This window comes from Plectropomus leopardus, chromosome 3 (assembly GCF_008729295.1).
Source record: "Plectropomus leopardus isolate mb chromosome 3, YSFRI_Pleo_2.0, whole genome shotgun sequence".
NCBI lineage: Eukaryota > Metazoa > Chordata > Actinopteri > Perciformes > Serranidae > Plectropomus > Plectropomus leopardus.
This window is the reverse complement of record NC_056465.1, coordinates 5585980-5658068: the sequence shown is the minus strand read 5'-3', so window position 1 is coordinate 5658068 and position 72089 is coordinate 5585980. Positions and strand designations below refer to the sequence as shown.

At 37.9% G+C, this 72089-nt stretch overlaps 2 protein-coding genes across 4 annotated transcripts; one reads left to right on the top strand and one right to left on the bottom strand.

Annotated features, from left to right (window-relative positions):
- The first annotated feature begins 20904 nt into the window (after nt 1-20904).
- atpaf1 (ATP synthase mitochondrial F1 complex assembly factor 1) lies at nt 20905-31083 on the top strand. The gene is made up of 9 exons (XM_042484228.1): nt 20905-21119; nt 23812-23920; nt 24191-24253; nt 24648-24710; nt 26090-26140; nt 26749-26796; nt 27934-28029; nt 28737-28844; nt 30477-31083. The coding sequence occupies exons 1-9, from the start codon at nt 20905-20907 to the stop codon at nt 30657-30659; spliced, it is 936 nt and encodes a 311-aa protein (XP_042340162.1). The 3' UTR covers nt 30660-31083.
- Nucleotides 31084-34862: 3779 nt separating this feature from the next.
- On the bottom strand, nt 34863-61349 carry rhpn1 (rhophilin, Rho GTPase binding protein 1). 3 transcript variants are annotated; one of them, XM_042484154.1, is made up of 16 exons: nt 61155-61349; nt 60867-60960; nt 57759-57874; nt 48302-48430; nt 47450-47525; nt 46582-46659; nt 46223-46347; nt 44991-45157; nt 44598-44785; nt 44357-44513; nt 40692-40817; nt 40138-40332; nt 39981-40057; nt 38841-38987; nt 37073-37225; nt 34863-36995 (listed from the first exon to the last, which is right to left on the bottom strand). In XM_042484154.1, the coding sequence occupies exons 1-16, from the start codon at nt 61172-61174 to the stop codon at nt 36783-36785; spliced, it is 2061 nt and encodes a 686-aa protein (XP_042340088.1). In that variant the 5' UTR covers nt 61175-61349; the 3' UTR covers nt 34863-36782. The 3 variants fall into 3 exon arrangements, with proteins under 3 accessions (XP_042340088.1, XP_042340089.1, XP_042340090.1); XM_042484155.1 differs by having other exon boundaries at nt 34863-36992; XM_042484156.1 differs by lacking the exon at nt 38841-38987.
- Between the last annotated feature and the right edge of the window lie 10740 nt (nt 61350-72089).

Here is a 72089-nt window from a genome sequence, read left to right as displayed (position 1 = left end):
TCCGGCACGTGGTTGTTACCTTTTTATAAAGCTCCATCCAACTGGCTGCTGGATATTTGATCTATTTATCCCTCTCACTGCTTAGAATTCAATGCAGCGGAAATATTGGGATGGTAATAAGGCTTATGAAGCTACTCACGTTTCTTCATGGACTTATCAAATCATGTAAATGAGCCATATTTCTCAATGTCATCCTTCTCCACACAGTTTTCTTATTTAAACAAGAGCTTCTCATTGAAACAATAAGTTAAGTTGTTACATTATAACAAAAAACAAAAAAACACATTTTAACCAGCTTGTTCTTATTCCTTATTCATAAAATATTGCCACTTTGACAGTGCCTCTGGCACAAGATCGCAACACCAAAAGTCACCTTTCGCATCTACATGAAATGTTCGCTGGCTGTCATCAGATGAGAATATGGCCATACAGAACCTGTTGCGGTGTTAGTATACCTGTTGCATCCACATGTTATGCGCCCTTTTGGTAACAAACAGCCAGACTGAACCTTTCGGGTCCACATGAAATGCAGCAAGACGGGGTCAGGTTGTAAAGCTGCCAGTCAGGACAAAATATAAGGAGTGCAAGGGCACCTATAGGGCGAGCAGAAGGGGCAGTGGTTGGGTGCAACAAATCCCAGACATTCATGTGGGAGGCTGGTGTTTGCTTCCTGTCTTCACCTTACGGTGTCCCTCCTTTCCATAATTCTAATCTGTAACAGCATGTGCATTTGTTGATGTCTTAGCGCTGGTCCCACCCTGTGCTTGTACTGACATCATGGTAGTGGCATCCCAGAATGCAAATAGCAAACGCCGAAGGATACCTAGAGCGTAATATGTAGACGCGGAAGTCCACTGCAAAGCAGCAATATGTGATGACCTGGGATAAGAACGCGTTGGTTTTAACATGAAATGTTTCGCTTTATAACAAAGATAAATTGTATCTTGTTATAACAAGAAGTTCCTTGTTAGTGATGATTGAAAGGAATTACTTCATGTTTAAGTTTATGCAGTATTTTAAGGAAAATCCTGCACATTATATCTATAAGTTAAAGACCTGAACAATTCCTACATTGCTAATTTTGATGACTCACAGACTCGTTGCATGAACAAAACTTCTCATGTGAGATCTAATTCGTCCCCAGACCAGTCCCTCCTGCAAAGGCAACTGTGTCGTGCGTGCAGAGTTGTTAGTAAAGTCCTATGTGAGAATGTGTCTAAAATGCATGTGAATATGTGCAGTGAGCTGAGTGAATATGCATCGCCGAACCCACTTTAATGCATGAAGCCTATCTGCTGCTCATTCATATTTATCTGCAGCACATACATGCAGCCGGACACAGCTGTTGTAGTGCGTGTAAATCACACAGTCACAGGTTTCTAATGTGCAGCGGTGTGTTCTGTTGTTTCGAGTGTTTGCAAACAGTTTAAGTGAATGTACTCATTGTTGTTGTTCTGTATAGAGCAGCGGCTCCGGTGTTTAGGTGTGTGTGCGCTCCAAGTGAAATCACAAGAGACAGAAGCAGTAAGAAACTGTCAAAGCTTTCAGTGTCAAGCTAATGTGCAGAGGATGCAGACACACACACACACACACACACACACACACACACACACACACTCAGCTCCTGTCATTGAGGATATTGACATGGTGATCAAATGTAATCAAGGATTATCTTAACCTTTGCCCTGCTGCTCCTCACACTCCACAAACATATAGGAGGCTCAATTACAGTAGGCTGGTTTCATTTAACCCTCAAATTTTGCGAATTAAAATTTCAAATATGAAATTTGCTGAATAGAGATACTTCAATTTTAAAAAAGAAATCACATTCATCACGCAAAAGTATTACACTTGAATGAGGTGGTACAACAGGCGATTCGAAGAAGCCATATTTTGCAAAACTGCAATGGAAACACTTTTTTTGCTTTTATAGGTCACATGATGCTATGGCTATGAGCTTGTCAGTCACTTTCATCAGCTATCATACAAACTGTTCTATGGGGGATTCATTGAGAGAGTGCAAATTGTAAAATGTTTGCAGTACATGTTTTCAAAGCATAAGTAAGTATGATTCAATGTTAAGAAAAAAACATTATGTTGTTACGATAAAAGTAAATTAACTTTTCATCGTAATTTATTGACTAAGCCTCCAGTCAAGCTGTCAAAAGAGAGGTCTCCATCAACGCTCAAACTGCGCAAATTGAAATTGCGAATATAATAATAATAATAATAATAATAATAATACACTAATGGACACATGTCTGTTTTGAAAAAAGTCTCATATATTGCAAAAAAAGTTTTTACACTTCAATGAGGTGGTATTTCAGGCGATTCAAGACAGCCATATATTGCAAAACTGCAGTGTGAACACTTTTTTTATTTTTGTTGGTCACATGATGCTATGGCTTCATGCTTGTCAGTAGCAACTGGCTCCCTCATGATGCAGCAGGAGCTACAAGAAGTGTTATTGCATCACATAACTCTTCAAAAGTTGATCGAATCATATAAGGTGCTTGCCTTTCCATAGTTGCTCACATAACACGCCTACATTGTCTGGCATTGGAAATAATGACGGCTAGTGCCGTGGTTGCAATACAGATCAGCTTGCTAATATTTTGAACATCCATCACCATACTTCCTGGAATGTTGTGGCGAGAGGAGAAGTTGCATAACATCACTCAGTGGAAACGCAGTCAACTCGCAATGCTGTTCTATCAACATTTTGAAAATATCTCGAGTTTTGAAATGAAATTACAAATGTTGTTTTGGGGACCTCATGGCCACCATACTCTTTCACTCACCGTATACTTACTGTAAAGTTATACAGTATACACCTAGACAACATGGTAAGAGTTGGTCCACTTGATTTTTTTCTTTGTCTTTTTCTGTGTCGGTTTATTACTCCACCCTCGCTCCGGATACCCTTACATTATGTCAACCCTTCCCACCCTCTCCTCTCCCACCATATCTCCCCCTCCCTATCTCACTCTCTCTGTCTCACTCCGCCTCTGACACCCTGATCAATTCCCCATCAAATCCTAATGCTGCGGTTTAACTCAAGTGTGGCATCTTAATTAGAACGATAACTGCACACTGTCAGGGTCATCGACTGCGCCGGCCGCCAACCAATGCTTCTCATCGACAGCCTGCCAGCGCTCCACGAGGCTCTGAAAGCAGGGGACAAATAGACAGAGGGGGGACAGGGAGGGATGGATGGACAGGGACAGAGGGAGAGGAAACGGAGTGAGGGGTGAGTTAAAATAAGGCAGTTTAAATGTTTGAATGAGAGTGAGGTTTACTTTGGGGTGGGAGGACAGACTGAAGGTGACTAAAACAGAAGAGAGAGTCTGGAGGGAATAAAACAACCTGAAGACGTCTCATTGTTCTGTCAAGCTCGTGTCCTTAGCAGCACACTACTGTCCCTGTCAACCTCTACTGTTGTGGGACTGAGTGACGCCCTGCAGAGCCTCATATAACATTGAAATAAATGTTTTTAGGTGCAGGATAGTAGGGCAGGATACCTTCGAGAGACGACGAGAAAAAATGAGAAAATTTGACAAAGTTTGTAAAAGACAAGAAGAGATTAATGTTTGAGAACATTTGGTTTAAGAAGATTTGTAAAGACAAAGAACGAAAGAAAGGGGAAGGGAACCCCCTAGAATAATTTAGTAAATAGACAGAAGGAAAGGAAAGAAAAAACACAAATTACAAAGCAAGGAAGCAAACACGAAAGAGCATTAAAAGACAGGAGATGGAAGAGAAATGAAAAGAATGGAGGAAGAAAAGGAGAAGCAATAGAAGAGGTTAAGGTTGGAAGAAGGAAAAAGAAAGTAAAAGGGGAAACAATCAAGCAAGGGAGGCAATGAAAAGGCATGAGAGAAAAGAAAGGAATGATGGAAAGAAATACATATTTAACAAAAGGGAGTAAAATAAACCGACAGTGATGAAGGTAAAGGGTAGGGAAGACCAACTTGTTCTTATCCCAAGTCGTCACAAATCGCCGCTTTGTCAGTGAACTTACAAGTCAACATATCACGCTCTAGACATCCTCTTGCATCTGCCATTGACTTTGACTTTGCTGCAAAAATACATGGAAACCAGTTCCACCTGATACCTTTCAGCGGCGTATAATATGGCCATGACAGATTCCGTCCAGGCACGTTATCAACTGACGGCACCTGTCTGCATATCAAACGGCCAAGCAAGGTGCTGTCCAGCAATCAGCGGCATATCATAACATTACAAACTCTTCGCACCACCCAGCAGCATATCATACCACCACAGAAAGTGGCTTTTGGTGTCAGTATCTTACACCAAAATCAGACAGAATAGATAAAGAAAAGGAAATAAGAGATAAAGGAAAGGAAAGATAGGGAAAATGGAAAGAACAAGAGGAAAGAAACTTGGGATACAGCTGAATGAAAGGAGAGAAAGGGAAAAACATATAAAATGAAAAATATTTTAAAACAATGTAGGAGGGAAAGGAAAAGAAATTAAGGAAATGGAGTTTGAAGGAAAAAGAGGAAAGAAATGAAAGGAAAGGAAAAATGAAGGAAAGAAGACAAGGTAGAAGGCAGAGGAGATTAAGGGAAAGGAAAGGACACAAGGAAAAGAGGAAAGAAAAGAGTAACACAAATGAAAAGATGAAAAAGTAAAGAACAGAAAATAAAGAAAAGGGGAAAGTTAGAAAAATATTTTAACCCTGCTATATAGTTATTTTGAACACACTTTCTATCTTTGGCTTACTGTTAATACTACAAAAGAAAGACATGAAATGAAAAAGACAGTTAAGCAGATGCAGTCACAGGTCTTTCTTTCTAACACACACACGCACGCACACACACACACAGAGGGAATTCCCTCTTGTTCGACCTGTCAAGTGGCGATTTGTCCTTCCTTTTTTTTGTTAGAGATGGTGGCAGGAAGAAGACAAGTGAGAAAAAAGGAGAGAGGCATGAGGAGCGAGTTTCCCTTTTTATGTGACAAATAAAGAAATCAATAAATCATTGTGGGCCTTTGACAGGTTGTGGTGAGGAGGGGCCGTTCGTTCCTCATGGACTATTTATGAAGCTGTCGCCGCCGTCTCTCTCTCTCTCTCTCTCAGTGTGTGTGTGTGTGTGTGTTGGCTGGTTGGTGAGCAAGAGTACTGTCTGAAATATTTAAATGTTTGCGTGCGTTTCACACTGGACCTGTGGCCCCACAGAGGGGCCAGCGGCAGCATGAGGGGGAGGAGGAGGAGAGTCACAGATTGAGTGTTTGGTGTTGTGAGACTGAGATTTATCATCAGGATCAACAACACTCATACTGATACACACAGATAGATAATGTTGTTTGTTGAACTTTTTAAATCATTGTTTTCCTCTTCAGTTTCTCCTCCTGTAGTTTCAGAGTTGCCAAATATTTTTCCCCGTCATTTTGCAACATGTACATCTACTGTATGAACTTGTTTCACACAAGTAGCGACCTCCGCTGTTTAAAAACCAAGCTAACATGAAAGTGATAAAGATCCATAATGCACCAGTCTGTTTAGCAGTTGTGAGTATCTAATGATAGGCTACATTATAATGTTAGGATGTGCGCTGTTTTAACTTTAATGGACATTTAACTTAAGGCAGTTAAAGTAAATGATAGCTACTAGGAACAAAATAATGAAATATTTCATTTTGAATTGTTGACACTGTTTCCATGCTTTTCGCCATTTCTGCTACCCTGAAACATCATGCAAAACTCAGCAACTCGAGTATCATTAAAATTTCCCAATTTCCCACTGGTAATCACAACTTTGGAGGGTCATTCATGTGCTCATAATTCATAAATATGGCAAATACAATATTTCTGAGGAGCATGTGAAGGCAGCATATGTGATGTTTTTGCTATATCCTAGCAGGTTTATTTCTATGTCAGCCACCACACTAGCCGTCATTATTTCCACTCAAAGGCAATATAGGCTTGTTATGTGGGCGATAATGGAAAGACAAGCCCCTTAAACATGGGAGCAGCCACGTATGAGGGATTTCTGGGAGGTGATAGTCCACGATCTCACATAGGAATTGTGGATTCAAAAGTTCTTCGATGACCAGCTCAGCTTTTGAAGAATTTTGCGATGCAGTAACAGCTCTTGTAGCTCCTGCTGCATCATGCCCGTGGGAACCAGTTCCTACAAAAGTGTTTCTATTGCGGTTTTGCAAAGTATGTTTTTTTTTAATTGCCTGAACTATACCACCTCATGTGTGCATTAAAATGTTTTTGTGATAAATGGAAGTGTTTTCCATTAGGTGTATCTTATATTTGCAATTTTAGTTTGCGCAATTTGGGGGTTAATGGAAACACGCCTGCTGTTGCAATGGGTGCCATGTTTCTTCATTACCATGAGCACACACGCTGTGGTTTAAATTCACTTAATCTCACACACACTGTCCTGCTGCTACAAACATTCACTAGAGCACCAAATGTGAATTAATCCGCTGATGAAAGTAGTCCCCAACAAATGCACGTGTGTTTAATTTAAACTAAAATGTTTGAGGAAATTATTGAGCCTTCTAAAAGTGAATCTTTAAAACTTTTATAAAGACTTATTATGTCCTCAGGGACCGATGGGCATGGAGCTGAAAGTCAGAGACAGGAAGTCAGAAAGTATTGGTCCACGGACCACTGTATTGTTAATTTTGGTCTTTTCATGGGATTTGTTGACAATAAGGAATATGCAGATTAGAAACGGCTTTACCCATTAAAATGAAGTTCTGTTTGTCTGAGTGATGACGGATCTGGCAGTGAGTTGAAGCTCCCTCTGTCAGAGCTCTGCTGAGTCCCTGTGTGTCTCTAAGCAGGCCTTGAATGGGCTTTAGTTGATTAATGAATTAGAGTTTAGATCCTGAGGAGGGCTCTGCCAAAGAGTACAGTGTCCCTAACCTGCCATAATCCAGCTATTACAGGCAGATTATCCTGATTATTACATGAGTGCAGGCTCGCCAGGCCCTGAGCACAAATTACCAAGAGGGGCTAGTTGAAAAAATTTGTCAGTTTTAACTTTGGGATAATCCCTAAACGAGTCATTACCCTGTAAAACCTGCTTTGGATGTGTTCACTGTCTGCTCACTTACATGTGGTCTGTAGTATTACACTTATATTCTAAGTAATTTGACTGTAGTCCTTAGATGAGTAGTTAATTAATTTCACAATATCATTTTAGACTCTGGGAGATTGACATTTTTTCAGTTCATAGTTCTTATTCTGAGTACTGGGTCTTTGCCAACATTGATGCTAATCTTGAAGACACCCAGCAACCTTCACAGCCTTTCCATAATGATTTACTTATGACTGTTGTTGAATGTTTGTGGTCACTTTAGTTAGTTAGCTTTGCGCATTATTGTATGTTTTGCTGTTAAGTCAAGTTTGGAAACTGAAATCATGCTTGTGGTAGGTTTTCTGCAATTGCTGCGGCCAGAGGCATGATGTTTTAAGGTTATCCGACTATATATAGTCGGTTTGTCCCAATCTTCTGAACACTGTATCTTAAGAACGACTTGAGGGACTTTGTGATTAGTTTTTGGTGCTCAAAGGTCAAGGTCACTGTGATCTTGCATCCGTCTCATTCCTGTGAACACAATATCTTAAAAACATCTAAAGGGACTTTCTTCAAATTTGACACAACATCCACTTGGACCTCACAAAGAACAGATTAACTTTTGATGGTCAAAGGTCAAGGTCACAGTGATCTTGCATCTGTCTTATTCTTGTGAATACAATATCTCAAGAGCTCCTTTAGGCAGTTTCCTCAAATTGAACACAAATGTCCACTTTAACTTTACAAAGAACTTATAACATTTTGGTGGTCATATGTCAAAGGTCAAGGTCACTGTGGCCGCATCTGTCTCATTCTTATAAGCTAGATACGTATCTCAAGAAAATCTTGATGAAATTTTTAAAAATTTTGCACAAATGTGTACTTGGAATCAGTGATAAACTGATACATTTTTGGTGGTCAAATGTCAAGGTAACTGTGACCTTGCATCCATCTCATTGTTGTGAATGCAATATCTCACGAAGGTGTTGAGGGAGTCCTCAAATTTAGCACAAATGTCCACTTGGGCTCAAGAATGGACTCATCAGAATGTGGTTATCAAAGGTCAAGGTCACTGAGACCACCAAAAAAACATGTTTTTGACCTTAATTCAAACATTAATTTGCTATTATTGACAATTTTACACAAACGTCTAATAGGATATATTGATGAAAAGATGGAATTTTATATCCCAGATGTGGTTTGTAATGCTTATTTTTGTAGGGCTAATTTAAAGCTTTCATGCTTATAATATTACATACCGCATGCCAAAGTATTAACACTATTATCTCAACTTATCCTAAGCAGGCTTGCAAAGCAGGTCCCTTTGGGATGTTATACATTTTCCGTCACACTGGATACATTGCTGTTTCTGTGGTGTTCTTTCGGCTACAGTTGCACTCTGTGGCCAAACGTATGCAGACATTCCAGTCTACATACCTCAGTATACTTTGTGAAGGGGAATCTTAAAGCTCCAGCACACAATTATTTTGTAGATAACAGCATGCTTCCAACTTTGTGTCAACAGTTCATGTTTGCCCCTTTTTTGTTTCCACATGACAGTGGCAGAAGAACTTGAAGAATCTTTGAGGAGCCCTGACCTCAGCCAACCGCTTCTGATGTTGAATGGGAGCAAATTCCTGCAGCTGGAGTCTAAAAGATGGTGAATAGAGTCTGAGAGCAGAAGAGTGGAGGCTGTAACAGCAGCACATTAAAGCCCATGGTGGTAGGTTGAGTTCAGGTAACACGTGTGGGTGTATTTGTTGCCTAAATCCTTCCCTTTCTCAGGAAGAAGAACTTTAAAGCTTTAAAACACTTCTATAAAATACCATGTTTTCCTTCCTCACTTTTGTGTTGTCTATTGTACCCCTTACTTATAGTGTATGTGTACCTGTGAAGCACAATATGTGCAGTGTACAGTATGAGTGTGTGTGTGTGTATATGTGTGTGTGAGAGAGAGTGCAAACAGTAGATGAAGCAGTGTGAGAGCTCGCGGCGATGCTGAGATTTAAACTCATTCTGTCTACGGCTCCATCAGATAACGAGCTGAATCAGCATGCACTGTGGATGTGCACCGAGTGGGATGCTCACACACACACACACACACACACACACACACACACACACACACACAGAGTTTAAGTGAGCATGCATCTGACATTCACAGAGATACAGGAGGAAAGACAAAGACTGACACCAGGCGTTATAATGAGCAGGAGTCCTTTTAGAGACACAACTGTCACTTCACTCTCATCCCTCCATTGTTTCATCCTACGCTTTACTCCCCTCTGTTGAGTCTCTCTCTCTCTCTCTCTCTCTCGCTCATCTTTGTAATGCTTGGGTTCCCAACATATGGGTGGAGACCCCACACGAGGTCACGAGATAAATGTGAGGGGTCACAACATGATTGAATGTGCTGTGTGGAGTCTTCTTGAAAAGTTATGTTCGCATTTCTCACTAAAACGCATTGTGTGGATCCTTGAGGCTTATAAACATCTGTATTCCCTCCTCAGAAAGCTTGATAACTAATATTTTTTTCACACACTCCCATTGTCAGCTGGTGCTGTTTAGGTGTTACCACTACCTCAGGTTGCAGGTTGCATGGGCGAATTAAGTAAATAAGTCCATAATTAATCCATGGGCAGGTTGTGTGTCCTGTGCAGTCAGCCCATCCTTGCTGATAGTTTATTGGCTATTGTGACATTAAACTAAACATAAGCTTCACATCAATATAAATCCATGATTGTTTGTTAATTTTCTCCTAAAACAAACTTGTTAGAGTTCCTCATGTTTTTTGTTTGTGTCTTTGTCTTAGCAGAATAATCACTTTTGATTGTCTCAAATTATCTGTACCCCCTTTTTAGCTGCACTTTAAAGACTTCTTGTCAACATCATGAAATAAAAGTTGAAGCTAAAATTTCACTCTTGACTGTTGAAATTGTGCTGGTGGTAAAATTTGGCTTTACTTTTAACAAAGAGGGATTAGTGCCATATATTTGAAAAAAAAAAAAAACATAGAATAAAGTCAGAATATTACAAGAAAAAGTTCTAATTTTGAGTGGAAAAAAAGTCTTAGTATCGTGAGAATAAAGTCGGAATTTTGAGAAAAATGTCAAAATATTAATAGAATTAAGCCACAATTTAATAAGAATAGTTATACTATTTTGGGAAAAAAGCTGCAGTATTCTGAGAAGAAAGTCATGATTTTACAATAAAAAGTTGTGATATTACATGATAAAATTTGTAAATTTCCAAGATTACTTACATTACAGTGTGGCACTAATACCGTCATATTTTTACCTTGAAAAACTTGGACAGTTTTACCTGTTTTGGATTCAAATATTATTAAAATGAGTGCTTGTAAGTCATAAAGGTTTGTAGCCCATGCTCTAATGAATACCATCCTCCATATAAACTATTTCATCATTGCTTCTCATCCTGGTTCTTTTCATCCTTCTTGCCCCGTCTTGTGTTCTGCCTCTGTGTTAGCGCTGCTGCTGCTGCTGGATCACTTTCAGAGCCCTGCTGTCAGTGCTAACCACACTGTGACCCCGCTGACCCCTCTTATATCCGCTGCCTTATCTCCACCAACCCACCACAGCACCCTGCACCTCAGCCCTCACCACATACTCTGCTGCTGCCTCTCCCCAAGGAGGAGAAGGAGGAGAAGGAGGAGGAGGAGGAGGAGGCGGTGGTCAGTGACACGCTGAGCTTCAGGCCTGTCCCTGCTCATTTCAGGTTAGCCCGTCTGCATTAGCACCAGCCAAAGTGACAGCTGTCAGCACCACTGAGCGCGCTCCACATGCTCTCCCTCCATCCGTCCTTGGAGCGTGGCCAGGACGAAGGAGAGGAGGGGAGGAGAGGAAGAGAGGAAAAACAAAGATGTTAGGAGACATGATAATGAGAAGATAGGAAAGCAGGAGAGGATATGAGAAGGGGAAAGACAAAAGAAGAGAAAGCAGGATGCAGTGAAAGGAGAGGAAATTTGGGCTCTTCTAGCCCAAATTTCCTGAGGAAATGATTAAACTTAACAATTTTCCCTTTTCTGCAAAAAAGCTTCTTAAAATATTTTGTAAAGATAAGTTTCCAAAAAAGGTTAGCTATTGGATTGTTTTGATTCTTGGAGTTGTTGAATTTTGATTTTTTTTTTTTTTCAAAAACTTCTCTTAATATTTCTAAAAATATATTTTTCTCTCATTTTTTTATTTAGAAAACTTTTCTAAAATGAAATTGAAACATTTTTTCACTCGATATATATGTCAGCAGTAAGCGGGACAGTGTGCGGGAAAGAGGGACAGGAGATAAGTGACAGAGGAGAAAACATCAATAAAAAGAGGGGAAGAAGAGGATGGAGAGTTGAGTTCGAAGAGAAGCAAAACAAAACAGGAGAGAAAATTAGTTGAAAGGAACGGAAATAAAAAAAGAAGAAAGGATACAGATAAGGAAAGTTAGGAAAGGAGACAAACGAGGAGATGTAAGGAAAAGAAATAGGGAGAGGATGAAAGGAGGAGAGAGGAGAACATGGAAGTGTATGAATATGCAAGAAAAGGAGAAGAGAAAATGAATGGAAGAAGGTGAGAAAAGCAAAGTAAAAGGCAAGAGAGGATGAGGAAGGAGGTAAGGAAAGGACAAGGACAGATACTGTAAGTGGAGGCAACAAGAAGAGGGAAAAAGGAAAAAAGAAAGCAAAGATGAGGAAAGGAAGGAGTAGATGACATGAAGGAGAGGATGACAGTGAAAAACAAGGAGAAAATGCAATTATATACAGTATCATTAGCAAAAATATTTTTTATCAGGAAACTTTATCATGCCTATTTTGTCCATTCTAATGGTCAAAGAATCCACACAGTGATCATCTAAAAGTGAAATTGACCATAGATGGTCATAACACTTTGTTTTACAAAAAATTGTGATATTGTTTATTTTTCATGATTATTTTCCTCATATCAATGAATAAAGTGATACTTTAAAACACATCACATATATATAGATATACATTTTTGTCACTGTTACTCAATGAGACTCAATAATTTCTCCTGAAAAAAGTATATGGAAAACCTACAGAGATGAATATTTTGTGAACATAAGATACAATAAAAAGTTATTGCATCATTAGAAAATCTAATCTGAACAGTATTTCCCTATATAAACTGTATTTCTCCCATTAATTTTACAGTGTCTTTCGAATCCACTATCTGTTCAAATAGATGAAGATTTTTGAAAAAACTCCTTAATAAAAGTGGTACATCTTTAAAGATATTTTGACATGTATAAGTAATATAACATCTCATGTTTACTTTAAAAATGTTTAAACACAAATAATGTATTTTAACTCTGATTTATGGACTCAAACGTATCTTGTGCTCTCTCCTGCCTCACGGTCGGCCATGCTTGTTAAGAAAGGGGGCGTGGCTTCAATACAGTCCACTTTAGATGAGGTGGAACACTGTGATTGGCTCATAAACGTCCCATCAAAAAGTCTGTGCATTTAAGTTGTGTCAAATGCTATAATCATAGATCTAGATATCCTAGAAAAGTTATGGACAGGGGAAGTGCTGAAACAAGACTGGAAATGAAAAGTTATAACAAAGTGACAGTGAGCCTTTTTAATCCATGTTTTAGGAAATTATTAAGGTGTAGAGACCAACTAACTTAGCAATATGCCTAAATATAGCCTACTTTGATATCAAACGTCACCTGAAGATGTGCTTGGTTTGTTTGTCAGGACGACTCTGACCTCTCTTTTGGTCTGCTGTGGCCCCTGTGTGGCCCGCAGAGCTCCGGCGGGTTTGTGTGCGAGCAGCGCCGCCTGCTGTCCGGAGGAGGAGCTGCGGCAGCGGGCGGCAGCGGGCGGCAGCAGCCTCGGTGTGCCGCAGTGCTTTCACTCTCCGCCCGGTGCTCCGCTCAGCGTCACACCGCTCCGCGAGCTCCGAGCAGAGGAACAGGAGGAGCAAACAAACGATTTCAGGTGAGGCAAACAAACTGGGACTGTTTCTTCTCAGTTCTTTATTTTTCTCTTTGGTTTGAATCTTTTTATTTCTCCATTTTATATCTCGATGAGTTTATGAGATGTGACGAGAGTTTGAAAAAATGATTCGAAGCGAACATAAATTAAACTTGTTTGGTGTTTGTAATTTTTTATTCTTGTTAATATGAACACAAGAAAATGAGTGCCGTTTATGAAGTTGATGTAATATTAAGTTCTCGTGCACGAAATGTGATATTTGCAAGAAAAATAGCAGAAAAAAATATTTTTCTGTCTGATCCTGACATGATTTGTAGGCAACAGTATTTAATCTGTGTGTGTGTGTGTGTGTGTGTGTGTGTGTTTAGAGCCCAAAAAAAAACCCTGTGAATCCAGCACATTTGTTTAAATGACATGTTTGTCATCTTTGAATAATATTAACTCCAATAATTTGATTTTTAATAATGATTTCATTTAAAAATATTTCCTTTTTTTTTTTAAAAAAAAAAAAAAAAAAAGTAAAACATAGGGTGTACTAGTATATTTCTTTCTTAATCGTGACATTCAAGGTTTTTTTTTTTAGTGTACTATGTATATGGAGATCTAATAAAATTTTTAAAACTTAAAAATCAGAAATGTTTTCGATTACAGTGGTGAAATCATACAGAAGCAAAACTTAATTTACATCATCAGTTTCAGCATTTTTCATGGGGGGATGATATTAGACATGAGGTTTCAGCTCACTTTTAATTTAAGTAGGTTGATAGTGTTCACGTCTAACTTTAGTTCAAAACAATTGCAAGACAAAAGAAGCACACGACAGAGGAAGTGTTTTGACCTTCAAGGTGAGAATGTTATCATCTTAAAACAGTAAATGGGATATTGCCGTATTCATTGTGCCGACTTCATCTCTCCAGCCTTAATTTTGCTTTTCCTCACTGCATCCCACAACGCTCTTCACTCATTTGAACATGCTGTTGGTTTAGTGTTTGAATCTTCTTCTAATGCAAATGCAAAATGTTGAATTTCAGGTGTGAGACAGAAAAAGCTCCTGTATTCCAACCAGGCAAAGAAGATATCAGTGCCCCAAAAAAATCAAGTGCGTAAACCCCTCAAGTCCATCATCATAGGTCCTGGGTGTTCCGTTTGTTTTTGGAGGGATTTGACCTAAAGATTTTGAGATTGTGTGTTTGCAGGATGCTTACTGTGTGTAATTCAGGGGTCAGAGGTCACGTTAATGACCAACACGAAGACCTGAAAACACAAACCTGGAGACAAAGTGGCAAAGATTTCATTCAACCTTCCACTTGGTGTGTCCAGCATAAAGTGAGTGATGCTCACCACAGGATGCCCTAATAACTCTGTGCATGAATAAATAACACACACACACACGTGGAGCTATCGGCTGAGCAGCAGAGCCGGTGTCTTGATTCCTAGACAGACACACTCATGCACTTTTAATGGGATCCCTCTCTAAAACGATGGGATTCCTCTGCCAAGCCCGACCCTCTCTCACCGAGTGAGTATGTGACTCAGTGCTTAGCAGTGTGTGTGAGTGTAAGTGTGTGTGCAGGAGGTGTGGATAAGGGTCATCCGCCGGCCCAGGGGTGCGATTTCAGCTTGCCGGAGGGAGGGTAAGTGAGTGGTCCCAAGACCCCGAAAAACCCCAAGGCTTGAAATCAAATCTCATGGCACGTGTTCCACGCTCACACCGGCGCAAACATGGCAGACTGACACCGCACATGGAAATAGCCACTAGAACATGATGCAGAATACTGTTTTAACCCACTTACACCTGGCTTAATTTCTTTCGAAAACATGGGCAGAACGCAAAGAGAAACTTAAGAAGAAATTACCCAGAAATTAACAAGAAATTAGGAGAAAAAATCTGAAAATTTGCACAATAAAAGAAAATAAAAAAAGAAAAAAAAGGCCTAATTTTCTGATGTTTCACTATGGTAATTATACATATTGTCATGATAATAATACTTTTCCATAGCTTTTTTCCTTAATTCTCTAGACATTTTTTCCCTAGCTGTTTTATTTATTTTTATTTTTTAAAAATATTTCTCTCAATCTACCATTTTTATTGCAACTTGTGGAACATTTAGTTCGTTGCTTTTTTTCTCCCGTGTTTTCTAAAGAAACTGAACCAATTTGGTCAGGGTCCAAAGATGTATATACTGTCTGAAAGCAGCACGAGAAAAATTATGTCGATCCAGGTTTCAAAGGCTTAATCTCTGGAGAAAGAAATTGTGCATTTTTCACATTTATTAATCCTCCTCAAGACTTGTTCCCCCCTCAAATATCACCTTATTATGGTTTCTTTTTTTGTATTTTTTTGTAACTTTCAACTTTCTGTGTTTTATGAATACAGGCCAACTTGCTCAGGTTTCAAATGGTTAAGAAACGTATAATAACACTCATTCAGCACTGTTGTAGCTCTGTCTGTCATAACTCATGATCTTCATTGTCAGATGGAGTTGTTGCAATTGGTTTGGCTTTGTAGATAGATCGTAGATAATAAATGTTTCACTCAACAGGATGTAAATACACAAATTTATACAGAAAATACTGATAGTTTCAGAGTAAAGGGGTTTTCCCAGCCTTGAAGATTAGAAGAAATAACTTTTAGAGAATAAAATTCAAATATTCCAAAAATATAAAATATGTCTGATATTTTTGTAAACAGATTCAATTTGATGCACAACACATTTAGGGATCATCATTTTAGGAGGTTGATTATATATAAAATATGTCAAAAAGCAGGTTTTTCATACTGATGTGAATATCAGGACTCTGAGCTGTAGAATACAGGTATTTAACCCCGGCTATTCACATTGATTTACTCATTTTCACCTCCTAAACTCTTGATTTTCCTATTAATCATCCTTTAGGTTGCTTTTAAATTCAGAAAAATCTTCTCGTTTCCACACCGATAACATCAAACGTTAATCTGTATCTGCTTATTCCAACACTTATTCTGAGAAAAGCCTAAAGTTCTTGTCATTTACTCCCATTTTGCAATTCCATCTGACTTCAGAGTCTGAGGTTACGTTTATGATAGTCAGTTTACATTGATATAAAACAGAGAAAAAGCAGAACAACCCCACATTTAAGAAACTGGAAAAAGAAAATGTTTGTTATTTTTGGTTAATAAATGAATTTTCTAACGCTTAATCATCCTAAAAATTGCTAATTTTTCTGAGTCTGCAATGACCGATTTTAAAAGGCTGAATACAATTTCTGCTTTGTATTTGGCTTATTTTCTTTTTCTTTTTTTTTTTTTTGCAGCAAATATTTCAGCTTGATTTTTAACACATCTATTGTTCTGAAGCTTAAAAAGGTTGCCCTGTGTGTGCGTGTGATTTTGTGAAATACTTTGGGAGAAGCAGATTGAATAAAAAATGAAATGATAAAGCAGCTGTTCCATATTTATTACATGGCAGGCACTTAAAGGCAGAACAGAGAGGAAATCTGTGCGTGTGTCAGTTGCTGCGTTACATGTCTGAGCGCGCAGGAGCAGTGTACCAAATGTTTGTGGTTTTTGCTTTTGCTTTATTTATTTATTCATTTATTTATTTGTTCTCTGGTGAGCGGGATTACCTCTGAATTATGGAACAGTCCCCTTTCTCTCCTTAAGTAAAAAATAACATCTGTCCGGCAAATGGAGAGCTTAGTGTTTCTCTATAATTAATGGTAAAAGCCTCCAGAGCCGCACATAAAATATACATCCTCCATGCAGGACCCCCATAACAAAGAGAGCGAGAGAACGCAGAGAGAGAAAGAGAGAGAGAGAGAGAGAAGAGGAGGAGGAGGAGGAGGAGGAGGGCAGCAGGTCAGTGAGAGGAGAGGAAGAAAACACAGAAGCTGAGAGTAGATTAAAGAAAGCCTCAGTGTCTGGAGATACAGGCAAACCTGCAGAACACATGACATAAAATAACATGAATTCAGTCTCAACTTTTCACACCGTAGTCATTTATTTCATATAAATTTGTCTTGATTTTATTTGTGCTTGCATAGCTGTAGTTTATTTTAACTATTATTTCTGGATGAATTTATGGATTTTCCTTTGTTTTCAAAATTTGTCAAAGTGAAATTTGATCGGATCTTACAAAACAATTCTATAATTTTAATTTTAAAGTTAAAAAAAAGTTAACATATTTCCTCTTATTTTCAGGCTGATATGATTTGTGTGCAAATCCAGATACTGGCAAACAGGTATAGATCAGATAGACAGGTGAGTAAATTCATCAGTAACAACAGAGTAAGTCCTCTTATTTCAGTTATTTCAGTTATGTGACATATAACTCAAACTGCAGACTTTGCATTTGTTACTCCGTTTGTGTTTGTTGGTCTCTAAATATGTTGAAAAATAGCAGTGTGCACAAGTCCAAAAATCTTACGTAGAAAGATTTTCCAGATGTCCAGAAATGGACACGTTTCAGCAACAAAGCCACCATCAGCGTCAGTGTCACACTGGTGATGGATTTATAGTTGAAACACATCAATTTTTCTTCATTTTGCCCACATTAACCCATTTTTTACGCACATTTCATCCTTCTTTTTTTTTATCATTTTGGCTGCGTTCATGCATATGGCATAAATTTATGTATTGGTATATGGTGTATTTTTGTTTAATCTTGGAATTTCCAGCTGAGCTCCTACAATAAGTCTAAAGTACACTATGGAAAGAGTGCAAAAAATGTACCAACTGCAATGTTTGATCCCACCGCTAACAAAGCATGAAAACATTCATTGTATTATTTCTGCCTGGGCTTTTGCCTTGGAATTTGTCATTTTTACTATTTTCACACAATGACGTGGGTTTTTTTTAATATTTATTTATTTATTTACATATTTGACATATGGAGAAAATACATGCTATTTCCACTAAGTGTATTGTCACAATCAATGTTTCTGCAAAATCATATACATGTATCCCACGCTGTTATAAAAAAAAATATACTAAAAAAAACCCAAAAAACGACTTTGCATGGAGTATATTTTATACTTATACAATACCTTTTTACTAAACCAGAAAAAAGGCATTAAAAAGGAATAAAATATTTTTATTCCTTTTTAATGCCTTTTTTCTGGTTTTGTTTTTTTTTTTTTTTGTTGCTGTTTTCCTTATTTTCAGGTAATTTATTAAATAACTTTTTACTAATGTCTCACTCATTTTTGGGTCATCTCTTGTTGAGATGCTCTTCGCCCTCTTTCCATGTTTCTGAAAAAATCAACCCAATTTGTTCAGGTTTCAAAGGGTTAATACCTACATATAATTAAAATGTGTTTTTGTATAAATTAGAAGTTCAAAAATACCCTGAGGTCACATCGGGTCATGGGAACAGACACAACTCCAAAAAGTCTAATAAGTCTAAAATAAAATGAAATTAATATAATTAACACTCATTACACAATATACTAATGTTTCCCTGTTGCTATATAAAGCATCCCAGTTAAAGTCTGCATTCAGATGTTTTTATCCAGATCCAACGATCACATGAGTTCACAACTCTGCTGTTCTACAATAATAAAAAAATACATCATTGTATTAACTGGAATTGAGCCTACATTAAAAAAAACACACATGATGAAAAGGACATCAAAGCAAGAAAACTAAACAAAATGTGAAAATATATTTCTGTGAAACACATTCAGTGATATTGTGATGAGATGCAGAGCAGCTGCTGCGTACGCACACATCAACAAATACACAGCAGCCGACATCATCATCTGCAGGGACCCAGATGTGCACTAAACAGCCTCCAACTGCTGTTTATTGATTAGTTATTGAAAAAGGATCAGCCATGGAAAGTAAAAACAGAAGCACTCAGACGGTCATCGGGGAAACACACATCATTAAATTTACAGCCAGCGCACACACACACACACACACACACACACACACACACACAGAAAAAGATGAGTGTATCGGTTAGTGACTCTGGAGAGTTGGAGCAGATTGTTTACTCTACTTATCTGCTCATTTATTTATTTGTTTTTTATACGTGTTTGTGGAGGCAGATCTCTGCAGTGACTCACAGAGTTCTGATAAGCGCTGAGGAGCAGCTGTTATGGATGGAAGGAGATTCAGGCTCCTCTCAGTGCAGTCATATAGTGACCTCATGTGGTCTCAACACGTCAAGACAACATTTAATCAGCTGTGACCGACTTGGAGTTGTTTGTTTTTCACTTTAATTTCATGAAGACATTCTAAAATATTATAAAAAAAAAAAAAGTATTTTCAGACATGTGTGGGCCTCCTTTTTTGCCCTAATAGACAGAATGTAGGGAATGTCTGTCTAATTTGCACTTGTAATGAATTGGTAGATTCTGAGGTGATTGGTATTTTGAAGGTACTTCTGTTTTTGTTTGTTTGTTTTGTCTTTACTGGAGTGTTTTTGTGTTGTCTAGGCTGTGTCTCACGTAAGGTTGTATTGAATGGCTGTCTTCATGACTTTGATCGGCTACATTCCCCCAAGTTTTGTTTTGTTTAATCCTTTGAAACTTGGATCGACATTAATTTCCTTGTGTTGCATTTAGATTCCTTTCACAAGTACTTTGACTCTTTGAAACCTGAGCAAATTGGTTTGATTTTATATACGTGTGGGCGTGCGTGTGTGTGTGTGAATTCAGCACTTTTTCAACAAAGCAATTAAAGGTGTCAAGGAAATGATCTTAAAATTAGCTGGGTGGGATAATTAGACATAATGAAAAAAAGGCAAACATTTCCAGAAAACTATATTTAAAATTCTCTGAACTGTATATTTAGATTTATGCTTATTATTTTATTATTATTTATGCTTTTTGTAAAAAGAAAAAAAAAGCCTGGAAGGGGCGACATGTTTCTTGTTCTTATTTGTTAAAACTTCTGTTTTGTTATGATGTCCTTGTTAAAAACCTAAAAGAATATATATAAAAATGAACCAATGATGTCATTAGAGGTGACAGGCAACGACTAAAAGTATGTGGTATATATCTGCTCAAAAGCCTGAAACCAGCAGAGTGGAGGCTGCAAAAACAGGACTTTAATGACTACCGTTTTGCAGTGAGATGTGATGTAGAAAGTCACATGCGATCATAACAAAACAAGCCTGCTTCCTTGTGGTAGAGAGAATGATAACATGATAAAATTATGTTTTGTGATCTCAGGGTGAAAGAAAATACCAGGGTATCAATATTTTATCATCATTTCTGAAAGAGTTTACAGGAAAACTAAAGTGTCATCTACATCACATAACACCCACACTGAAATCCTCACAACCCTTTAATATCTATACTGTTACCGTGACAGACTAACAGAATGAGTAACAAAGTGTGAGGTATAATTATCACTTTATGTATTTTTTTTTCAAATGTCTTATTGTTAGCCTATTGTAGTTATTGGCATATCATTATTGAGTGACTTAATTATTCAGAAAACAAAACAAAAGTAGAAACATCTATTTTATTAGAGTAAACTTTATGAGCCTATTATTTTGTTTGAATTATCTGATATTATGTACCTTTTTATTATGTTGTTTTAGTTGCACTCTGCATGCAGTTATTTTACGTGTTGTTGTTGTCATGAGATAGAAAAATGTAGCAGAATTTTCAAAAATAGACTGTAGAAACATTTATTTTATTAGAGTAAAGTTAATAAGCCTATTATTTTGTCTAATATATAGTATGTACCTTTTAATTATCATTTTCTATCTGCACTCTCTATGTTGTTATTTTAAGTATTGTTTTCATTAGAGAAAAAAACTAAACAAAACAATAATAAGATGTCTTTGGCTGTACTGAATAGTTAAATTTACACAGTAAAATTACAGTAGTGTTTTCTTTTGGCGGAACCAATGTTCGAGAGCTGTTTCCCGTCGGAGTATTATAGATGTTGGAAGGGAGCGATGGAAAGATGGCAGCCGCCGTGGTACAGATGTCATGTTTGTACCGGGGCATGTTAGCGGTCAGGGCCACCGGCATCAGGACGCTGATTCCCGGGCTGGTCCCGGCGCAGTTCCGAGCCTTCTCGATGCGGAAGGAACCAGAGCTGGAGGAGAACCCGTTCTACAACAAGTACCAGGACAAGATCCAGAAACTGCGCAGGTCAGTGGGCTAAAGTTAGCTAGCAGCCGCGCGACGGCACACCCGCAAAATACGAAACTCCTTAGAAAAACAGTAATTTTCAAAGTAATTTGTCGGTGCTTTTTAGACTGAACCACAGGAGTGTGTTGAAATTGTCATGAGACGGTGATTTATTCGGTTCACGTGTAAACCCGCGAGCAGCGTATCCATGTTTGACATCTGAGCTGACAGCCCGCAGCTGATCACAGACATGCTGCAAAACTAGCGTCATTTAAAAAGGCAACTTTCTGGCTTTAAGAAACGCTAAAAGAAATCAAGAACAAAAATTGTGGTAGTTAATAACAATTACTTTTTTAGATCAAGCAGAGGAAAAAAAAAATATGGAATGGAAATGGAATCATGAAAAAAAAACTAAAAAAAAAAACACACCACCAGTACTTTGTTGCACCTCCTCTGGCTTTTATAACAGCTTGCAGTCTCTGACTCATGAACTTAACGAGTGACAAACAGTACTCTTCATCAATGAGGCTCAAACTTTGTCTGATTCCTGTTGCCAGATCAGCTTTGCAGGCTGGAGCCTTGTCATGGACCATTTTCTACAATTTTCACCACAGATTTTCAGTTGGATTGAGATCTGGACTATTTGCAGGCCATGACATTGACCTTATGTGTCTTTCTTCAAGGAGAGTTTTCGCAGTTTTTGCTCTATGGCAAGATGCATTATCATCTTGAAAAATGATGTCATCATCCCCAAACATCCTTTCAACTGATGGAATAAGAAAAGTGTCCAAAATGTCAATGTAAACTTGTGCATTTAGTGAAGATGTAATGACAGCCATCTCCCCAGTGCCTTTAGCTGACATGCAGCCCCATATCATCAATGACTGTGGAAATTTGCATGTTTTCTTCAGAAAGTATCTTCATAAATCTCATTGGAACAGCACCAAACAAAAGTTCCAGCATCATCACCTTTACCAATGCAGATTCACGTTCATCACTGAATATAACTTTCATCCAGCCATCCACAGTTATCCGTTTAGGTGTTAATGATGGCTTTCATTTAGCTTTTCTGTATGTAAATCCCATTTCCTTTAGGGGGTTTCTTACAGTTCGGTCACAGACGTTGACTCCAGTTTCCGCCCATTTGTTCCTCATTTGTTTTGCTGTCCATTTTTTGTTTTCAAGACATATTGCTTTAAGTTTTCTGTCTTGATGCTTTGATGTCTTCCTTGGTCTGCCAGTATGCTTGCCTTTTTGTACTTGGTCCAGATTTTAGTCACAGCTGACTGTGAACAACCAACATCTTTTGCAACATTCCCTGATGATTTACCTTCTTTAAGAAGTTTGATAATCCTCTCCTTTGTTTCAACTTACATCTCGTGTTGGAGCCATGATTCATGTCAATCCACTTGGTGCAACAGCTCTCCAAGGTGTGAGCACTCCTGTTTAACTGCAGACTAATGAGCAGATTTAATCTGATGCAGGTGTTGGAAATTGAAATTTACAGGGTAATTTCATACTTTTTTCCTCAGAATTGAGTGATTCCATAATTTTTTCCCTCTGCTTGATCTAAAAAAGCAATTGTTATTGACTACCACATTTTTTTTCTTGCTTTCTTTTAGTGTTTCTTAAAGCCAGAAAGTTGCCATTTTAAATGACTTTAGTTTTGTGGCATGTCTGTGATCTGCTTTTTTTCTACAAAATTAAACAACTGAAAGAACATCCTCCAAGTCTGGTCATTCCATAATTTTTGCCAGGGGTTGTAGGTGTTTTGGGCGTGCTCCTTGTTGCTGCACCAGCCTTCCTCGTTAATAGAGATAGGGACTGTTCTTTATTTATGAGGAGGTAAGGGATGCTACAAAACGGGACAGGCATTACAAAAATGTAAGCACTGAGGAGGGACTTGTGTTTGTAGTTTTGGCTTAGGTGAGAGACATACCACTTGAAAAGGTTGTGTTTAATGTTTATTTTGAATGAAAAAAGTCACCCCCCTCCTCTGATAAAACACTGGCACAGAAGCTAAGCCATGTAGTGCTGCTTGGGGTCGACAGATTATCAGTCTGGCCATTATCTGGGCCGATATTTGGCTTTTTGCTGATTATCTGTATCTGCTTTCTATTTTAATGATCGCCGATAAAATTAATTAAAAGGCCAAAGACAGTGTCAGCATGGAAGGAACTTTTACTTTGTAAAACCTCTGGGAGCTTTATTTTTTTTAATTTAAATTATCACTAAACTTTATTTTAAAAAGTTACTGGGAACTTGTTGTATATGATGTTGAAAGTCTGGGTTTTAATTAAACGCTTTCCAGATGTATTTAAACAAAGTTTTGTGTTATAATAATAATAAGTTTGTTATAATCCAAGTTCTAAATAATGACAAAAAGATTTTTAGTTTTATTGTGAATGCATATTGGTTATCTGTCTCATTAACTACTAATAATCGGTTTTGGTTTTGACCCTGAAAAACCAATATTGGTCAACCGCTAGTATAAATACAGTAATATAAGTTTATTACAACGTGCTGAAAGAGGACATATCTCCACCTGCTGTGGTGGAGTGGGACTTCACCAAGAAATGGATTCTCCCTCTGTGCTTGTATACTGGGACAAGGACAGCAGTCCAATTAAATGGCCTAATTGAGCTATGACCGTCGCTCAATGAAACTGTGCATGTAAACATACTGACTGATCTGATGTCCGACTTGTTTTCAGCGTCAAACCACAGGAGTACAAAGCCCGAGTGGAGAAGCGTCATGAGGCCAAGAAGGAAGTGCTGGGACACTCAAAGCAGGCGGAGTTCGTGCGCTTCATGGAGCAGGAGGTGCAAAACACTTAGACACATTTATATCCTGAAATACCAAACATTTAATTTCAATTTCAAACAATTCTGTTGTGTTTTGGGTAACATTTCATAAACTGTGAGACCACTGAACCAAACCAGGTGTACTTTAAACTGCTAACAGTGCATTTTCATGATGGAGACGGATTGGAGAGTATGTTTGTCTGGTTTGATGTCTTCATCTGTCTGTGACATCCTTCAAACCACAGTGGTATGAACGTGACGTCACTTTTGTTGTTGGAATCTTTGCAGTTGGAGAAACGGGACAAGATGACTGCCGGCGATGGAGCATCAGGAGGTTTCACGAAGAACAAGGTAAGCTGGTTAGATGCATAATGCTGCATTTATTCACTTCATTATGTTTTTATGGTTATATTTAGGGCTGTTCCTGATCGCTTCTTACTGCCTTTTTTATTTCATATTTGTTAATAAATCTGGAAGTAATTATAAATGCCTCGACACAACTCATGAAGTGAAAAATCATGTCTTTAGGTTGCAATTTTTTCTGACTAATGGTAAAAAAAGTTATCAATTCAATTCAATCACAAACTTTCCAACTTTTCATTTTGTTCAGTGTTTTAACTGTTTTCTAAGTGGCTTTTACTGCGTGAAATAAAGTCAGATGTCATGTTTTCATGTGATGATGATGATGATGATGATGATGATGAAGAAGTGTTCTGGTAACAAACCGTGTCGGGGCTTTCCTCAGACGCTGGGCTCCATCCTCAACCTGGAGATGATCAGAGACAAGACGGGCGAGGAGATAGCGGAGGTGAGTGCGTGGGGGTGTGGTCAGACTCACTCCAGTTTAACCACTCGCTTACATGATGTTAGAAAAAGTCAAATTATTCTGTTAGACTAAATCTGGACTTTTAAAATACACGTAAAACACGTTAGTGTGACTGAAATTGGGCTAAATTAACTTTCTTAAAATCGGACAAATACGCCCAGATAATTTAATTGGAAATGGAGCTGCTCCTTCTTGTAGACACCTCAGTCAGACGTTAACTGGAGTAGATGTTCTGCGTGTGCTCGTGGTCACCGCGCCGGCCTCCCGTAGTGTTTACGGATAGGGACAGTTCCTTATTTATGAGGGGAAAGGGGTGTTGCAAAAAGGGTTAAGCATTTAAAAAAAAAAAAGCACAGAGGAGGGACTTGTGTTATTAATTTTGGCTCAGGTGAAGGACATTCAATATAAAAAGGTAGAATTCTGTATTTATTTCAAATAAAAACCCTCCTCCTCTAATGAATAAAGTACAGTCCCACAACACCGGCACAGAAGCTTACTGATGTACTGCTGTGGACGGGGACGCAATATAGCACTTTAGCCACCTAAAACAAAAAAAAATCAGTTTAAGCGTACATTATATTTGAATTCTCGCTCATCTGACTATAGCCGATGGAGGCAGCGGTAGAGCACCAACTCTGCCGTTCAGCGGAGTTAAAAGGATTATATCAAAAAAATGTTTTTGATAGTCAGTGAGGGATGTCTTACAGCGAGGTAAAGTGGTGAAAATACTCTAAATCTAGCATTCCATTGAACCAATATTGATTTTTTCAAAAATGTATTTATTTTTTTAAGTAGCTTAAAACTAATCAATGAAGGCAGAGTTTGCTTGGCGCTGTTTGATGATATGTGTGTGACACGGCTGTTTTCTATCCTGAAGTTATTGTAAATAGTTGTGATTGTGATTAGGTCTATATGATAGAGGGTATAAATAATATAGGTTTTTTTTAGCAAGTAACTGAAAGGGGACATATCTCCACCTGTGGTTGCAGAGTTGGACATTTCTCTCAATAAATTTATTCTTTCCTGGGGCCCCTGGTGGCTCAGTGGATAGAGTGGGCGCCCCATTTTTGAAGCTGTGTCCTCACCGCAGTGGCTGCGGGTTCAATTCTAGCCCCCTTTTCACACTCACACTCACTCATCAGTTAAAGGCAAAGACGCCCTTAAAATACATCGAATAATTAATAAAAATAAGAAATGTATTCTCTCCTGGTGCCTGTATACTGGGACAAAGACAGTAGTCCAGTTCAGTGGCCTAATTGAGCTCTAACTGTAGCTCCACTAAACATTGACAGTCACTCTGCTTCCTGTGGTGGCTGAAAACAATTTGTTCTTTGTTTTGACTTTTTCTGTTCTTCCCTCAGCTTTGGATGAAATATTATTCAACTAAGGACACAATCAGCGCTGTCATCCCAGTGAGTTTAACACAAGAGAACATGCCGATACAACACACACACAGCGCATGCACACACACACACACACGCACGCACGCACGCACATACTTACATCTTTTATAACTTCAAATGTTTTTTCCCATGCCTTGTCACTAAAAGAAATAAGGTTCCTGCCTTGAACAATGAGCCTTATTTTTTGGTATATAGTTATTATTGTGACTTTTGTTTCAGATATATGTTGCACGTGTGTTTGTTTCTGTTTCTTTTCGGTAAACATACCTTTAATCCATGGATGACAGTTACCACAACCTATGAAATTAGTGATTAGTTTTAATTGAAAATCCAGATCCAATCACACCTTTAAATAGAATTCTCTTTACGCAGTTGCTTGGAAATCCTGAGCCATGAGGTTTTGAAGCTTCAAATTGATTCCGTCCATTCAGTCCTTGATGGGATACTTTTCACAATTCAGGATTTTCAGATGTGCTGTTTTGCTTTTGATATTCCATACAGTTTGATATAGACTGCTGTAACTCTATAATGTATTGTGTATTTGCAATGAAGCTTATAAATGAAACATTTCAGATAAACAGTGCTGGTCTTATAACTTGTCTTCTCTTATGTTGCAGACACAGATCTACGAGGTGATTTTGGGCAGATCGAAGTCGTGCCCAATGGTGAGATCACAGCTGCTCACACTGTAACATGTTGATAAAAAGCTACAGAGAGAATAAAACTGGAGTATTTTGTGAGCAATTACTTATTCTGCTACACAAGACCAAAGTGTTTAAAATCATGTTTAGGCCAGATGGCTGCAATGTAACAGATGATAACTAGGTATGCACCATAATATCGGCACCAGCTGATATTGGCTTTAAAATGAAATATCGGAATCAGCCAACATGCTGATTTCTTCTAATATCATAAACCGATTTTTTTTTTCTCCAATTAAGTGAATATGTACCAATCATCAACCCTAAACTGAAGTACTTTTATTATTTTGCACAATAAATGCATATTACATATATTACCATTTAAAACCTGAGTAAATTGGCTTGATTTCATCCAAAAACCCAGGAAGAAGGCAGTGAGCAACGGAAGAAGAAATTACCCAAAAAAATGGCAAAAAGTACAAGAAAATTGCCTGAAATTTCTGAAAAAAGACTTAAAAAATGACCTGAAAAAAGTGCTTAAAAATTCTATGATATATATATATATATATATATATATATATATATATATATATATATATATATATATATATATATATATATATATATATATATATATGATATATTAATCTCTGGCTTTTGTCTTTATTTCTCTTTTATTTTTTTTCCCTAGCTTTTTGTAAATAATGTCCTATATCTACTAATTTCTTGCAGTTTCAGAAACATTTATTATCAAAGTGCTCATTGCCCTTTCTTCAGTGTTTTTGAAAGAAATCACACCAATTTGCTCATGGTTAAGGGTTAAATACTTGAGTAAGGCATTTTAAAGCGGCACAAGGAAAGTGACGTAGCTCCAGTTTTCAAAGGGTTAAAAAAATTCTGTATTTTATGTCTCCATTTGTTAGTGGGCTATCAGGATAAGAGTTGACTCAAAAATGATGTTAATTCCACTACACTCGGATAACAGCAGAAAAAAATCCATCATCGTGCATCCCTAATGAATTTTTAGTATAATGTGATCCTGAAGCTTTGATTTTGATGTTTTTCTTACATCAGTCAGCCAGAATGTGCATCACATTTGTCCTCTTTATTTTTCTCTCATCACCATGGTGACCTCTGTCTCTGTGGTTTCCCTCTCCTCAGTTCCTGTACGCTTTACCTCAGAGGGAGGGTTACGAGTTCTTCGTGGGTCAGTGGTCCGGACACGAGCTCCACTTCACCTCCCTCATCAATGTCCAGGTAAACCGCTTTCACGGGACCTTCACACGTTCAAAACTGAAACTTTCAACATCATAAACAGCAAGTTCCCTGCAACTTTTTTTATAAAGTCAAGTGAAAATTAAAATGAAAAAAATGAATAAATAAAAAGAACTCCCTGAGATTCCTACCATGCTGGCACGTTCTTTGCACTTTTTAATTAATTATTTTTATTGCTGATCACTACAATAAAACGCAGATGCAGATAATAAGCAAAATGCCAAATAACGCCCCCAAAAATCAGCCAGGCCAATAATCTGGTGACCTCTACTTTTTGTATAGAGACAGACATAAAATCTGTTAAAAGTTCATGTTCCATAATTTCACTCCACGATATTTCAAACAGTGCAGTCCTCCAGATACACTTTACATCGGTAGATTAAGATTTTTTGCTTGTCTATTAGGATAACCGTTAACCTGAGAATTGTAGGACTTAAAAAAATCATTAACATTTTCTGGTAAGTTGGTGGTAAATGTTTTCATATACCGCACTTTAAAAGTAAAACATATTTTGATAATGTTAATATCCTAAATGGTCCATACATTATACTGTAAATGATAAGTCTGTATTATTACAGAGCTCCTTCATGGCTTACTGTCCCAAATATACAGTTTTCTTCTGCTCTCTATGAAAACATGTTTTACCTGGAGGTGTTCATTCCCGTTTTTCTCTCTCTGCCGCTGTCCAGACGCTCGGTGAGAACGCTCCCAGTCAGCTGATCCTCTACCATTACCCAGACCTGAAGGAGGAGAAGGGCGTGGTCCTCATGACCGCCGAGCTGGACCCCAAGTTCATAGTAAGTCCTTGACCTGTGTGGAGGGACCCATCTGTCTGCAGGCCATATCTTTATTCATAGAATTGAATAAAAAACCTTTATCTCATTGTTAGGGGTGTAAATCAATGATTTTATCATGCAACAATAATATATCATTTCGTTGGATAACAATATGATATTCCCCGATGTCACAAAGTCTGCCATGATATGATTTCGATTCAGTTTCATTTCAGAGGGCTGTGATTGATATGAGGCGATATTATCTGATCATTTAACACAGTCAGTTATAGAAGCTGCCATCTCTGTCTTTGCTTTTGACCAGAAAAGGTAAAAAACAACGTATAAATATTTGGAAATAATTCAACACGTTTGTCTTTCTGTCAGAAAATAGTTATCATTTTAACTCGGACCATGATCCTTTTCCTCCAACTTCAGGGCTGTCTGACTTTAAGACAAACTTCCCCCAACATCCTCAAAACGTGGATAAACGACAAGACCTCTTCACTAAAGTATATAAACTATAAAAACTCGGCTCAATAATAATTGCTGAGGATCATAGACAAAACAACGGTCTTTTGTAAGGCGTGCCCCCACATATACAACAATGTTAATGTTGTCAGCATAAGCCTGTTTGCCATTTTACATTTCATAAATTAGCTTAGAGGTTAGCAGACTTTTCCTCCACTCAACTGAACAAATTTACATTTATCCTTTTTACTTTCTCTTTCTTGCCCCTGATTTAAATCCCTGCATCTCCCGACAGAACAGCACGGATGAATTTTAGTCTGCATGCACGTCTTTTCAGCCGAGCATTTTTAAACTGAGCAGATAAGGTTGCACCTGAGCACAGCTTTTGTTTACATATGACATGTGCTCTGTCTGTTAACCCCGAGTTTCTCTGAAAACAAAACGTTTCCACACTGATGGTTTATTCTCGAGTAAGTAAGGTTCTCCTAATCGTCTTTCTTGTGACTGCTCGTCATCATCTGCATGAAGCTGTGTGACGGTGACACAGAATGATGATCGATCGATCAGTCATTGATGTTTTCACTTTGCATCGATGACACGGGATGCTTGCTTATTTAACCAATATATCGATGCAGATCAATGTATCGTTTCCTTTGTGCTTCAGTGCAGCTGGTGTATCACACCGTAAAACAACAGTGCGCCCTCAGTGGAAGAACGATGGAAGATCACCAGCAGCTTCTCATGCAGATTGTTTCTCCTGAGCAGTCTCAGGAAGTGTCGTCACTGCTGAGCCTTCTTGATGACCGCTGTGGCGTTAACAGTCCAGGAGAGGTCAGCAGGAAACAAACAACAGGCCGAAACAATTCATTCTTATAATGGCCTTACAATCTGATCCAAAACTGACGAGTGTTCCTGGAGTTCTGACCCCCTTACTGCTGTCAGCGCACGTTTTTTTTCATTCTTTACAGATGGCATACACTGTATGATCAAACCTGCCGGCATAATATTCCCAGGTCTCGCGGTCTTGTGGGCAGTCTTTTGAAGGCAGTTATAGCAGCAGATTAATGCTCGTACTGTTCAGGTGTCCGCATACTTTTGACCAGGTTGAGTCGTGAGACCATCAAGATAGACTGAAAGATTCAAAGCTTAGCGACATGTTAACCCTTCTGTCACCCTTCTTTACAGACCGTCCACCAGGCTCAGTGTTTGGCCAATCAGGTGCAGCTGTTCTACGGCACGCAGAGGCAGGAGACGTACCGATTGGTCGAGACGTTTAACCACCACCCTGCGGACTTTAAACACATGTCGGTGATAGCGGAGCTGGAACAGAGCGGCCTGGGGTCAGCTGTGGCCCCTGGAGGATCGTAGAGACACCACAGACGGAATGAAATCACTAACCCACTCCTGCTGTCGGGTCTCACAGGACCTGTTGGTGTTTATTTAACGTCACAGAGACGCGTGCATCTTCGCTCAGCACTTTCCACAGGAAAGCACCTTCAAGATTCTACATACAAAGTGTGAAGCAGCGGCCGTGATTTAAAGAATTTAAAGGAGCATCAAGAGCTTCTCGTGGACTCTGTCGGGGAGGGAATCATCAGACAGCTGCTACACATCTTTTCATTTTGCTCCCATTTGTAAAGCTGGACATAATGTGATATTTATCAGTTCTATGATCAATAAATCCCACTGTTTAATACCCTCCATATAAGGCTGGACCAGAAGGACTTTGTAAGCCCAGTAGCTATCCCCGAAAACCAATCTGATGTTTAATAAATCATTCAAAACCCTCCAATTTTTGAATCGGACCATTTTTATGTTTATCATGATCATTCTTGGCATTCTGACAAACTTTTCATTTTATGCTTAAAGTAAGCCTTTGGTGTTCATTAACTCTTTGAAACCTGGATAGATATCAGTGTTCTTGTGCTGCGTTTAGATGTCTTTCACAAGTTAAAACAGCTAATCGTTGTTATTCTTTCTTTCTTTCTTTTCTTTTTTTCAAAACATGGGGAAAAGGCAATGAGCAACTTTGCAAAATGCAAAAATGTGGAGGGGGGGGTTCAGAAAAATGTATTTATAGTTATCGTGATTTTTATATTAAAAGTTGTGTTACAGAAAATCATCTAAAATATCAGAACTTTTAAGGGTCATTTTCTTCCCCCTTCTCCCCATGTTTCCAAAAGAAACCCATTTGCTCAGGTTTTAAAGGATTCTTAAACTAACACATGTTAAATACTAAACTTTGGGTTGTTAAGAAGTGCGTTATTGTCAGGGTGTTATGTTTGTATTTAAGATTTACATGAACGTTCAATTAACAATCATTTGGAGGTAAATTTTGCCAAAGTTAGTAACGTTTACTGTTAAAGTAAAACATCTCCGGTGCATGATTGGTATTGCTCTGTCCTGTGAGTTTATGCTGTAATCTACAGCAGATTTGGGTTAGCAGAGCGAGGCTGATAGAGATTTGTGATTGGCCAGATGACTCCTTAGAGTCAAACAGCTATCCCCTTACAGGATTATTCCAGTTTATTACAGCTTTGGATATATTTTCAAAGTACTAGCCATCATTCTTACCTGTAATAACTATTGTACTCACTAATTTTATGGCTGAGATGAACTTTTTTAATCATCTGACTGCTCATGTTTCTTGCCTTATTGAACTTCTTTGTAGCAACTGTAACCCACTGTGTGGTACTGATGTCGCCACTGGAGAGAGTCAAAGTCTGCAAACTCTACACATGCGAGTGAGAAGTGGTTTGTTCAGCCAACTGACTCCTGAGTCACTTGGCTGAACAGAACACAGCTGCTGAAGAATCAGCCCTCTGCAGCTGATTGAGTATGTGCTACATGAGGACGTCACCCTGGAGGTATGTACACATTCCAGATTTAAATGACAACAAACCCGGGTTACGCCGCCCTCGTACACTGGATAAAATTTTACTTCAGTTGTATATCATAGGCCAACAGAGACCTTTTACTCCCTACTGTAGGTTACATGGAATTTGTTTCAGCACCAGAAGGACGAGGAGGAGGACTTTGTCTCTGAGAAATCCATCATCGGTGTGGTGGCAGTCCAGCAGAGTGTGGATGAGACAGGAGGAGGGTCTGTATCTCCTCAAGAGGATGTCCAAGGAAACCAGCAGCATTTCTTTAGGACCAAAACCCTTCACAATGTAAGAATGCAACTACTTAAGAAGTACTCAGATTTTTAGGAAGTGCATTTGAGTTACTTAGACGAATCTATAAACTGTAGTTTTTTTTCTGGTTTAGGTAGTTTAGTTCATGCTTTATTGCCCCGCTGTGATCTTAAATTATACCGCTCTGACAATTCACTTCCGCCCATTTCCGCCCTCTCCCACTCTAAAGACGCCGCGCAGACTTCAGTCCTGCATACTGTTACGAGTTCATCGTAATCACACAGTTCAAGTTCAAGTAATGTTTTCATTGAGGTTGCAGATTGTAATCACTTCAATCGATTATTGGTCAAATTAAAAACTGATTAATTGCTATTTGAAAACAACAAAAATAGCAAAATGCCTATTTCGAATAATATTAAATGCTATTTTTCCTCAATCAATTTCTGATTAGTTATCATCCCTAGTTTTTAATGAAGTGATCGTTTTGAGTCATAAGTGAGTTTTATTTTTTAATAATTGAAAAAACTGTCACAGTAATGTCTTTTTTTTCAGTTGTCACAATAATGAACTTACAATTCATGATTGTAATGAATTATGGGTAATTAAATCAGTGAAGTCTGCAGCCTGAGCAGACTCTCTGGAAGTCTGCAGAAAATCAGCTCGAGGCCCCTTGTGGACTGGATGAATTGTGGATTTGGACAGCCCATAGTACTCAGACCTTTTTGGAATATGTACTCATAGTATGCAAGAATGCAAGTGCAGTGAAGTTCAGACATTTGGATTCAATTTTTAATCTCAAATATCTGGTAGTTCTGTTGAGAACTCTTCTCTGTTGTCTTTGGTAAACGCAGTTAGGCGGCAGTGATTTCACAAAAGGACCAAACAGCTCCCTGTTAGACACCACATTAATGTGGGAACTCCCGCTCATGTGGTGCTGACTCTAAAAGCAATGAGTCATTTTAATTCTCACAGTATATCAGAACAGGACCGCTCTGATGAAAACCTAAAGATAAAAATGTTTGTCATGTGCAAACACAGTAATCTGTAATAATCTAATTAAAGCAGCTACAGCTTTTTTAACTTTGTAAATAAACAGTCTCAGTCTAACACTGATGCCTTTGTATGGCCTACATAAGCAAATAAGAGCATCAGTGAGAAGATGGCCCAGTTATTGTTCATGCCTTATCTCAGTTAGATTCTCCACAAAATCAGACAAATCCTATTTCTATTCTCGGTAAATTTCCTATTTACCTGCATAACAGACATGTTTGCTAGTCTGCTGTTGCATTCACTGTTCATACTATAACTGCGCTACAATTCTGACGTAATTCTTGGTGAGAGAGCAGAGTGAACAGGGACATTCAAACAGATGCGGCTGATAGTGTATTATTATTTCATTATTTTTTTCAATTGTATTTATACATGAAAAAATACTGTGCAAATCCCCAAATGCAGTCAATAAGGGATGGTCAGATACTGAGTCAAAGACAAACAAAAAGAAAAAAAAAAATCTTTTTCAAAACAGTTTTGACAAATATTTACTCATTCACACAAACAGAGTGCAGAAAGCTGAAGAGGAAAGATTGAAGTTTTTCTTCAACAACAGGACGTTACTTTGTGATCACAGCATGACTAACTTGTTTTCTTGAAATCTGAAATTAATTTCATGATTATGAAAAAAAAAGACTTTTTGCAGTGTTGGCTTCAATTGTTATTTTTTGTAATCGCTAAATGATATAAAACAAGAAACACATTACAGGGCAGTTATGTTGTGATCATGTTTGAAGAAGAGGAGAAATCGTTGTTTGTCCTCTCTGGCTTTCTGTACTCATCACTACGGACCACCATGGCACATTTTACACAGAGAAAACAAAGACACACAGGCCATGGCAAAACAAAACAAAGCCTCACCTTTGAGCAGGATCAAACAGAAATATGCTACAATTCTTAAATTTCTAATTATATCAAAATCTTACAAAAAGTTCAAACAATGTTAATTAAAAGAAACATTTTTTCCCACTAACATCCTTCTCTACTGTTCCTAACACTGTCTGACACAACATTTCAAACACACACGTGTCTGTGTGTGTTTCCATGTTAATTATTAAAACATCAAGTGAGAACTACATTATTAAAAAGAGATTTATCCTCTTCAATATTCACAGTGCAATAAAAATACCAAAACTACAAAACATTGGATCAAAACCTCTGAAGTGCTTTTAATCATCTAAAAATGACAAAACTAAACACAAAAATATTTCTCCAAGAATATCAACATCATAGCTATTAGTAAAGTATCAGTGGATGAACTGATCCAAATCTGGAGCACTTCAGTGGTTGAACAGCTGACCGTTAGTGTTCTGGAAGCTCACAGACCACTTAAGGATAATGTAAGACACAGGAAGTATGGTGCTGATTTGCCCTCTCAATTCTCTAATAATGTTACAAAAAATGTGCTTTATGTGAAGTTAAGAAGTAACTGAAGTTTCTTTAATTTTCACTACAGCTGTGTCGCATAGCGCTGAGTCATCTAAAGAACACACTGGACACATACAGACAGAGGCGGTCCAGGATCGTTAGCCGAGACGTGCTGATACAGGGAGCCGAACTGACACAAATGTCAGCTTTTCTATATAATCAACATTAGGAAATAAAACAGCAGTATATTTAATGTTTTTGGGGTGTGCTGTTACAGAGAATAGATGCTTGTTTGAGTCATGTGACCACTCAAGTTAAACTTATTTTGACAAAGCTAATTCCAGATGACTTATCTCCTCAGATGCTGTTCAGACTGCTTGTCTGAATCTGAGTCAGCCCCATCAGACCTCAACATTCACAAACCGTGAGTATCACTAAGACTTAAAAGCTGCGTTTGTTTTTTCAAGCTACAGCTGATAACTTTGTTTTATATTTGCTGAAACTGTTTGAAACATATTTGAAAGAGGCGCGTCTTGTCGTTTATCCAGCCTCATATTTGAAAGAGGCGCATGAGAGTCTGTGAAAAAATAATATCCATTTCCTCCTCCTGCTGCTGCCTCTAATGGCATTCGTTAGAATCAGACCGCAGGCAATCAGCACCAACCAGTCAGAGCCCACGAGACTCTAACGCAGCAGTCAATCATGTGGTCAACTGCAGTCAGACTGTCAAACTAGGCTGCGCTGATCAAAAATGAATCAAAATCTGTTACTGCATTGCCTATACTGCAGTCGACTGTTTCCAACATGGCGGCCAGGTCACAAACTTTCTCACTTTACAGCGAAACAGTTCACTACAATATGTTTCTGATAACATTTTGATTGACACCTGCTTTAGGCCACGTTTAGACAAGAACTACCCTAGTGAAAACAATTTCCTTTACATTAAAAATATGTCATATGTTAACATTGTAAGAACAATTCTTGTGTACACACATCTGCAAAAACAACCGAAAATGCTGCAGTATGCATATCAGGCCAGTAGTCGGCAGTGTAACTTTGTAATGACACACCATAGAAGAAGACCATGCACAAAGTGCGGCCGTGACATCATCATTCTCACAGGATCCACACATCGCCAGTTTAAACGGCGACAGAAAGGGTGGTGTTTTCAGGCCCCCAAAAAGCTGTTGTCATGTGAACAAAAAGCCAAACTGCAACAAATCTTAAATCTTTGCAGCAACATTGCTGTGTAAATGGCCCTTTAGAGACTCTTCAGCTCTGATTGGTCGTTTTTGTTCCCTGCAGTGAGACCATTAGAAGTGCTACAAGGCAGAAAAATGTTGGGGCTTTTTTGTCTCATTTAGTGCTGTGTAGTAACAGTTTCAGCAAATATTATTTTTTTAGATTGTATTTATAAATTTAACAAGTGAAGCTTTACTGATTGACCAGTTGTTTGGAATGGTTTTTCACAGACAGTCTGTTAAAAACATTGGAATGAAGTTTAGTAATCAAAATAATTCTGTCTGTGTCTTTCTGTCTCACAGTGAAGTCCAGCTGGTGATAGATAAAATCACATGTGCATCACACGTTTTGTCGTCACTGTATTTTTTTAGCACAGAACAAAGCAGGAGCAAGTCTCAAAATGATTTGATAGCATCCTGCATCTAAACTTTTCCTTTCATTGTCTCAAGGACGTGGAAAGTAAAAACTGCTGTGTGTGCTCCACATATGATTAGCAAACACAGTTGCCAGATGGACTGTGCTGTAGCAAGATAGAAGCCAGGAACAGTTTTTTCTTGTGTTTTTCTTTTTGTCCGAGCTCTGTGCAGCAGCAGCTCGTGCTGGTGTTTGCTGGTGCAGCATTCTGAGTGTGCTCCTCATGCTCGCTTGTGCTCCACTGCCGTGGTTCCCTGAGTGGTTCCTCTGCAGTCGTGTCTCAGTACATGGCCTCAGTGTCTCTGATGCTTCCGAACGACAAACTGAAAGTGCTTCCCAGTCTCTTAGTGACCCCGCCTCCTTCCCTCTTCTTCTTCCTGTTCCAGTTCAACAAGGAGGCGGAGCTCTGGCCCTTAGCTCCACCCAGCAGACGCTGCCTAGTGTTTTCCTTATCGCTGCCATGGGACAACATGATGGCCCTCCTTTCCACCTGCTAACACACAGGTAATGTGTCTTGGTCATTGCACACACATTGATAAACAGCACCACTTACATCACACACACACTTACCTGTGTATCATGCGAGTGTAACGTGACCACACTGAGCTCCACTCCTCTGTCACTGCAGCTCTTTAACATGTGGACCACCTCGCTATGTTTGGCCCATTTACAGTCCTGTCCGTCCACTGCTACTATGTAGTCTCCTTCTCTTAGTCCCGCCTCCTGCGCAGCACACACACAACAGGAAAGTAGGGCTGGGTGATACGGCTTTAATATAACAGGATATTTTTAGGCCATATGGCAATATACAGTATTATTTATTTTGAAATCTCCTCTAAGATACTGTAATCCACTAAAATACAAAATTATTAAATGAAGTTAGTAGTAAGTTAGTAGCTACTGCCATAAAATAAAGTTACATCAACTACTGGTATAATAGTTTATTAAAATAATGTTACAATGTTAGTAGTAGTTAAATTTAGCACAGTTATGGTAAAGTTAAAAAAAGTATTGTTATAATTACATAAATCAAAACATAACCCATGGTGCTTTTATTTTGAAGGACCAGGCTCATCTCAGGCCAGAAGTGTTGATGTTTTCACTTGAAGTACTTGAAGCTTCCACTCAACATTTGGATATTCGTGTTAGCAGAAATTTAAACTGTATTTCCAAGTAATCGCCATCAAAACCCAAAGCCTCACCTGCTCACACTACCATTCATTAAGTTAGTGTTACCACAGCATGGTTAAACATGATGATTTATTCTCTGTGAGCAGGAAACAAACTAACCGCTCTTCAGTTCATATATTCATAGTATTTGTTTTGTTGCCATGAATTTTGTAGACGCCCCCTCGGCCACGCAGATGGACGCAAAGCATTATCAGTTGACATAAACTAAATAAACAATATAGTATAATGTAATATCATTGTTTTGTAATATCACACAGCCCTATAGAAAATGAGTGAAAACTCGTGTCATTTTTTTATGATAACATAGTAAGGTGTTTTTTATGTTCTACAGGTGTTTAGAACTGTACATTTTCAAATGCAAACTCTGCAACCAACAGTCATCAACACATGCAGGTCAACAACGACATGTCAAACTGCTGCTTTGTTGTCTGAAACTCCAGCTAGAATGTTCCTCCCTTCACTCAGGGTGCACTTTTAAAAAGCTCACGAGTTTCTTTATACATTTGTTTTTCGGTCTCCTGTATGCCCTCTCGTGGTCAAAAGTGAATTATTTTAGCTTTAATATAAATTAGTGAATGAAATTGTTATGATGGTGATGATGGTTATAAAGTCGATTCAACATTTAGGCTCATTGCATCCAGATTTTACAGAAAAATACCCAGAAGCAGATTTAATCTAATTCTCCTTAAACAGATTTTCAGATGGATTTTATGTCTGCATGAACCAAAGATTACTGAGTTTCCTGCTGGCACAAAATACTTTCCACTGTTGTTTACAGAAAAAGTTCTTCTGCAACAAATAAAGCTGAGACACTTCTTAAGCAATACAAAGAGAAAATAATAGAGAGACAACTAAAACAAGCTGTACAGCAGGCATGTCAAACTGGTCCACAGGGGGGCCGGTGTGGCTGCAGGTTTTGTTTCCAACCAAGTAGCAGCACACCAGACTTGACTCATTTAATCAACTGATCTCCGTCTTCAGACAGTTGATTGGTCAAACTGTGTGCTCTTGGTTGGTTGGCACAAAAACCTGCAGCCACACCGGCCCCCCTGTGGACCAGTTTGACATGCCTGCTGTACAGGATGTGGAGGACATGAGCAGCTGTGCTGTAACTGAAGCTCACAAAGGGCAGTGGAGTTTGTCTTACCGCTGCACAGCCTCCAGGCACCACTCCTGCCACCAGGACGGGGGAGTCTCCTCTGAGCGTGAGGCCCAGTCCCCCCTCTCCCCTCTGCAGGCAGATCAGACGAACTGGACCCCAGCGAGCCCGAGCACAAAACACAGACAGAGGCCCCTGCAGCACAGGGAAAGAGTCATCTTCAACTCAGGTACCAGGAGGTGATGCAGTTTTTTCATTAGATTAAGCCCTAATTGCACGGGACTTATCTTACGTGGGTACCTCCGGTCATCTGTAAAAATTTGGACAACGTCTGTGATTTAATCCTGTGTGAGTCAATCATGGCCGTAACTTGTAAAGTAAAAATTCCAGGGAAAATCACCAACAATATTTCGGCCAACACAAGTCATGGGTGACTTAGTCCCGTGCCGATTGGCATCTTTGTGATTTGCTGGTGATTTGGGGTTGTTGGTTTTTTTTTTCGTCCATATTCTGCCTTTAATCCAGTCAATAAATATAAAGGCTGCAGTGAAAATTATAAATTAATGTTTTTACAGCACTCTGGATGCAAATTTAGGGGGCTCATCTCACCGCACAACATAGAGACCCACTATGAGAGACCCACAGACCCATTCACAGAGAGAGAAAGCTCAAATACACCAGAAGAGCGAAATCTTTTTTAATGTGTGTTAAACAAACTGATTCTGCCACACATTGCAACATGATATCCGTCTAATGATCATTCAAGATTTCGCTGTTTTGATTAATTTGAGCTTGCATTTTCTGGGAACAGGTGTCCCTGCTGCATCCATATGAGCCCCCGAACCCAAAATGCTGTCAAAACTTAATGACTACCAAGGTAGCCTCTGTAAATGTCAACTAGTGAAGAGGCAGAAAAATATGCACAGAAAAACACAAAACCTACATGTGACCCCAAATGATGGAGATGCTGATTGGCATGGATTTATATTATCACACCGTGTCTGTTTGGCAAAAGATGTGGTTTCATTTTTACCTGAAAAATTAGAGACATGGCAGATTTACACAGTATTAAGATCGCAGACAACCACGCAACTGTAACACATGACCATGGTCCTCAGGTAATACCAGTCCCACGCAAATCTGTATTTCACTAAATAACAGACTGTGGGTATATTGAATATGTCTTACTAGTCTTTGGAAGATATCAGTGACTTGGACTGTAGCGAAGTTGGTTGGAATGATTTCTGGTTTCTGGTGAGTTTGAGCTGTCAACAGAACAAACAACAGTCACTCACTGTTATTAAACCATACAATTATTTTTATTGATATGACATAAAACACTTACACTGTATCTCTGGAGCTTCTGCGGTTTCATCAAAGTCGTCCTCTCTGTCCAGCTCAGAGTACTTGTCCAGAGAGCGTTTGTGTGTGAGAGACAGCACGTCCTGCAGGATGTCCATCTTCCTCAGTATCTTACACAGACTGTGGACCCGCATGGCCTCCTCGTGTCTGATAACTGCACGCCGCAGGTGAGCTTTCCCTGAAGAAATGTGTACAGACATGATGTGTGTGAATATGACTTTAACTCAGAGTGGCACATGTGGCAGATGAAATGAACCGAATCTCAAAAAACTGTTTGAAATTACTGAAAGTACTTTAAACATTACTGCGGTTGACCTTTATAGAAATGTCATTGCTGCTCACGGCAACTACCTGCTGTCTTTTCTTTATGATGACAGAAGGCCTCCGCTACTGCAAACTTTGTCGTAGCCGATGCATCTCGCTAACCCTGTGTCCCACAACCACAGCTGTCTCTGCGTCTCTGTCCCTCTCACACACTGACTTGACGCTGCTGAACTGTATATCTAGACGAAATATAAACATGTTCCATGCACTCACCAAGCTTTCTTCTTTTTTCAGGATCTTGCAAAACCTGGCTGAGTGTAGGCCCTGCAGGAACGTTGACATAGAACTGGAGGAAAGCCGTCTCTGCTTCTTCATCACCCTCGCCCTCCTCAGCAGATACTGAAGAACAAGATATTCCAGGTTAACATTTACTACTATACCATGACTTCATCCTATTTTACATGACTTAATATACTATGACTTTGCTGTTTTGGAGGTCATACTGAACTACAACTTTTTTATACTATTTTGAATGACTTCCTACATTATTTTTTTTTGCTATTCTAGAAATATACTACACTATGATTTTTTTAAATCCTTTTTCAGATGAATTTGAGCTATTTTAGACGACATACTTTACTATGGTGTTTTGGTACTATTTTGGATTACATTCTATACTATGAATTCTTTATGCAGTTTCGACTACATTCTATGATTTTTATTGCTATTTTATTGCTATTTTGTACTATGACTTTTTTGGACGACATACTACACTATGACATTTTTAAGCCTTTTCATGCCATTTTAGACGACATTTCTGGCATTTCTGGATGTTTTTTCGACATCCTATACTATGACGTGCCTCGACATGCTATTTTATGCGGTTTTCAGCTGTTTTTTGGACATGTCATATTTGGACATTATTCGGCATGCGAATGTATGGCGTTCTCGGTTGTTTTTTAGACATGCTATATTATGTTGTTTTTGGACAGTTTTCAACATTCTATGCTATGGCGTGTCCTGGCATGCTATTTTATGTGGTTTCAGCTGTTTTTGGGACATGTCATATTTTGACATTTTTCGTCATACCATAGTATGACATTTTCGATTGTTTTTTTGACATGCTATATTGAGGTGTTTTTGGCCGTTTTTGCTACATTCTATGCTATAACATGTCTCTGCACACTATTTTAGGCGGTTTTCAGCTGTTTTCAGCGTTTTTTGGGACGTGTCATATTTTGACATTTTTGGCCATACTGTAGTATGGCATTTTTGGTGTGTTTTTTTGATATGCTATATTATGGTGTTCTGAGACGTTTATGCAACATTCTGGTCTATGGTGAGTCTCTGCACGCTACTTTAAGCAGTTTCAGCTGTTTTTTGGACGTCATATATTGACATTTTTCGTCATACTATAGTATGGCATTTTCAGTCTTTCTTTTCGACATGCTATATAATGGTGTTTTTGCCCAGTTTTACAATATTCTATATTATGACCTGTCTCGGCATGCTATTTTAGGCGGTTTTCAGCTGTTTTTGAGACACGTCATATTTTGACATTTTTGGCCATACTAAAGTATGGCATTTTTTAACATTTCTTCAACATGCTATATTATGGTGTTTTTTTGTCCATTTTTGCAACATTCTGTCCTATGGTGTGTCTCTGCACGCTATTTTAAGCAGTTTCAGCTGTTTTTGAGACACGTCATATTTTAACATTTTTCGGCATACTATAGTATGGCATTTTCTGTCGTTTCTTAGACATGCTATATTATGGTGTTTTTGGCCGTTTTTGCAACACTCTATGCTATGACCTATCTCTGCATGCTATTTTAGGCAGTTTTCAGCTGTTTTTGGGATGTATCATATTTTGACATTTTTGGCCATACTAAAGTATGGCCTTTTTGGTTGTTTTATTAACATGCTATATTATGGTGTTTTTGCAAAATTCTATACTATGGTGTGTCTCCGTATGCTTTTTTAGCCAGTTTTCAGCTGTTTTCATCTGTTTTTGAGATATGTCGTTCTTTGCCATCTTTGGCCATACTGTAGTATGACATTTTTGGTTTGTTTTTTTGATATGCTATATTATGGTGTTCTGAGCCATTTTTGCAACATTCTATGCTATGGTATGTCCCGGCATGCTATGTTAGGCGGTTTTCAGCTGTTTTTGGGAGGTGTCATTTTTTGACATTTTTCGCCATACTAGAGCATGGCATTTTCGATCGTCTTTTCAACATGCTATATCATGGTGTTTTTGCAACATTCTGTGCTATATTGAGTCTTGGCACGCTATTTGGGGCCGTTTTTAGCTGATTTCAGCTGTTTTTGGGAGGTGTCATATTTTGACATTTTTCATCATGCTATAGTATGGCATTTTCAGTTTTTTTGACATGCTATATTATGGTGTTTTTGGCCATTTTTGCAACATCTTATGCTATGACTTGTCTCAGCACATTATTTTAGGCGGTTTCCAGCTGCTTTTGGGACGTGTCTTATTTTGATATTTTTGGCCATACTGAAGTATGGCATTTTTGACCGTTTCTTCAACATGCCATATTTTGGTGTTTTTGTCCATTTTTGCAACATTCTACGTTATGGTGTGTCTCGGCACGCTATTTTAGGCGGTTTTCAGCTGTTTTTGGGACATGTCATATTTTGAAATTTTTTCGCCATACTATATAGTATGGTGTGCTTGGCCATTTTTGCAACATTCTATGCTTTGAAGTGTCTTGACAAAAATGGCCAAAAAGGCCAAAATATATTATGACATTTTTCATTATACTATAATATGGCATGTTCTGTAATTTTTTCGACACGCTATATTATGGTGTTTTTGGTCGTTTTTACAACATTCAATGCTATGACGTGTCTCGATTTTAGGCTTTTTTTCAGCTTTTTTCAGCCGTATTTGGGACGTATTAAATTTTGACATTTTTTGCCATACTGTAGTACGGCATTTTCGTTCATTTTTTCAACATGCTATATTAATGAGTTTTTGCAACAACTATAATATGGTGTGTGTCCGCACACTATTTTAGCTGGTTTTCAGCTGTTTTCATCTGTTTTTAGGACATGTTGTTCTTTGCCATTTTTTGCCATACTTTAGTATGGCACTTTTCATTTGTTTTTTTGATATGCTATATTATATGTCCCGGCATGCTATGTTAGGCGGTTTTCAGGTGTGTTTGGGAGGTGTCATTTTTTGACATTTTTCGCCATACTATAGCATGGCATTTTGAATCCTTTTTTTGACATGCTATATCATGGTGTTTTTGCAACATTCTATGCTATTGTGTGTCTCGGCACGCTATTTTAGGCGGTTTTCAGCTGTTGTTAGGAGGAAAAAATGGTGGTTTTGGCCATTTTTACAACATTCTATGCTATGACCTGTCTCTGCACACTATTTCATGTGGTTTTCAGGTGTTGTTTGGACTGTCATATTTTGACAATTTTCTCCATACTATCGTGTGGCATTTCAAGTCTTTTCTTTCGACAAGCTATATTATGGTGTTTTCGGCCGTTTTTGCAACATTCTATGCTATGACGTATTACAATGACTTTTTATGCTATTCTTGAGGGCACACTATAATATGATACTTTCATGCTAATTTGAATGACAAACAATACTATGACTTTTTTTGCTATTTCGGAGGACATACTATACTACGTAGTTTTTAAATTTCTCTCTCATGAAAGGTCTTAATAATCTTAAAGCGTGACTGCGGTCTTAGAAAGGAATATGTTAAACTATTTTTGACAACATACCATAACATGACTTTTTCATTCAAGTTTAGACAATTTACTATAGTATGACATTTTACAACATACCATACTATGACTTGACTATGACAATTTATCTCTTACTTTATTGCACTCTTCTATCTGAAATTAACTGAAATTTAATTCAAATTAAAGTGTGCTTTGGTGCAACTTACATGTGTGATCGCAGAGTGCAACAGCAGCGTAGTAGTGTGAGAGGGCGCGGAAGTGTTCAGATTTGACCTGAACCATGGACGCCCATGAAAATGGCACGTAGTCCTTCATCAGAGGCTGCGTCATGGTCTGCTGCACTAACAAGTAAACGTCTGACACCTACAAGAAACACACACATACAGAGTGAGAATTAAAAGATATCAACAGTAATGACACAGCACAACCAGAGACATGTTAACTCACCCTTGCAGCCTCTTGTGCCAGGCGGAGTTGAGAAGTAAAGTGTGTGTCTTGTGTGGTGAGTGTGACACGCTCAAACACACACTCCTGCACCTGGGCAACCATCAGACGTACCAGCATGCAGAGCGACGGACCACTCATATCCAGACTAGGTGCATTGGAGAAATTCTCTTTAAGGTAATTAAATGCACCTAAAAGCGGAAAAACACAACAAAAATGAAAATTAAGAAACAAATATGGAAAACTAAATAATTTTATTATTGTTAATCAATCAATTTATTGATTTATCATTTATTTAGCTGTTTTTGTGCACAACAATGTTCTTTTATGACATCCTGATCCAATTGTGGAGTCCCAACAAGGGAATATGGTTACAAGTATGTGCGGTTTCTTTACCTGCAGCTCTCTGAAAGGCATCTATAGCTAGGTCTATGCCAGCTGTTGCAGAGCGGTCCTGCCGTGCTCCAATCTGTGTGTACAGTGCACCGATGTTGAACAGCACACTTCCTTTCTCAAAGGCCAGCGTGCGCTGACATGACGGGACGCCTGTCAGAGAGTCGTACCTGAGGGACAGAAAAGGAGGAATAAAATTACTTTATGCATTATGTTTGTGTGTCATAATTGTCCTCTCAATCAGTCCATATATACAGTAATTGGAAAGGTGCATAGTATCGATCATCTCTGCAATCTCTTACATCTGATATGAAATACAATATCATAGTATAGTATGCATATAAAAATTACTATATATCATTCAAAAAAGTCATAAAAATGCCACAATGTCATACTGTTAAATGTATGAATGCATGAAGGATGCTTAGTGTAGTATCGCATTTAAAAGTCAAAGTATAGTATGGCATATGATAGCATGTCACAAAAATTACAGAGAACAGGCAATGATGTCATGGCACATTGCAGTCTGGGAAGCAGCATCAGTACTTTAAGACATTCGTGTTCAACTGACACAAAATTTACGGACTGGTCCAAAAGCAAGTGCAACATTCTGATGAGAGAAGATGAACAAAAAAGCTTTGCAAAAGTAGCCATAAATATTAGGGGTCGACCGAAAATGTTTTTTTTAGGGCTGATACTGATACTAATGATTAGTAATTAATAAGACCGATCACCGATATTTGGAACCAATATGCATTTACAATAAAAATAGAAATCTGTCTTTCAATATTTGGAATTTGGAAGATAACAAACTCCAACACAAAAATTTGTTTAAATGCCTTTACGAAAACTGAAACTTTCAACATCATATAGAGTATTTTTTTAATAAAGTCAAAATTAAAAAAAAAAAAAGAATAAATAAAAATAACTGGCTGAGATTTTATAAAGTAAAAGTTCCTCCCATGCTGACACTTTCTTTGCACGTTTTAATTAATTTAATCAGTGATCATTAAAATAAAATGCTGATACAGATAATCTGCAAAATGCCAAATATCGGCCCAATAATCAGCCAAGCTGATTATCTGTTGACCCCTATATTGTAAAGGCATCAGTTTCTATCTGACTGACAGAGTGACAGACAGATAGATAGATAGATAGATAGATAGATAGATAGATAGATAGATAGATAGATAGATAGATAGATATTTAGATAGAGGAATGTGCTCCTGTCCTACCAGTGGAAGTGCACACCCAGGTTCCTGTGAAGAGGAAAGAAGCGCTGATCCAGGTAGTACAGCTGGTTGTAATACTCCATCAGCAGCTCCAGACCCGCCTGGTTACGGCTGGGTGTACGCATGGCCTGGCCCAAACAACAACGCACATAAATATACATCTAATGTCAGACAAGACTTCACAGAGACTGCAAGTTTATGACATGAATAAGTCAGACCATTTATTATTCTTTCCCCAGTTTTCCTATCTTTGACAAAAGGTCCAGACTGGCTTTCAACAACCCCCTTAATAAAAAACAGATTCAATATTAAACTACATCAAGATTTGTTTTGTATGAAGTTGTATAAGTGTATTTATTAACCTGTCTGAGCTCCATAAGCTCTTTGATCTCCTTGCCATAGAGTGAGCTGTCCTCTCCATAGTGCTCACAGATGAAGTCCTGTGAGGGGACACAGACAGTTACATGACGACATATCTACACTATTATTATACACATATGATTGTTATTGTCATATATATGAACTACAATATTTGCATGTAATATAACATGCTATTATAAATTATTTTTAGTAATTTTTATGTCTATTACTATTATTATATGTAATGTTATTATTACTATTATTGTTTCTGTGCACCTCTAGCCCTCTCTCACTCTCTCTTTCCTATTTATAATTTTGTCATATACTGTACTGTAGTTTTTGCTTAGTCACTGTGAGGGTGGGATTTAAAAATAAAATTGAATTAAATGAGCTATTCTCTCATATTTCAACTTATTGCATTATTCAACTTGACACTGCTTTTCAACAAACATATAGGACAAACATTTTTCACACTAGTTTAAATCAGTGTTGCCAACTTAGAGCCTTTCTTTCTTTCTCCTGACACCACTGTGCAGGCACAGGCTGGGCCTGGGGCAGGCGTGGGCTGCATGGCAGGGAGGACGCCATTAAGCGCGTCCTTAGTGACTATATGCTAATGTAATTATTTTGGAAGTGGGGCTAATTCTGTATTTGTCATAATTAATTCAATTAATTAATTTGACATTAGTTGTTCTAACTGTCAAAGCTGAAACAATGCTTGCAAAAAAATAAAAAAAAAAAAAGGATAATACTGTTCCTCCTCTAACCTTGTTTTAACATTTTAAATACAATATTCACTGTGTCACTCAGACTTCTAGGTTTCATCATTTATATGTTTTATATAATATGAGTATGAGATGTTGTCTGTACCTGGATGGAAACTGTGAAGTCCACCTCTTTGGTTTCTTTTAATCCAAGTGGGATCATGGGAACGTTGATAGCCTCACTGTGAAAAGACATGAACACAGCATGTGTGTGTGTGTATACTTTCACACGTTATATATAACCACCCACATGTAAATACCCCCATGTAAACACCAACATGCAATCACACAGTGCAGCAGGTTACACTCACAGTCAAGTCAGCATTGCCATCTGCTAGTCTTCAAACCTAGCTCAGTGCTTCATCCTGCTAATAAGCAGAGCTAAAGCCGCGTATTAACCCTTACGCCCCTGACACCCACCACAGTCCCCCCCTACCATTCACAATGAACCACAACACGCACACACGCCACAGGGCCATTAATGACACTCTAATCAGGGGATTTATCCTTTCCATGACCCCGGGCTGCAGAGGGAAAAATCTCCTGGCTGTGAAGGACTGCACACACACACACACATCTGTGCTTCTACACTTATGAGGACCCTCACTGACGCAATTCCCTCTCCCATAAAATTGACTGATACCTAATCCTAACCGAAACAAAATCCTGGCCCTTAGAAGAACACAGAAAATGTCCTTGCTTATTAAATTGCCCTACTTTTCCAGGTCTACAACATTAATTGGTCCCCACAAATACAGAAGTACAGGAGCAGACACACACAGTGCAGTGCCAACACAAAAATGTAATGGATGCTTGTTTTCTCCAATTATAATTCTCATTACACTAATGAGAGTGAACTGGAATTCATGGAGCAAATAATAAATGGGCCATGGCTCTGAGTGTGAGTGTGTGTGTGTGTGTGTGTGTGTGTGTGTGTGTGTGTGTGTGAGCTGCCTACCTGTCTGTTTGGTAGACCTCCATGTTGCTGTTGAGCTCCTCCAGCTCCTCTTTAAGCAGCTGCAGGTTGGAGTTGACGAAGCTGAGCTCCAGAGCCACCGTCTCCTTCACCTTGTTGTTGGTCGTCGCCCTGCAGAAATTAACACACACATCAGATTATCAACAATTAAGACAGTCTTCCATTCTGGATATCAGGGAGGAAGAAAGGAGTTATCATGAGTTCACTCCAAGACAACATGCAAATCTTAGTCCTCGCTATTAAGCAAGAGACGTGTCCTCCCAAACTACACACATTCCATGAATCAAATATCCTTAAATTAGGCCATTTTGTTTAACAGCTCTTAGCAGAACCTGAAGGTTTGCTGCTTTCTTCTCTATCATTAGAAATTAAATATCTCTGGGTTTTGGTATGTTGGTCAGTCAAAACAACATTTGAGGATGTCAAAACTTGTGCCTTGGGAATCTGTGACCATAGACTTATTATTAATCGATTTATTGAGAAGAACAATAATAATACATTAAAATCAATTCATATATACATATATACAGATAGATAGATAGATATATAGATAGATAGATTAAAAAAATAAAAAATTCTATGGTGCACTTTGACCCGGTGCGTCACTGAAGACCACAGTGGCTCTGTTACATGAGTTTTCGTACCACTTCAGTACTCCAAGCCTGAAATATCACCTCAACACAAAGCATTTAGCAGCGGCATCCATGTTACCAGGTTAGAACATCTTCACTGCTTGCATGAGCAGCGCATGTCAGGCGCATCACAGCTGCCTGTCAGCTGCGGCATGTCTAGACAAACAGTGGCTTGTAAGATTTCGTTAATGAGTCGAATTTGTGCTTAAAAATGTGAATTGATTTTTTTAAAATACTTTCACAGCAAAACTTGCATAGGTAGATAGATCAACTGAAGTTTTCTCAGCATAGTGACAATCATTTGTGACAAGGGGTGTGCTCCTAAATAGTCGCTTTGGGCCTCATTCACAAACAGTGCGTACACAAATCTGTGCTTAAAACATGCGTACTCAAGTTTTACGCACAAATCTGTGATTCAGCTACCAGTTTCACTGAGTGATTATTATATATTATTATTATAATTAATATTATTATTATTAATTGTGGTATTTAGTTATTTCTCAATGTTTGTTAGGTATTATTCAAATGTTGTGTTTTTTGTGTTTTGTTTGTTGACATATTTGGAAATTAAAAAAGACCTTGATCAAATCTGTGATTCATCAATATTTTCTTACCTGAATTTGTTCATATTTTGCACATAAGTTTAGAACTGCCTCAGACCATGCGTACGCACAAATGATGACCGTCTGGCTGTCTTAGAAAATGTAGACAAACACCTTTTAACTGAATGCAGAACAACAAACCACATTCATTAAACAAAGGCTTTAATAGACAACAACATCTAAAACCAATTTACTAATTTACCAATAAAGGCACTTATTTCATCCTCTGCCTTTCACCCTCATCAATTATTGTCATAATGAAAATATTCCTAAAATAAAAACAGCCTAGTCTAGTTTACAGTGAAGTATATGGGACTTGAATCTGGCTGTAATGATGGCCACTCCCACCAATATTAGTGCAATGAAAGTTCAGCAAAGGGCGCATCAGAGACTGACATGTTTCAACGTGTTTGGGAGTGACAAACAGCTGATGAGCTGTTTCTGACGGCCATTACATTTACAGAAACTCACTGATGGTCTGACACTGGTGTGTGTGGCCTTAATGTGTGCGCAGACACAACTTCACCGCTTGCTCCATGATACAACTCTGGGTAAACAGATTTCCTTGTATAGAGAAATTGGGGCGAGGCAGTATGCTAATTGCAGACAGCGGGCACGAGCCTGCCAGTTTAGGATGATTCTGATTCACCAACATGTGCACAGAGGTAAGAACAAAATCAGCTGGTACACACGTGTTATGAATCCCACTGTAATTTTGCAGACTCACTTATTTTATGTGCAGACTAAGAACATTTCTATGCATATTTTTAGTGAATGAGGCCCTATGAGTGCCAGAGTGCGCTTGAAACACTATTGGACTGTATCGTTTGGTAATTCAAAGCACCAGCAGCAAAGGCTCTGAGCACAGCTGAATGCCACATGCAATAAAAGTAAGAACTCAGTGTTCATTAATTTAAATAGAAAATCAGGAAATAAGCATGCACCTGACCTGATTTAAGCTTAGGGAAATTACAGCGCGGGTTCGGGTCAGGTCGGGCTAAAAAAATAAATAAATAAATAAATAAAAAACTGCACAGCAGCTCATTCATTTTATGTACAGATATTCTACATATTTTTAAAATGTTGCTTTCAGATTGTATTGTGAAGTTATGATCTATGTTTCTTAAATGTTGCAGTAGTTGATTTTTATTATTTTCATGTTGACCTTTTCTGCAAATTGTTATGCACCAAACACCGTGTAAACCTACTTAGCAATAAACCTGATTTTTGATTCTGATATGCATTTCCCTTCTTCTCTCTTCTTCTATGACACCTGTTGCTCACATTACTGAGCCCTCAATTGAGAATGAAAAAATTCCCAAGATCTCAAATTTACAAAAAACAAACTTTGACATTTATGTAATGGGCCTTTTTCTTAACATTCCCATGCACAAAAAAAAACAAAAAAACTTTGGCACAGGGCTGTATTACATTGCATCAAGGTATGCTGTGTCACTGTGCATCATTATTCACACAGCTCAGCATGACAAATAACACAATGCACCTTAAAAACGCATTTGCAGGTGTAAATCTGCAGTCATAAATGTAAGCACAGCACTGCACACACAATGAGCAGCAGACTTTTGTCTGACAAAAAAAGCCGGTCTTTAATTTATGCAACTATTTCTCCACCCTCTCCTCCATCATCCTCTGTTCATTCACTTCAAGTCTCTCTACTCCTCCTCCAATCACACAGGGAGTGTCTTAGTGTTGAGTAAAGCCAGCTCACACTGATGGGGGGGTCTGAGGTCAATAGCACACAATGTTTCTGGAAGTCTGAGGCATCACTGAGTTTCCCTGGTAACATAAAATCTACACTTGCCCAGGAAACCCCCTAATTATGCAATAATTAAATTTCACCAGCTCAATGATATGACAAGAGTGTGAGTATCTAAAGCACAAAGAGGACTGGATGACTTTTCAATAAATATACTTCCAGGAGGAGAAGAAAAACTAAATACAGATAAAGAGATACAAATCAATGTTTTTGGTCAGGCAGTCTAAATAAAATGTGTATATGAAAACACTGAAAGAGAGTTTAGATTCCATCTCCTCATGAACAGTCTAGCTCCAAAAATGTTAAATCTATACATGGCAGCTAGGGGTGTGCAATATGACGATATTAGATCGTGAAGAATTAGAATGTGTCCACGATCCGCTCTCACAGAGAGATCGTTGTGTCATGCTACACTGCACACACACTCTATCTGATGTAGTTCTATGCTCAGAATGCTGTCAGCTCCGGCACAGTCTCCACTGGTTACATGGGATGTTCATCCCCAGATCCAAGCAGATATTCAAATATTAAGAGGTGGAAAGTGACTTCTTTAGACTTCTAAATACTATTTTGTGTTAGTTTCAGGTTTAGTCAGACTTTGGATGGAAGTATTTAGAGCACATCGCTCTGTGTCCAGCCGCTAACACTGAGCTCTCATTATTATTACCAGGGGCAGATGTAGTGATTTAGCAGCCTGGGGCCACAGGCACATTGCCTTATTTTCAACCTTTATCTTATTTTTATATGAAGCATCCCTAAAATATGTCTTCAGTGATGATAAAAGTCCCTGAGGGAAAAAGGTTGGGAACCCTGTACATGGTGCAGACATATACTACGTTTTAACCTAGTCTAGTTTTTCTCAGGTGAAGCACTATTTATATACACAATTTTTTAAATTGGGAAATTATCTTGATTGTACTGTTTACTACCATGCACAATAGTCTTAAAATCCAAAATGAAAAAGAATCATGATAAAATCATGATCGTGATCCTACCTTAAAAAAATATGATATTTTTGCCATATCGCCCACAGCAGCAGATGTTGTAATGGTAGCATGCCGCCACAAATAAATGAACGTGTGGAAAACCCTGATATTCTCACGTGCTGTTAGCTCACTTCACTGCTTACATTTTTTAAACTATTTTGACTTTAAATCTGCTCCTTGCCACAGTGTTGTCTTTGAGTAGATTCCCATTTGTCAGTGTCTAATGTTGATAAACATCAACACAGTCAATTTTTCAATCATCTTACAAAATGCTGGCAGTCAAAGTAAGACAAAATGTGGGGCGAGTGCATTTTTTAACATGACTGGTTTCTATAAGGAAAAAGTCTTTGGATATCTTATTGATAATTTCATACTTGCACCTTTATTGATATCTTCTATTTCTCTCTCTTTATATGTTTGCATTCTTTCCTACCTTGTACTGCAACTGCTTTACAATTTCCCTCAGGATAAAGTAAGCTTTCTTATCTTATCTTACGAGCCACATGTTCCTAAAACAACTTTTTAGATTTTTTTTGGAAAACATGTTTGCTATTGTTGGCATTTGTTGTTACAATTAGTGACTGGGGGAGAAACTGAAAGTTGCTTATTCTTTAACACATGATCAAACTCAGCTCAAACACACAACTAAAGCTCACCTTTGAGCTTCTGTAAATAATGTTGATCTGTCCAATTAGACCACTTTACCTTCACCATTCTATTCAGCTGTCCCACAGTCAGTCAGTCACACACACACACACACACACACACACACACACACACACACACACACACACCTATATCTAGGATCAAGCCAAGGGCAATCTGATTAGTCAGCTTTAAATGGGCTGCCAAATATCCCCTTCTCACACAACCACTTGCACGCACAACATACTGGAGCTTTTAAGGGACAAAAATAAATCTCTTACTCTGACTGTATGAACTGGCTGAAAGACATGAAGTATTGGAGAAACTGGAAACAAGTTTTTTTTAGAAGTATAAGATATTCTTGTAATAGCTGACATGAAAACCAGGTTTAAGCTAGGTAGTGTCCCATTCTGCAGCACACAACATGACGTCTTCATCAGCCAATCACAAGCCCTGATGAGTTACAACCCCTCTTTCATCTGCAATTAGCATCCCCCCTCACCGTCATGTCCCACCCAACAGCAGTCATACCACGACCCAATTCCACAACACTTTGTGTTGAGTGAGTTAAGTGAAAGCGAGACATTGGTGACGTGTGTGTGTGTGTGTGTGTGTGTGTGTGTGTGTGTGTGTGTGTGTGTGTGTGTGTGTGTGTGTGTGTGTGTGTGTGGGTGGACTATTCCAGTTCACCGGAAAGGGGGAGGATAAAAAAAAAAAAGGTCTGACAGTGCCAGACAAATAAGTGGGGGATGAGCTTGCCGGGGCTCCGTTGGGAATCTCTGCATGAGAACAGGACGGGAGGCGGACACAAAGCCTGCTGATTACAGGCTGGCAGGCTTTGTGTGTGTGTGTGTGTGTGTGTGTGTGTGTGTGTGTGTGTGTGCGCGCGTGCATGCGTGCGTGCCTGCGTGCATGCAGGGGGGTCCTCTTTGTCTCTGTGACCCATCGTCCCAATATAAAGGGCAGGAGCGCTTGTTTTATTTCCCCTAAACTGAGTCATCACCTTTTAGAATAACAGCCTAAATCCAGTCAAAAGTGGAGTTGGGGAGAAAGATCCAAAATAAAAGGAGATTTGTACCCCTTACAGAATTTTTCCAGTCTGCCCATTAGTGCTGATTAGTTGATTAATCAATCAACATAAAGTAACTGACAACTTTGAAAAATTATTGATCTTTTAAGTCATTTTTCAAACAAAAAAGCACCAATCATGTAACAAGTTCCAGCCTCATAAATGCAAGGATTTTCCACTTTTCTCTGTTTCACATAGAGCTGCAAATAACCCTTATTTTCATTTGATGACTTGATATTCCCAATTAATTTCTTAGTCTGTAATATGTCATCAATCGGTAAAAAAATTTGCTGTCAGTCACTAGGGCTGGGCGATATGTCTTTAAAAAAAACATTGCGACATCATTAGTATAGGTATATCGCGAGGTATATCGCGATACAAAATAAATCTCATTTTCTTGAATTTCCTCTAAACTACTGTAAACTACTAAAATACAAAATTATTAAATGAACAACAGTTACAAATTAAGTGGCTACTGCAAAAAAATAATGTTACATAAACTGATGTTATAATAAAGTTTAATAAAATACTGTTATAATATTAAACAAAGTAAAGTATGAAGTTAAACAAAGTACTGCTAAAGTAAAGTTAAATAAAGTTTTATTATGATTGAATAAATCAGACAAATCAGTCAGACGACATGACATCCCATTCTAAATCCATATGCATTAATATGGAGTTGGTCCCCCTTTGCAGCTGTAACAGCTTCCACTCTTCTGGGAAGGCTTTCTACAAGATTTTGGATTGTGTCTGTTGGAATTTTTGCCCATTCATCCAGATTTTGTACACCTGTGGCAATGGGACTGAATGAAACATCTGAATTCAGTGATTAAGAGGTGTGGCCCAATACTTTTGTTCATATTAAGTATTTTGTCATATCACACAGTCCTATTACTCAATATCAAAAGAGACATAGAAAAGCAGTAAATAATCACATTTAAAAAGCTAGAGCATGGTAAAGTGTAAGTGTTGTACTTGACAGATGGCAGTAAACTGGTTGCAAGGAAAAGTTGTAAATTAATTTTTTATTGATTGACTAATCAGTGGATCAACCTATCAACTCAGCTCATTTTGGATTTTGGACCATTATTTAGGCAAAAGATCCAATTTAAAGACGTCACCTTGAAATCTGGTAATGTATAGGGGCATTTTTCACCACTCCTTCAAATTTATAGATTAAATGAGAAAGAGTAATCAACAGTGACAGTAATTCAAGGCCTGCTCTCTATCATTTATTTATCTCTGAAAAAGATCTTTGTGAAGCTTATAAAGTTTTAGACAAACATGTCCTGAGATAATAACGAGGGATGCCCTTGGTTGTCTTGTAACTACAGAGACTGTTGTTTTCTGTGTTGTTCTTATTAGATTCTGACTCGATACAAGTAAAGAGGATGAAAGTAGCTCTTTGCCTTAATTAAGTGGCTCCTCCGCTTTCTACTCCCACGTTGGATCTTAATGAATAAAGGAGTGTGTTTTCAGTTTTTCCATAGTGGGCTATTCATGCTGTATATGTTCTCAAAACTACCACAACAAAAGTGTCCAACAAATGTATGCACATGTATTAAATGTTTACGTTCAGCCTCTGTAGTGATTGACCTCCAAATGGATACGAAGCATGCAAAGCCTGAGAAACAGTCAGAGGGAGAAAGCAAAGGCACCGAGACAAGGAGAGAAGCTGGAGGGGATAAAGATGACGCTAATGTTCTCAGAGAGAATACTTTGATGTTCTGCCACCGTTTCTTTTTTCATTTCCCTCATTTCTTCACCAATAAAACTCTTGTGTGCTGTGTGGATGACAGCTAACTGATTTAAAACCTAAAGCCAGCACAGTTCAGCTGGGTGATCATCCTCACTGGTGTTGAATTTGGATTTTTTAAAATATATTTTTCCACCAAAATCAGCTTGTGTACATGGGTTTTTAAATGCAGGAAAAACTGCTAAAAATAGGCAATAGACTACTTCAAAAAAATACATGTTGAAACTGCAAAATCCTATAGCTGTACTCTTAACACTTCTTAAGGTTAGGAATTTGTCAAGCTGTCGAGCTTAAATAGCTGTTGCTGAATGGTTACAGGAATTGGAAGTCATTTTTTACCAAGACGAAGAAGCTGTCATTCTCAAAAATTAATATTTCCACTAGTTTCCAATTTCTTGCAAACAATTTTCTATGTGTAGTATAAATATACTTCCATCACATCTAGAGGTTATTTCATCCTTCATAACAAAAAACAGTGTGCTACTGATCTTGCCAGAGAGCCAAAACCCCCACTTTTTCTGATAATTTAAGTGTAGGTTTTCACAGGAAGAATTATTCCAGTTTCCTTGAAACTTGTTCATGGGAAAGAAGTACTAACCTTTGCAGATATATAGAAAAATCAAATATGTATTATTACTCCTACATCATTTGTTTATTTATTTATTTTACAAATAGCAAATTTTGCACACCATTATTTGGACCATGAACGTCCCATGAATTTCATAAAAGTTTTAACATGATTTTTTTCAAGAAATTCTGAGACATGAACTGGGAAAAGTTCTGGATTCTGGGTGAGTTGGCATGGAATAACCCAGAGGTGACACAAACACAACACAAAAGTTAGTTTTCACACACAGTGAAGACAACCAGAGCTATAAAACTGTTTGGCACTGCGCTGGTGTGTGTGTCTGTGTGTGTGTGTGTGTGTGTGTGTGTGTGTGTGTGTGTGTGTGTGTGTGTGTCTGTGTGTGTGTGTCTGTGTGTGTTTTAGAGTGACCTCTGACCTTTACCCATCAAAGGACACTACCACCAATGTAAGCAAGCCAACAAGCCACAAGCCCCCAAACACAGAGGAGACCAGAAAGCATTTATCATCAGATCTTAGTTTGCCCTTTCATATCTAAATAAATGTCATGAACAATGTGTCCGTTTGACAACTTTAGATAGCCTACTGTGTAAAAAAACACATACCTTAAAGGAGAACACCACCTAAAAAAAGAATTCCAGTATCTTATTTTCATTGTTTCTGAAAGTTCGACATGAGCTTCTCTCTTTGAAATCCAAAAACCAGGGAAGTAAATATCAAACTTGTGTCATAGGGTTTAAAGTCTGGAGCTGCTCCATAGATAATCGGTGGTACTCTGATTTTGAGGAGCTAATGTCTAATGTGTTTTTAAGCTCTGAAACAGAAAAAGTACCCATATACTCAGAACATTCCCCTGGCTGCTCTCAGTGTCATCTACAACATTTTTCACCATTCACCGTCTGTGGAGTAGTTCCAGACGTTACTCCCAATTACATCACAAATCTGCATTTTAGCACTCCACTTTTTGGATTTTGGACCATCTTACACCACAGGAATAACATGTATGAATTTTGAAAATGGTTATAGTTCCCCTTTAAACAATGTTTTACCCTTGTATTGAGTCTTGATATCCATTTTCATACAGGTAAGAAAGACATACCAACACCATCACAAATGTCCACTTATTTGTAACATATTTGTACAAACTTTAGTTAATCAGTTGACACTGTGTTGTCACCAGCTCAGTCTAGTAGTGTTGCACCTTATTTTCAAAATGTTCAATGCAAGAAATTCCCTCCACAGATTAAACAACAATGACCATGCTGTAAGAGTAAAGGCATATTAACATTTTAAAGAGAGTGCCCTGGAGTTTTCTTTTGATTCTACAATGAAACTTCATTTAATTCAGAAAAAAAGACAGCCTTCTGCCCCATCCCAGCACCTCACCTGAACAGGTTCTCTGCTCCGGCTCTCATGCGCATCTCCTTGTTGATCTGCTGGTTGATGCGAGCTCGCCGGTGCTGTAGTTTACTGCGCTGAGTCTGGGCGAACGGATCACATCCCTGCAGAGAAAATAAAGAAAATAAAGGAGTCAAAACACGTGATGGATTGATGAATTGATGAAGGGATGAAATACAGCAGCAAATCTGACTATTATAAATAATGAAGATGTGAAGGTTGTTCAGTGTCAGAAATTTGTGATAAGAATCTCACTGTGTGACAGCTGTCCTCCATCTGCTACCCAACCAACAGCAGCATGAAATGACGCACTGATCAGCGCCACAATGCTAGTGAATGCTAAATGCTAGTAGATGCTAATAAATGCAAAACTAGCATGCTGAGTTGGCCTTTTTTCCCTGCCACGACTGCGTCCACATTCTCTTCCTTCTCATCTTCTTCAGACTTTTTTCGACACACATAAATGCCACTATAGCAAGGGCTCGATTTGTTTGTTTACATTTTACAGCATAGCTGGATGATACTCGCCGACAATGTTTTGTTCTAGTAAATTGACGTCAAGGGACGTAGGTTGTAGCCTGCGATTCAGCAGGTGATGTCATTGTACAGCCTGCATACAACACACTTGATGTTGTACCCAAGTTTATTAATATCCATGTCACAGAGTGTAGCTGCACTAAACTTAGACTGCAAAAATCCCACAGTCTGCAAGAGGCTTAAGACATCCAAAAAGACTCTCACACTGGGCTACATTCACTACAAATTCAAAGTTTTACATAACCAGTTAGTCTTTTTCTAAACCTCCCTGTTTATCTTCTTACTAGGTAATGTGAGAATTGTTTGCTTAAGCCTATTTGTCCACACTGTCAGCAAACATATTCTACATAAACAAGGATAAATAACAGTAAACCTTTACGGACTTTTTGTCCAAACTTCAGCCTTCTTGATAGATTTTCACATGGCCTTAACGATAACTTTAACCATTAGCAAACTATAGAATATTGTTTGTTAACCTTTAACAGTGGCAGGACAGTGCAACCTGGACAGACAGCTGCCTGAGAGGCTTACTTCAGAGCAAAAAGTCCATGATGGAAAGCACAGCATGCTAGAAATGATGGGCGTGTCAAAGAACGTGTCAGAGACGTGGGTGCTCGGGAGGGAGAGCCTCGTGAATGCTAAACATGGTAATAACCTGGCATGGTACAGCAGGAGGAAACTGTCTCCCAAGAGGGATAATATAATTTAATAGAAAAAGGAACTTATGATATGTCAGAGCTGTATATCTGTCTCAAGATTTAAAGGTGTCTTAAATCTTGCTTCAACCGGCATTTTGCCAACAACACTAGCACAGCTGATTGTTGCTCACTAAAATCACCAATCTATCATATAATGCTCCTCTGTTTCACACTTAAAGGGTGAGCAGATGTACAGTAACATGACAGATGGAGCAGCTGTACTGTAAACACGCTGAATACTCCCTATCCTTATCCTTGTGGCTCTTTCCATCACCTTCTCGATCCCTCTCGCAGCCAACTTGTACAGCAAATGGATGTTTCTCCTTTTCTCACACTCTTTTACTTTATATATTTTCTTGTTCCCTCTCACCCAGTTAAGGTGTTTGTTTAGCATGCGCACGTCAAGTAATCCTCAGAGTGCCTGTGTGGATTAAGATTCTGGCCGAGCTCCCACCTCTGCCCAACCATCAGGAGGGCAGGAGGATGGAGGCTGCCTGACATCAGGCAGATAAAGCCCGTGTCAAAAAGTGTCCCTGTCCAGGTGACTTTCTCTGAGGACAAACGCTGTTTTTCAGCAGCACAGATACAAACATGTAATCTTATAAATTTCTGCTATTATCACAGTCTTATATATATATATATATATATATAACAATTTCCTGAATGTAAAACAATTAACGGCAAAGTTTGTGGATTATCCAGAGAAAACAGCCAACTGCTGAAAGACACTTTGCTGCTATACTTTTGTGAATGTTCTTTTTCATTACTTGATTTGATTATTTGTGTTGTAAATTTGCTTTGTTTGTACAATGACACTGAAGCTTATAAAATCGACCAAAAACCATCAGCAAGAATCATATAGAACTGGGACTCTCAAAGCACTCAATTTGCTAGGCATGGCAATCCCCAGAGGCCCTGTGATACTATAGTATCACAAAACTTCAGTCAGAATACAATACTATTTGGTTTTTAACCCTTTGAAACCTGGGGCAAAATCACTTTTTCTGTGCTGCTTTCATCTTTCATCTGCTTTCATCAAAGTATTAAACATTTTGAACATAGAGTTAACTGGTTTTCTTTCTTGTGAAAACACAGGGAAAACATCACAGATTAAATTGCAAGAAATTAGTAGACTTGGGGAAGAAAAATAATTTAAAAGGTGGGGAAAAATGTCCAAAATAAACCCAGTCTTCCTCCCATGTTTTTTAAAGAAATCAAGCCAATTTGTTCAGGCTAAACCTGTTGCAATATACTGAGTATTGTAATAACATTGTAATTCATTACCTTTTTCCAACTGCAAATTATGTCGCCAAAAGAAAACTAAAAAAAAAATAAACGTTTTATCTTTGTTAAGATAAAGCTTTCAGGCTGTTTCACTTTGGTTGTTTTTACTGCTGCAAATTATATCGAATGGACTGAGAAAATAATTGATTTGAAGATTGTATTAGGTTACCAAAGGTTTGATTTGTATTTGTAATATTAATAATTCACATTACCAAAAAACAATACTTGGCATCTGTGTATCCATGAGATATTGTCACAAAAATATTGTGATACTTGTGATACATTACAGAGGACATGCTTGAGAGTCAGGGGTTCTTTCATGTTTTTTATTTAACTGACCCCAAGTATCCATAGATGAAATCTCTTAGATTTCTTATTGTGGCTTTAATTTCATCAAATTACAGGACCTTAACAGGAGTTATTCTTGAATGTACTTTGGGATAATGTAGCCTGCAGTCACCTACTCTTGGTTTTACGGAGCCACCCAGGACCTTTGGGAGATCTCCGTTCCCCTATCTTTTCTGTGTGTATAACTTCATACAGCGTGTATGAGTGTGTGTTTGTCCAGGTTTCTCACCTTTCGGATGCTCCCACTGTGGCTGCCCTCTGTGGGTAACGTTAAGGGCATATCGTCGTCCGAGGTACCGTCTGACAGAGACATCTCCAACTCTCTGTGAAGCGTTATATTAATATTATTTTTTATTTTAAAGTGGCACTATTTGGACATAGTTCCACTTTAGCACCGTGTATGTTGAACACAACTCTCCGCGTTGAAAGATAATAGAAGAAAAAGCTGTCAGGCCGAAAATATTGAACTACAAACAGTGCGTGAAGTTAGCTAATGAGTTGCGGTTTTACCACTTGCCTTGTCGCAGGTTCCTCCATCGTGCAACGACAAACGCGGCCAAAAAGTCTCTACATTTCTTACAAGTTTGTATAATTCAAAGTTAATTCAAAGGTCCAAGTGTCGGCCGACAGTTGAGTGAAATAAACAACTTTTAACTCCTCAAAACAGCCCAGCTTCGGCTCATTACATTATGCTAGTACCTCCTCCGCTTGCTTTTTTCTGACTTGTGTGCAGCTGCAAGTGATTATTCACCGAGGCGGGTCACAAGTGTTACAGGTAGCCAATCATGTTGTAGTTCTAAGAGCGACAGTAGATACAACCAATCAGAGGGCGGATTAGAACCTAACTACAGTCTGATTTGACAAATCACAAGTCCCTTCAGGCGCGGGCCGTTGCCACGGCAACGTCGGGGCTGTGGCTTGTGTGTGGGCTCCCAAAAGATTGTGAAAGCTCCTCTTCCGCGAGACCGAAAACATGAATGTAAATGATTAGAAGTTCATTTTGACTTTGTTGTGGTGGTGATTTTGTATTCTGAATTAGTTTTTCATTTCACCTGACCCATTGGATTAGTTACTGTGTGGGTCCCATCTAAAACTATGCCAGAGCCTAGCATATGTCAATGATTAGCAGCAACATTGATTTTTATACATTATTATTTTTTTGTGCAGTGTCAATTACTCACACTCATATCACTCTGCGCACAAAAAAACGCTATAAAAATTAGTCTATAAAAATATTAAAAAATTATATGATTTTTTATTTTTGATATGTTTAATTTTTCAGCCAACATCAGATCAAATATTCATTAACTTTCTTGTTTTTTGTCATGGTGTCACTATGTTTTGGGATTTTTAAAAAAAGAATTATTGTCAATTTATTGCATGCAAAGTAGAGATTTTTATTTATTTATTTATATGATTGCTATTATTATTGTTGATGTTCAATGATTTGCATCAACATTGATTGTGACAGTGCATCTGGTGGACATAGTATGTTTTTCTCTGTATGCTAAATATGGTTTTTAAAAAAAAAGACATCATCAGGTGGTAAAGGCAAAAGCCCAGAATGGCACTCAGAAATAATACAATACATGTTTTTATGCTTTGTTGGCTGTGGGATCAAACATTGCAGTTTGAATGGGTTTCAATCGCAATTTTTTGTTTGCACTCAACAGTATGAATGTAACAGTTTTGTTTACACAGTGTATTTAAGACTTTTTGTGGGAGCTGAGCTGGAACTTTCATGATTAAACAAAAATACACAATCTATCCAAAATATATTCATGGATACATCTGAAATTATCAAAAAATGAAGAATGAAAGTCATGTAAAATGCACATAACAGTGTTAACTGTAAGTGTTAACATTTGTTGCAGGGTTGTAAACAATCTCCATGCAATAAACCTGTAACATTACTCTAACTGACTCTAGCCTACCTGTACATTGCACAATTTTGTAGTTTAATAAACAGTCTTTTTGACATATTATTGCTGTCAAATATTAATCTAAGCACACTACTGTCATATACACTTATTCTTATGTATAAAGCAACCTGTTACATCCCACCAAAGTTGGTTCTGATACTGCACCTGCATCAAAGTATAACAGGCATACACTATGAGGTAATCTATAAAAAGCAGCTCAAGTTATTTCCAAAATAAGGTTACAGGGATCTATTTCTTAGATTTTAATGTATAGTTCCAAAATGGTGTATGGATTTGCAAAGTATAATCCAGCCCAAGCCAGTATTGGTTTTGTGTAATATAGGCCCTGCTCAAGAAGTGTGACCAAGTCATTGTTTTGCAAATCATAAGTAATTCTCAAGTCTTTGTACACAAGTCTCAAGTCAAGACAGGCAAGTCTTGAGTCAAATCCGACAATTCCCAAGTCCCCACCTGGTGAAGCTGCCACAGCAGACCAGTGTAAAACTCTGCAAACAATCAAACACAACAGTCAATTTACAGTGTATAAAATAAAATAAAATACAATAATAATGTAGTCTGTATGCCTCGCTTCCCTTTAAAACACATTTCTGGGAAGTTTTTTTCCTTCTCTGTCTGTATAAACCCACACGTTTTGCATACTTCAATTTGTTTTTTGTTTTTTTTATTGACCACGTGTAATTTTTTTTAATGTAAACAAAATTATCTTTGATATAATTTTTTCCAACTGGCACTAAATAACTTTCTTCATGGTTCTGTCCTGTAGCTTGATTGAATTTGTGGCACAATTTTTTATAATATAGGCTACTTTTAATTTTTTGGATTTGGGGGAAGGTATCAAGTAAGTCAAAAGGCTCCAATCTAAGAGAAATCATTGAAACTGAAGTCAATGTTTTTTTTTTTTTTTTTATTTTGTCAAGTTACGTCTACAGTCATTACATTTGTTGGCTTGAGTCTGATTCAAGTCCAAGTCATGTGTCTGGAGTCCACACCTCTGATAAGTAGCATCCCTTACTCTACTATCTACAACTGCCATTACATTTTTGTGATCTGCTATTAAATCTGTCTATACACCACACACATTCTCAGATAATTTGCTGGAAATTGTTTTGTGCTTGGTAAATATTTTTTATTTAAAAAAAAACCCAACAACTTCACAATCAACCATATAAGGAGTGCTCCTTTACATAAATGTGATCTGGCCTCTTAAGGCTATCGGAAAAAGAAAAAATAATCTCCATAAATTTTGAATCTGATGTCTGGACAACCCAAAGTCTCACAAACCTTTTTAATATTAGCTCTCTGTATCTCGATAATTATCATCATTCTTGCTTTTTTTTTTTTTTTTTTTTACTTTCCGTAATGTCACCATTGTCACTTTGCTCAGCAAGACTTGGCCTTGGTTTCTAACTGTCTCACCCAGTTACCAAACTAACGCAGCATTATTGTCTACTAATCCATCCTGATCCAATTCATTATAGCTCCATGCATTTAGACAAAACTAGATTGTTTCAGGGTGGTGTGGACATGATGACATGACCTGACCTTATTCAGTCTTTCTGTATGTCGTTGTTGTCTGACACTTTGCTGCTACAGTGTTTCTCAGTTTGTGTGGTCACATCTCCATATGGTAGCTTCTCCTGTCCTGGTCCCTGGCCAACCAGTTAATTGGGGCCCTGTCCCAGGTCAGGTCACTTTGTCCACATGGGCAGCTGGTCAGCTCTAAGGTGAAAACGTTTTATTATTAAAATCTTTGGCTGTAACCTTGAACTATAGACCACCTACCTGCTAGGATTCTGGGGGGACAGAGGTCCTGTGTGGGAGATTTATTAGCAATTGGTCGTGGATGAGTCCGTACCCAGATTTCAGCTGAAGACGAAGACAAATTTAAAGTTGATGAGCTTCAGGGTGTTTAATGTATTTTTTATTTTTTTTTGTTAAATCAAGCTCTACTTTACCTTGCATGCATTGTCTGATGAGATAGAATTCATCATGTATCTCGAATTCAAACTCATTACAATTCCAAACGTCTGTTTGTATACAGTAGTGGATCTTTAATATTAAATCTACTAAATATTATGACAATATCTATCTGATTGATTGCCGATTATATCATTATGTCTATGTATTTCTTCCTCTAGCCTACTATGTTCATATAAGAAAATACTGAAATGTTTTACTTAAGTAAAAGTAGAAATAACATGGCACCTGGTAGCTCAGTGAATAGTGTGGGCATCATCCCCTCTCTCCCCCTTTTACGCTTACACCCTGTCTTGTCAAATGAAGGCAAAAATGCAAAAAAAAAGAGAAAAGAATTAATGAAAAAATCTTAAAATAGATTAAAAATAAAATTACAAATATTAAATTAAAATTTAAAAATATATCATAATATGAAATTTAAAAAAATAGAATAACTAAATAATAATAAAAATGTAAGAAATTACTTCATTGAAAACACTCATCATTTCTATAATAATGAAAATTGATCATTATTAGACACCTACAAAGACTAACAGTTTCTTTCAGAGTCATTTATCAATTGAGATATAATATAAGAAAGAATATATAATATGGAAATATAGATAACAAGAGCGCAAATTTTAGTGCTGTAGATGAGTTTGAGGTACTTCTTTTGCCTCACACTCATCATTTCTATAATAATGAAAATTGATCATTATTTGTAGGTAAAGCCTTTATCTGCCACTGAGAGAAGAATTTGATTGAAGTACAATATTTGTTTCGAATGAAATGGGAGAAAAATGACAACATGGGGAAAAAAGCAGGCTACCTCTTCAAGCACAGTAATTGAGTAAATGTACTTACTCACTTCAGTTACTTTATGAGTTGACATCTGCCACTGAAAATGACTCACAAGTGTCAAGAAAATGTGCAGATTGAAATGAACTGGTTCCAAAGTATGTTTTGGATAGAGATATATGCACAGAGGCTGACTGGTTACAGATAACTTGCGAAAAGTCCAGAATCAATTTTCTAATCAAAGCACATAAATATTCTCAGTTGATTTCTGCAGGTATTATTCTGTTTGACCACTTGAGGGCGCTTTCACCCTTTCAATAAGCCTGTAAACATCACATTGTGTTTTCATATGTCTAATTACATTCATCATTTGATAGTCAGTTTGAGTGCATTAATAATGTTCTGACATATTTCAAATATCCAATGGCTGATTGAGGAAAGTTGGAAATCGAAGACACTGAAAAATAAAAAATTCATTAACATTAGTTGATAAAGTACAGTTTACTGCATCTACCATATGATTCTGAATAGAGATATCTTAAAGGGATAGTTCACCCAAAAATGAAAACATAATCATTATCTAGTCACTTTAGGCGAGTTTCCATTAATGCTCAAATTGTGCGAACTGAAACTGTGAATATAAAATACGCCTAATGGGAACACATCAATTTTGAAAAAACTCCCATTTATCACAAAAAAGTTTTTAAACTCACATAAAGTGGTATTTCCGGCGATTCGAAAAAGCTAAATTTTGCAACACTGCACCTTTTTGTCTTTTATAGGTCACATGAAGCTATGGCTATGTGCTCCCTCAGTTATGATGCAGCAGGTGCTAAAAGAGGTGTTATTGCATCACATAACTCTTGGAAAGTTGAGCGGATCATCTGGAAGTTTTGAATCCACAAATCCCCTGTGAAATTGTGAACTATCACCTCCCAGAAATCCCTCATATGTGGCTGCTTCCATGTATAAGGGGCTTGCCTTTCCATTATTGCTCGCATAACACAATTACATCGCTTTCGGTTGTAAATAATGAAGTGTGCAGTGGCTGCAATAGAAATGAACCAGCAAATGTTTTGTACATCCATCACCATGCTTCTTGGGATGTTATCGCCAGAGAAGTTGCAAAACATCGCGAGAAAAGTTGCATAACATCACTCAGGCAGTCATCTAGCGATAGTGTTCTATCGACATTTCGAAAATATCACATACTTTTTGCGCAAATCTCTAAAGGAAACCTACCTACTATAAACACTGGCATACATATACTTCAAGCTCTCATTGGTCTTACACGAGCACACATACATGAACGCTCCCACACAAGGAGCTACGGGCTACAACAAGACTTAACACATGGCATCATTGAGGTTTTTCAAAACAACTCGGCATGTTGGGGCTTCAGGACACTTGTATTTCTTCAGGCGAGCAGTATTTTTTTATTGTTTGAATCTTGGTCACCGTTTGCTTCAATTGTTTGGGAGATGAGTGCAACTCCTTTTCCCTATGAACCTCCAGCAGTGTTTTGTGGACTGTAAAACTTCACCCAACTTTCCATCAGCATGAGGGTGAGTAGATGATGACTGAATTTACATTTTTGGGTGAACTATCCCTATTAACCCATGATTATGCCTCCTTTTCTAAAGCTAAGCAACACATTGTCCTCGGCTGAATTATTATTTTTTCAACATGTTTGCTCTGGAGGTCATAGAGTGAAGCCAGAATTATTGGCTAAATATCAAAATGCTTTATGCTTAAAATGACTGTTGCAGTGAAGCTCACTCATGTAAAACTTTATCCTGCAACGAAAACTGATATCAAACAAAGTTAAGACATTTACCTCAGAATCAAACTTTTGGCTGCTCACACTAACACATTTCTGTGCTCCAAGCCTGTGTGACATTTCCAAACAATCAATCATTTAGTGTGCTTTGCTCTCTTTCGGCACAAACAATGAGGAGGCTGGCCTGTCACAGTGAAAAATGTCTCGGTTTAGTTAAAGCTCTGCTCAAAGTCAAGTGAGAACAATAAACATTTTATGAGGCTAAAAAGGATCAGCAGAGACTATATCTTCTGCATCACTGGATATTTATTTTAATCACAAACTACAGTAAAATGGCTTTTAAAACTCATTTTCTGCTAAATGTGTCATTAACTGGGGGCTTTGATCCTTATCCCTCATGATGAAATACATAACAGGTCCACCCCCAAAACCAAAAACTGTTTAACATTTCTGTTAGTGTCCAGATTTAACAAACAGGGCATAAAATGTTCATTAGTGAGCTTTAGACGTGTCTCTAGTTTATTTTTTTTTTCACTTTAGACAGAGCCAGGCTGAGTGTGTCCCCCTGTTTCCAGTCTTAATGCTAACCACATTTTGATTCTAGCTTTGTACTTTACACACAAACATATTATTGAAATGAATAGACATGTTCATCCCAAAAATATTGAACATGTCTAACACATTGTCTAATAAGATTAACTTTTCCAGTGAAAGTAAATGTTGTGTCACACACACACTTTCTTATACACTAGTTGAAATAGAGTCATTTCACAATAATACACTTGACTTTTTTTCCGGTTTAATTATCCAGCAATAAAAATGTATTACTAAGTTTATAGTGTGCTTTGAGAAAAAAACCCAAAAAACTACTCGAGCACGCAGTGATAATCAAATGTTTACCTACACACTGACAACTGAAGCCAATGATGAAGTGCCAAAAACTGCAGTTCCTCTAACAGCCACTTGACACTTGGCTCCAGACGTGAGTCAGTCCCCATAGACCCCCATATTGTAATGCTCAGCCTTACAGCAGAAATACATGTTGACAGCCTGGTACAAAAAACTTTTTTGTCTTGCTAATTTCAACATTCATGACAACTGTACAGGTGGGGATTTGTTTTAAACTCTTGTTTTATGTTTTATCGAGGCTTAAAGATATACATATTCGAGAGTAGGGCCTCTGAGTGACAGGCTGTCTCCCAGGAAGAGCCTCAGGAAGAGCGACTGAGAAGGGATCCCTCTTCCAGGCTGGACAGAGATGCAATAGATGTGTAAGAGAACAATAAATTTTTAAAAATAGAAAAAAATATGAATTAATATTACTACTGCTTCTACTACATATAATAATAAATAAATAAATAAAAATACATAGGAAAGAGAGAGTAAAAGAGAGAGAGAGAGGGAAAGAGAGGGAGGGAGAGCGAGAGGGGGACATATTGAATCAAATAACAATATTCTGAATTTGGCCATTTTGTATGGTGAGTTATTTTAATTTGGGTAATCTAAGTACTTTTACTTTTCAATTTTTTAATGCACAACTATAACTTTTAAGACAGTATTTCTGCAGTGTGGTATAGCTACCTTTATGTAAGTAACAGATCTGAACTTCCACCACTGACCATCACAGTTTCAGAGTTTCAAGAATGAATCAAATACAAATTTCTAAGCAAGACTTTGGTGATTTTGGTGTCAATAACAAAATATCTGATATACTGTTTAAAAGACAAAGAAGCACTGAAACCACTCCTGTTGGGAATGATAAACTGACAGGATGATGAAACATACTCACAGTAAGCATGTACAGACTGAGCCTGCTGGATGCTGAGGTCCTGTCTGGTGATTGCAGGAGCTGGAGGCACTCGATGAGTAGCAGGACTAGTCAAGCAAGGTGACAGCTCTTGGGATGAAGCTGCTGAGGTGACAGGAGGTCTCACTGTGCAAGCGAGGGGAAGCTTTTTGGAACAGATGGTTCCCTGGGTGGGCAGGGTCGCTGGCAATCCTAGCTGCTCTTTCATTAGCTCCTGTGTCATGCACCTCTTTAACGGAAAGCCAGCTGACAGCCAACAACACACTGGAGTTTGTCCTCACACTAGAGGAAGGCAGAATTACTTCAGACTGTGCAAGTGCTTAACCCTTTGAAACCAGGGCAAATTGGTTAGATTGCTTTCAAAACATGGGAAGAAGGTAATGAGCAACTTAAGACAAAATTACCCAGAAATTGGCAAGAAATCAGTTTTTAAAATGTACAAGAAAATTACCTGAAGATATATGTATACAAATAATAATAATAATAATAATAATAATAATAGTAATAATATAGTATGAAAAAGAAGGAAAAGCCAAAAGGAAAGTAAAAAAACAAAAAAAACCCGGAAATAATCTGGAAAAAACAGCTGCTTAAAAATTTAAAATATTATATGAAATTATTTAAAATGTATAATTTTGAAAATTAGAAATACAATTCTTTGTTTGCTTGCTTTAAAAAAAAATCCAGATCTACTTATTTCTTGCACAAAATGAGACCAGTGTTGGTTATGATGTGAAATTAAATCCATCTTAATCTCAATGTTCTCCTTTTTGAAAGATAAATGATTTTGTTAAAAAAAAAAAACTGAGATGCTNTTGCTTTAAAAAAAAAATCCAGATCTACTTATTTCTTGCACAAAATGAGACCAGTGTTGGTTATGATGTGAAATTAAATCCATCTTAATCTCAATGTTCTCCTTTTTGAAAGATAAATGATTTTGTTAAAAAAAAAAAACTGAGATGCTGATTTTCCAGAAGGGTTTTGTCAGAGGTATTTAAGTGTTGTGCAGTATCTAGTAAAGTTGGTGGAATATGCATGGACGGAATATGTAGTGGTCTCCCAGCAGGGATAGCCCAAGATGCTTTTGGATCACTAAATATCGTGTTACACGTGTGAGCCATGTGCCGTGCTCATTAGTATTTCCTCTGCATCCTCACAGCAGTTGGTCCCTGCATTGAAGAACCTCTGAGACTGCAAGTTGTTAAGGGAGGGATGGATATAGGAAAAACATACTGCAGCATGCCTCCTCAAGGTGATCTCACACAGGTTTCATCTATTGATTTTTTTTTTATAATAAAACTTTCAGTCTTTGCATCTGTAATTTTCTCAGTTCTAAGAATTGTTATTTAAATGCTTTAGGGCTTCAGGAGGCGGCCACTGAGGTAACATTTTTATTCTGTTATCCCTGTGACCTTACATAGACGCGTTAGACTGTCCTTCACTGACACTGTGAATTTTAATTAAGCAGAAAAAGCAGAAACAAAGTGTTTCATCCTGTGCTGCACATGAGTACTTGTGTCAATGTTATTGATCAACAGCCTACTAATTTGGAAACCTTTATAGGTATTACATAAGATTCATACACAATATGTAACAATTTTACCTAATTAAGTGGATTTTAAATGGGAAATAAATGAAATACAAAAGTATTCAAATTAGATTTATCATAATCAATAAGTGAGTCTGATTATTGGTTTTGTAAAAAAAGATTTTAAGTCAAGATCTACTTACCTTTTCTTGATGTTTATTAACCAGTCTCTGTGCTTCTGGAGACCTGATGCCTAATGGGAAAATCATACTGCAGCTTCACAAATGATGCACTTAAAAAAACACATAGGAAAATCCAAAATACTTACAGGCAAATGAAAAACTGCAGAAAGTCAAAAAATACAATTATTAACAACATTTTTTGTGCTTAAAAAAACAATTTCACTCTTGTATGTGTTTTTGCATTGATAGAATTTCTAAAGCTGCAGCACAGACATATCGCTACCAGTGCAACAATGTCGGTTAGGTAGTGTAACCAGGATGTAATCAAAGATTCACAGAGTACTGATGTCGCTGTTTCACTGTATCACATTTTTCACATGTTTCACATGAACATTTTGGTAGCCTAAAAACCTCTTGTTCAGAGTTTGGTTTGGATAATAGGCTCTCTAAAGGCACTGAACATCAATGGACAGCTGCAGTCACACGGACACAGATGCAGACGCAGACAGACACAGACACAGATGCAGACGCAGACACGTGGATGTGGACGCAGTTCTATTTTATAGTACACAAGTTGAAACTAACAATGCTGCTGAGTCTAGATTGAATATCCAATATCCAACTAGCCTGACAGAAGTACTTTGGACTGGACTGGAGTTTGGAATGAGAGATTGTCTGCACAGTTGGCACACTTGCTGTGCCTACACTCTGTGGGGTCACAAAAAATCGGCTGCACGTGGGTGGATGACGACATTTACATGTCACAGACCAAAGCGGACCTTACAGACGCAGAAACTGTGAGTGGCCCTACTGAGTCAAATGTTAAGTTATTCAGGTGAGTATTTTTTGTTTTAATAGTTTTAAGCCTGTTTTCACAGCAAAAAATAGAATTTGAATTAGTTTATCACAGTTAAATATGGCTGTAAATGCACCATGCTAACCAAGCTAGAAGCTAACATTATGGTTATTTCCACCCTCTTGTCCAAAAATGGCCATTTCGGGCTCAGAAAAAAACAAACAAAAAACAAGATGGCGACAAAATAGAAATAAACATTCACAGTCTCTTCTTATTTAGACACCAGACATGCACATCCTTAGAGGTCAAAGTCGTAAATGGACATATAACAATTAACAAGTATTTAACAATAGCACTTTTGATAGTAGTATTTATTAGATGACTTGAAAGTAATTGACGGCATCAGGGTAGTGAAAAAAACACCTTTTTTTGCAGGTTGAGATTCTGAGCCTACACTTAACAACTGGTTAATTAACACTGCTGCAGACTTACACACCGTTTCACATATTGCCCTCTGTATCACCCCAAATATTTGCAATGTGTAAATCTCAGACAGAAAGGCAGTTCATAAATCAGAGACATCAGGTAGACTGGCCAGCAAAGTTTGTCTAAGCTGTGATTTTATTTAATTATCAGTTTCCCTCGAGAATGCAATCCACCCT

What these genes read in the sequence shown, in the direction of transcription:
- atpaf1 (XM_042484228.1), top strand. Translation starts at nt 20,905, where the DNA reads ATGTTGGAAGGGAGCGATGGAAAGATGGCAGCCGCCGTGGTACAGATG. An exon ending in GATCGAAGTCGTGCCCAATG is followed by an intron (nt 26,797 to 27,933) that starts GTGAGATCACAG and finishes CCCTCTCCTCAG; the next exon opens with TTCCTGTACGCTTTACCTCA. An exon ending in AGCTGGACCCCAAGTTCATA is followed by an intron (nt 28,845 to 30,476) that starts GTAAGTCCTTGA and finishes CCTTCTTTACAG; the next exon opens with ACCGTCCACCAGGCTCAGTG.
- rhpn1 (XM_042484154.1), bottom strand. Translation starts at nt 61,174, where the DNA reads ATGGAGGAACCTGCGACAAG. An exon ending in GGAGCAGAGAACCTGTTCAG is followed by an intron (nt 48,431 to 57,758) that starts GTGAGGTGCTGG and finishes TAATTTCTGCAG; the next exon opens with GGCGACGACCAACAACAAGG. An exon ending in ACTTCACAGTTTCCATCCAG is followed by an intron (nt 46,660 to 47,449) that starts GTACAGACAACA and finishes GTCCCCTCACAG; the next exon opens with GACTTCATCTGTGAGCACTA.